The sequence below is a fragment of the Acinonyx jubatus genome, chromosome D1 (assembly GCF_027475565.1).
Source record: "Acinonyx jubatus isolate Ajub_Pintada_27869175 chromosome D1, VMU_Ajub_asm_v1.0, whole genome shotgun sequence".
In the NCBI taxonomy this organism is placed as follows: domain Eukaryota; kingdom Metazoa; phylum Chordata; class Mammalia; order Carnivora; family Felidae; genus Acinonyx; species Acinonyx jubatus.
The window spans coordinates 13156181-13228269 of NC_069390.1; the positions used below are offsets into that span (position 1 = coordinate 13156181).

Here is a 72089-nt window from a genome sequence, read left to right on the forward strand (position 1 = left end):
CCTGTCCCTCTCCTATTCCCCTCCCCCCCCACCCCCATTCCTTCCTCTCTCCCTTCCTTACATCCAAAGATTCAGGACAAAGTGTAAGGCATCTGAGATGCTGGCCAATGGCTTTCCTACTATGCCCTTGGACTCCATCCTCTTTTGAGGTAGGAACTCTTTCAATGAATTCATTAATGGAATTATTTGCTTAATTTGATTAGTCTCCTTCCAGAGCCCTAAGCTCACTTCACTTCCTTTTGGGGGTGGGGAAACTGAGGTACCAGAGATGAAACCACCTGTTCCGTTGAGTAGAAGCAGTGTGGGTGTGCACACCATGTACCCTTGCAGGATGGTGGACTAGCTCTCTCTCCTCCATTCTTTTTGTTCCATCAAGGGAAGGCTGGGCACAGTGTGTGTGTGGAGGAGCCTTCCAGAAGGCTGCACTAATGAATTCCTACTCATTTTCACATGAGGAGCTGGGACCTTCTGACCTCAATATGCAAAGAGATGCTAAACATGGAAATCGGCAGCACTCAGGTTCACAAAAATAGCTCAGGAAGACTGTTCCTCTTCTCTTGTCCTCCCAGCCTTCTTTCTTTTATCTTCTTGGTCCTCCATTCCAGGCCTGTCTTAGCTACCCCTCTCCTCTCCCTTTCCCTCATTTGTTCTCCTTCTTTTCCCCTCCCATCGGCCCAGCCTCCATTTCTGTGGTTCCTTCCCACCTTCTTGTCTTCCCACTTTCCCGACCAGGCTGTGGACAGCCCCTCACCACCCATCAGCAGACTGGACCTACAATGAGCTGGCATTGTTTTAGAGAGTTCCAAAGTCCTCTGGATCTTTGGGGGTCTGGGTAGATGGTGTGGAGGTGGCAGGAGGACTAGGATGTAGTGGCCATGCTGTGGACTCCGGATCCACACTACCAGGATTCAAGTCCCAGCTTTGCCTTGGTGGCGGTGTGACCTTGGCAAGCAGCCCAGCCCCTCTGGGTCTCAGTTCTTTCCTGTGTAGAAAGTCAACACTGGCATCTATCTTATAGGATTGCTAGGAAGAGTGCATGAGTTAATGCAGGTATCCAGCTCGGAGAAATCCAGCCATGATCACCAGCCGTGAGTCCTGAAAACTACAGTGTGGTACCGATGCAAGGCCTGGGCATAAGCGAGCAAGTGGGTGTGGGCCATCTGGGAAAGGCTCCACGATGGAGTACAGCAGACAACAGTGGTGTGGCCCAGTTCAGTAAACACAAGCTTCAGGGAGTCAGACAGACCTCCCTTTGAGTCCTGGCTTGGGCTTTTCATAGCTGTGTGACCGAGGTCCTGTTGAAGAACATTTCTGGGGCTCGGAGCTTTCACCTGTAAACTGCAGATGCAAAAGCACTGGCTTTGTGACTCAGGCTTGTGGCTTCTCGGAGATAATGAATGCACAGGGCTTCGCACAGAGCTTGGCAGATATTCTGATGTAATAACTATGATTGCTAACTTCCATGGCCCGCTAACCATGCATTAGGGATTGTGTCAAGTGCTTTACGTGGATCAGCTAATGATATATTCACAATAATCCAATGAGCAGCCGCTGCTACCACCTTCTCTCCCATTTTATATATAAGGCTATAGTAGTTAAGTAACTTGTCCAAAGCCGCACAGCTAGGAAGTAGGAGAGCCGGGATTTGGACTCAGGGCTTTGAACTCCAGAGCCCAGAGACTTGATATGGAATTATTTTGTCTCCTGCTCTAATACAATTTGGGCTCCTCTTAGTGTCAGAAGAGGAACTGCTGATGTGTTGCCAAGTTTAGAGCTGCAGAGATGACTCCCAGCAGGAGAAAACCAACATGTCTTCCTGGAGGCAGCGGTACCAGACTAGTCTACAAGGATGAGTGGGATTTGGCACACGGAGACAGGGCCAGAGACAGCCTGCCAGGCCCAGAGGACAGCTTGTACAAAGGCACAGAAGTGGGGAAGTGCTAGGAATGTTCTTCCTCCAGAGTCACTGGATTACACGGGAGCTGGGGTTCCTCATACACTTCTTTTTGTGTCCAAATCCAACCATTGCCAAAGAGGGCCCGATGGAGATTCATAAAAGGGCGTCCAATGTGATTGGGAGTCATGGGCCCCAGTGGCAGTGTTTCCAAGTCAGGGTTTCTCCATGGCAGCACTATGGATCCTCTGCATCAGAGGGCAGTGGGTGCACTGTTGGGGGGTGGGCAGCAGCATCCTTGCCTTCTTACCATGGCCCCCTCTGGAGTAAGGACAACCCAAACTGTCTCCTGACATTGCCACATGTTCCCTGGGAGGCAAGATTAGCTTGGTTAAGAACCACCATCCTAAATGTGGGTGTGGGTGGAGTAGGGAGCATGAGCTGGGGAGTCAGGACACCTGGGTCCTCACCCAGGTGGGCACTCACCTGGGTTAGTGCTGTATGACTCAAGGCAAAGCATTTCCCCTTTCTGGGTGTCAGTGCTCTTATCCAAAAAGTAGGGTGGCTGTTTGCAGTAGGTGGTCCCTCAGGACCCTTTCTCTCTAGTGGCCCAGATTGTCCAGAAGTGTGATCAGCAGCTCCAGTCTGCTCGGTGCTGCTTCATTATGCCACCGGTACAGTGACACCCACCACACCTTCGAGCCTGTTGTCCCCATGGGGCAAGCTTACAGCAGCTTGGGTCTGGGCTCAGCACTGCCTCCCAGAGCAGGTATGTAAAGGGCTCTTGCTGTCACTTTCACAGCAACACCCAGATGACATCCTTAATTATTGTCAGGAAGAGTAGGGCTCAGGAGGTGGCTGTGGCTCAGGAGGTGGGGACAACATGTTCTTGGGTGTGAGAACATGATTAACACCAGAAAAAGGGCCAAGTGGGTCTGCTGACGTCACTTCCTGAGAAGCCAGTGGAAATAGGCGGACCCTTACATTTCTTTAGAGAAAACTCTGTTCTCGCCTTCACCTTTTGTCCTGGGAACCTGGCAGATGTTCCAGGTGAAGCAAAGGTCATGGTAGGGCCCATTTGGCTTTGGAATTTAGAATCATGGCAGACAATTATGGGCTGGAGTGTGCTGAGAGTTTCCTCCCCTATTTTTGAGAGCTAATGTCCTCCGTGGAAAAGGTGGGGGATTCCCCTCTAGGCCAACTGGGGGCAGACCTTGTGATGTCAGGCCATGGGTCTCAGCTCCATCACCCGTGGGATGTCAGCACTTACAGCCTCTACCCTACAGGATTGCTAGGGGTTACATGGGTATACAGCAGTTAACAATCACAGGAGTTAGTGAAGGTGCCTCTGTATGCCAGTAGTGGGGGAAGCATGACCACCCAGCCTCTGGAAGAAGGCCAGTCTTTGTCATGCACTAGCCTCGGCCTCCACCGATCCTTGGAGGGAAGTATTCTTAAGTCTGGCTGTACAGATGAAGCTCAGGGAGGTCGGAGCCATTTGCCCAACATCTCTTAGTGTGTGGTGGAGGGAGAGTTCAAGCATCACAGGAGGAATCCAGCCTGGACCGATTCCAAAGCCCCTGTCCTGGTTTGTGTAGAAAGGCTCAGAAACACCCTCTTCCTGACTCTGAGGGGCCGGCCACTCCCTCCCTCAGCTCCCTTGTGCCTGGGAGCCTGGAAGGCAACCTCTGAGCTTCTGCCATTTCCTGTAGGGCTTCTATCAAGAAGACAAAAAATAACAGTCATGTGGGCGAGGGATGAGCAGATAAGGGGGCAGTGATGGAGAGAGGGACATTTGATAAGGGGCCAGGGGGGGCCCAAAGGAAGCAGATGTGAGCAGGCTGGGGGGGCAAGAGTGAGATAAGGAGATGGGGAGATGAAAGGGGGACATCGCCTGGGAGCCCGCGATGGGGTGGTGAGCAGATAAGAAGCAGGGTGAGGGTGGCCCCTGGGGAACGGGGGCATGCATTAAAGGGAGGAGGAGGAGATAAGAGGCCAGAGTGGGGTGGAGGAGACACACGCAGAGGGAGACCTGCACTAGTGCAGCTCTGATCCAGATGGCCGGCCTACGGGGAATCCTGCATGATGTCTTTCTCTTCATTCTCCAGCCCAGCCCTGGCTTTTCCCAGTTCAGGACTCTCTCTTTAGCCAGTGGGGTAGAGATATCACAGTAGAGGAGGCGGGGCTCCGAGAAGGCCTGGCTGGATCCTTCATTAGTAAAGGCATTGGATAAACTGTCTTTTGCCCCCTATATCCTCGGGAGAGTTCCCTCCCTTCTTAAGCCCTTCCTTTCTTCCTTCTCTTCCTTTCTTTCTTTCTTTCTTTCTTTCTTTCTTTCTTTCTTTCTTTCTTTCTTTCTTTCTTTCCTTTGCTCTTTTTCTTCCTTTCCTTCCTTCCCTCCTTTCCTTCTTCCTTCCTTCCTTCCTTCCTTCCTTCCTTCCTTCCTTCTTTCCTTCTTCCCTCCCTCCGTCTCTTCCATCCATCCTTCCTTCCCTCTCACTTCCTTCACTTAGCACTCACTAAGTGTTAAATTCTCACCAGCACTAAATTCTGGTCCACATTCTGGGGACACAGAAAAGATTGTTGTGCATTCTGATGGGTAAAAAATGAATACTGACATTCAAACAGACAGTTAGATAGCCCTAACTGTCAGGAAGGAAATTGAATTATGTCAGGGTACAGGGAGTGGACCTGAGGTGGTTGTACTGGGTTGGCTGGTCAGAGCAGGTGTTTGTGAGGAGGTGACATGGGAGCTGGGACCTAACGATAAGAAGGACAAGCCATGAGAACATTGAAAGAGAGCCCTGTAGGCAGGCGGAAGAGTAGCCACAAGGGCCCTGAGATGGGAGTGTGCTTGTCTTGTGAGACTGGAGAGTTGGAGAGGCCAAGTGTGTAGAACTTGGAGTCTAGACTTTATATCAAGTATAAGGAGTAAGGCTATAGGAAGGTCATCGTGACCTTGGGGAAATCCATCCCTCTTCTCTGGGCTTCGGTGTCATCCGTGAGCTTGGAGAGGGAGATTCAGGGATTCCTAAGGTCCATGGGCATTTGAGCAGAATGGATGAGGGGCACCTGTGAGACCCCCGACCCCCTTGCACCCCTGATTTTACCATGCAGGGAAGCACCCAGGTACATGAGCTCAAGTCTTGACCTTAACATTTAATTTGTGTGTGACTTTCAGAAAGGGGCTTAACTTCCCTGAACTACTAACATCCTCATTTGTAAAATGGGAATAATAATAGTACTCACCTTATGGGCTGTTATAGGGGAAGAAACGGAATAGTTATGTAAAGGATTTAACTCAGCTCCTGATACATCAGTCACCATTATCACTGTTGCCATAGACATCCAAATATTGACTTTGAGGTTAGACCCATCTCCTGAGCATGGGCCCAAATGTCCACCTGCCGACTGATCATTTCTACCTGGAAACCAATGTCACGTTGACACATCCAACTAAACCTGATCAAAATCACTCACCATCTCCCTCACTCCCCATTTTCTCCTCATCCTGTTTCTCTCGCAGGTCCGTTATCTTGGTTCATGGCACCATGATTCTCCCAGACACTCATGCTCAGTCTCAGTTATCTTGGCCTTCTTTTCCCATATCTAATCAATCACCAAACCCTATCTCTCAGACTCCATCAGGTCTCATCCTTTCCCTCATTTTCTTTCCTAATGCTTTCCTTCGGGCTTTCTTTACCCTCACCTAGACTATAGGATAATCTCAGAACTGGTTTCCTGCTTTGTTTCTTCCTGCCCGTCCCCATCTCTGCCATCCATCATCACCACTTTTCAAACACTGTCACCAGTGTGGCCTTAATGCATATCTCTAAGCAGGTCACTTTTCTGCTTAAAAGTCTCTCTATCTCCCCATCCACTCAAGGCCCCAGGAGAAAGCCATGGCTCCAGTCTGCCTTCCAAATCTTTCCTGATTCAGTTCCAACTTACTCTTCCAGGGTCTTCCATCATTATCCCCTAACACACACTAAACCCTAATAGCACCTGTTTGCTCAGCCTTCCTTGAGCGCGGTTCACTTCTAGAAAAACTCAAATGTAAGTTTCCTCCCTCTGCTGCAGTCTATCCACACTCCAGTCTGCTTGTTCAAGTTCATCCATGCTTACAATTTGAACTCAGAACTTGTTACTCTGTAGGACCTCCCCACATGTCCGTGCCCTGTGGCCCTGGTAGGTCCTATCCCTCTTTCCCCCAGGCTTTCCTGTTATCTTTTCCAAAAAGCACCTGCAGTTCTCTTAATTCTAATGTATCCATTCTTCTCCCCAGTAGGCTTGTGAATTCCTGGAAGATGGGAACGCTGTCTTGCTCATGCTTATATTGTTGCCTGGATGTAAATAGTTAAAGAAGCCTGCTAGGTCTCTCAAATGCACCATAGCTAAAGTAGGACCCCCGATTCCACCCCTCCACCCCACCTCTCTGTCATTACCCTGAGTGGTTCTGTTATTCCCGTCTTCCTCTTCTTGGTAGACAACACTGCCATCCACCCAGTTGTTCAAGCTCCAAACTTGAGTCTCATCCTTGATTCCTCTCCCTCCCTTCCCCCATCCTAATCCAGCCCATCACCAAATGAGCTCTACCTCCAAATCCATTCAAATTTGTCCACTTCCCTTCACCAACCCTGCCTTCCTCTTTCCTGGACTGCTGCAACGAGTCCCAAATGATCTCCTTGCATCTGTTCATGCTTCCCTGCACTCTGTTCTCCTCTCTGAGATGACAGACAATGTTATTTAAAAATGTGCATCACATTATATCACTAACTGACATGAACCCCTTTGATTATCTCCTATCATGTAGAATAATACATAGACCTCTTATTCAGGTTTACAGAGCCTTGCACACTTAGACTCTCTAATCACATATCATATGCCATGCCTACACCACATCTCCAGCCACAGTGAAATTTTCTCCAATATACTAAGCTTGCTCCTGCCCCAGGGCCTTTGTACTATTACCTCTACCAACACTGCTATTCTTCCTGATCTTCATGTCTCTTATTATAATTTTGATTTTAGCTTAAATATTATTTCCTCAATCTGAATTACCCATCGGATCATTCTATCATATTGTTCTCCTTTAAATCTCTGCATTGTACTTATCACTATCTGATTAACTATTGTAATTTTGTTTTACCCCGGTGTTTTCTATTCCACTAGAAATAAACTCTATGAACTTAGGGACTTTAGTCTCGTTATCACTGTATCCCTAGAGCCCAGGATAGTGCTTTACACATAGTAAGAATTTTTTGAAAAATAGGAATAAAAATAATTATTACTGTTATTATAGTGAACTGTGTATCTATTATGTACCATGCTGTTATACAGGGGAAAAAAGGGGATAATAATATTGATTGTATAGGGCTTTGTGAGAATTAGAGATAATTCATGTAGGGTGTTTGGTATGATGTAGCTCTTATTATCAGTTTTTTGCCTGGTATCTGAGGCTGAGCAGGGCTGGAAGACAGGTCTCAGTGCCTTTAACCCTCTTACTATTCCGTGGGGAAACTGGTAACACTCTGATTTAGTTCATCTGAAATTATTTTTTATTAAAAATGTTAATGTTTATTTTTGAAAGAGAGACAGAGCGTGAGCGGGGGAGGGGCAGAGAGAGAGGGAGACACAGAATCCGAAGCAGGCTCCAGGCTCTGAGCTGTCAGCACAGAGACTGATGTGGGGCTTGAACCCACGAACAGTGAGATCATGACCTGAGCCTCAGTTAGATACTTAACCGACGGAGCCACCCAGGTGCCCCTCGTCTGATATTATTATAGTCACAAAAGATTTTGTTATATTTAGTGTTCTCACTAAAAAATGTCTCTTTTTCATCCTTCTCTTCTAAAGCAATATGTGCCTGTATTTTAAGTACACATCTCATAGTCAGCATATGGTTGCATTTTGCTATTTTACTGGTTGTCAATAATCTGCTTCCTAACTGGTAGTTTTGGGTTGATTTTTTTTTAAACTATGTTTTTAAAGCTATTTTCTCAGCAGTTAATTCAATATTAATATTAACTTAATTTTGGTAAAATATAAAACATTTTCTCCAACATAACTTCGTTTACTTCTCCTTTATGCTATTATTGTCATATATATGACATTTTTATATGTATAATCCAACATCTCAGTGTCACAAGTATTGCTTTACATAATCTTACGTCTTTTAAAGAAGTTGAAAGAAGAAAAGAGACAAACAGATGTATACTAGCCTTTATACTTGCCCACATAGTTACAGTTTTTCATGCTTTTTGTATTTTAAAATTATTATTATTAGTAGTAGTAGATGCTAATTAGCATCTGATATCTTTTCTTTTCAGCTCCCAGGACTACTTTTAATATTTCTTATAATAAGGATCTGCTAGTAATGAGTTCTTTTGATTTTTATTTTTCTGGATATGTCTTTATTTCACCTTTGATGTTGAAAGCTGTGTATTTGATTAGAGAATGCTTGGTGACAGTTTTTTTTTTCTTTTAGTATCTTGAATATGTCTTTCTGCTACCTTTTGGCCTCCATTGTTCCTGATGGGAAACCCGTCATTAATCAAATTGTTTTTCCTTTGTAAGTGATGAGGTAAATCACTTCTGTTGCTTTCAAGACTTCCTCTGTCTCTGGCGTTTGGTCATTTGAGTACGATGTGTTTAGGTGTGAGTACCTTTGTGCTTCTCCTTTTGACATGCCCTGGGGAGTTTGCACACTATTTCCACAAATATTTTTTTGGACCCTTTTTCTCTCTCCTTTCCTCCTGGAATTCCTAACAGGAACTGCCCTGTTACGTTGCTTCGCTACCTGACCCCATGGACGTATAGGCCGTATAGAACCTCTATTCTTCCGGAACTTTTTTATTTATGTGCGATTGTATGTATGTGTACAAAATTTCATTTTTTCCCTCCTCAGTGAATGATGTGGCACCATTATAGTATTCTGTACTTTGCCTTTTGTGTTTTGTTTTTAAGTTTACCTCTTGGACGGCAAACAGGAACGTCCCCGGCCATTCCTCAGACAGAACTTAAGAGCAAGGCCCACATGCAGTCAGTGCCTACTATGGACACATGAAGACAGCTTTCTGTGCAGACATACAAACGACTGCCACGCGAGGCGGATGGTGGCAAGTGGCAGAGGGGGGCAGAGAGTGTTCTGGGAAGCACTGGAGAGAGAGAGAGAGGGAGGGAAAGAGAGAGAAAGAGAGGGAAACGACGTGATTTCTGGCTTGAGACGGGTCAGGAAAGTCCTCATGGTGTTGGTGACATATGAGTTAGATCAGGAATGGAATAGAGGAGAGGTCTTTTGGAAAAGGCTGTTCCAGGTGGAGAGAACAGGTGGACAGACACAGACAAGGGCCTGGGTGGGGAAGAGAAGCTGGCTTGAGCATCCTGTGTGGATAAGAAACTGGTACAGGAGGCACAGACCAGGTGGCTGTGGGGTTAAGCGCCAGTCCCAGGAAATGAGCAAGGACTGAGGACTTTCCTAAGATTTCTGCTTGTCAGTGTTCTGTCTCAAGATTCAAAGGACTGGATTCATAGATTAGAGGTACTTCCCAGAGGAAAAGCTCTTATGTTAAACATAAACCTCAGTAAATTTGTTGTAGAAACTCCTCTCCCTTTCCTCCTACTTTTGTTATTTGGGTGTGTTTCCCTCATGTGTTTGTCCCTGGTCCCTGTTAGAAGGTGTCTGGGCTGAGGCTGACCACGGGCCCACACTGCCTCCCTGTGCCGAGTTTGTGCATAACACTCAGAGAAGCTGCTCCCTAAGGCTGCAGAGGATGAGAGCTCAGGGGGTCAGTCCTGTCCCAGAGGCTCACCACTGTCATTTACTCAGCTTTTCATATGGGGAGGCTGGCTTCACTAGGAAGGATGTAGGATAAGCACTCATGTTCCTTTCATACAGAGCCACATCGAGGGGAGAGGAGAGGGTCTGTGTTGAGGACCTGCCTCTACTTGCCTCCCGGGCTTTAGGCAAGGGACGGAGACCTCTACCTGTTCCGTCGGTGACCCCATGGCATGGTATGCCTTAAGTTCTGGTTACCTTTGTGACCAAGGGGAGTGATATTTGTTTCTCTCTTCTTTGGTCTTCACATTCCTTTCTAATTACAATGAGAATTTCTGAATGACTTTCTGGGTCTTTGGGAGGGCTTCTTATAAGCAGACTTGCAGGACAACAGAGATAGGTGAAAACCAACCCTAGCTCATAGGGCATGCTCCCTCAGTCCGAAAGATAAAGTTCCATGTGTTCAGCTGGACCTCAAGGCCCATCAAGATCTGGCTGTTCTTTCCTTTCCGGCCTCAACCCTGACACTTGCCCTCTACACTCATGTGTTTTAATCAGAAAGCATTCCAGATCTCTTCACATGTTCCCTCTGCCTGAAATACTACTGGCCCAATCTTTGTTCCAGCCCACACCATCCTTCCAGAGGGCTCCTGCCTATCCTGGGCTCCATCCAGACTCGGACCAAATACGCCACCTCTGCGTGTCCTGAGCCTGAAGTCAGTCACCTTCCCCGGAGTCCAGTGATTCGTACGTATCGCATCTTAGTCTCCCGTAGCACATGTCGCAGTGGCCTGGCATATAGAAGGGTCTCGGTGTATGTTTGTGGGTGAACGCAAAAGTGGTCCCAGTCCCATGATTTGGGAAGTGGTTAAGATGGTGGAAGGAAGGTTAGAGAGGAAGCAGCAAAAGAGCAAGCGTATGAAGAGGACTTTAACCCCCAGTGTTCCCGTCCTTCCAATGCCAAGGAAAAGAGAGGGACACTCCTTCCCCTCTGATTGTCATGTTGGGTTTCCCGACTAGTTCCAGGTTCTCCATGCCAAGTCCTCTTGAATTCACACCTATAGCTTTACTAACTTGGCCCACCCCCAACCTGTATTGACTTTGGCAGCCAAGTGCCCCGGATCATGGTGAGAGCTCCTCAGGACCTTTTCACTGAGGCCCAAAGACCAAATTCAAATCCGGGATACATGATTTATTGGCGTGGGGCCTTAGGCAAACCTCTCCACCCCTTGGAGCTTCCATTCCCTCAGTTGTGAAATCAACATGGAGGCCGGTGTAAAAACCATACCTGATAATGGATATGAGAGTGCTTCCCGGAAGTGCTCTAGATAATTATTAAAATGGTAATTGACAAAAAGAAATGCATGGAATTTTACTCTTCCCTGCACTCTTTCCTGAAAGCTGACACCAAAAAGAAAGTCATAATCTAAGGATAGACAAACATCACATTAACCAATGTGTTGAGTCACTCTGAAGAAATGAAGCAAATCTTTGGAGCTTTTTATCCTCTCTTAACAGGAAACAGAGTGAACTAGACTGATCTCCTGCACCTCATGCGCCCCTAGAGGCAGTGTAGCCTAATGATATAGAGGATGGGTTTGGAGTCAAATGACCTGGATTCAAATCCCATCGCTGCCATTTGGATAGGCTTGTTTAAGCAATAGCGTAGTCTCTCTATGCCTTGATGCCTTTTAAGTAAAATGGGAATTATTTCTGTTCTGCTTGTTGTAATGAGGTGCCGTGACCCCCAGAAAGCCCTCCAGTAAATGCTAGCTTTGAGCATTTCCCCTGCCAGCCTCCTGCCTGTGGGGGTTTGACAGTTTTGCTCTTGCTCTCATCTTGAATAAAATAACGAGGCTCAATAATGACCTGGAAGGGGGCAAGGAAAAACATCTAATGAAAGACTGGCTACTAACAGGGGATATAAAGAGTCTTATCAACTCTCTAGTCCAATTCTTTCATTTTAAAATTGAAGCCCAGGGTGGAAACATTTTCTTTGAGATTATGTAACAAGTTTAGTTCAATTTATTGGCTTTTTCCCCACACTGATTACACTCCTCACAGTATCCACATTTATGTGGATTAGTGGATGAATAAGAAATAGTTCTTGCCTCTGCACACCATTTCCTAATGTGCACAAGATGCAAAATAAAGTTATCATGGTCAGAATTCAACCCAGAAAATGCTGGATTAAGTGAAACAAAATGCCCTTCTCCAAAAGGGACTTTCCTAGGGGCAGTATAGGACAGAAGCCCCTTTTCCTTTGGAGTCCGTCTTGTGAGATTTGTACTCTGTGGCATGTCCCTTTGAAAAATTGACTTTGTTTAGAAGTTCACAGAGTACTAGGGCAGGGGGGTATATGAAAAAAGATTTATGAGAATTTCACAGGTGATGAGGCAGACATGGGATGTGCTCAGGGGGACCTACCTTGAGGGCAGAAGACCCTCTTCCTCTGCCTTATGTTTTATGTGGATCAAATCTTCTTCCAAGGACCACGCAAGACCCATCTTAATCAACACCTAAGAGCCCACTGTTTATGAAAAGCAGTCTTGTAACCAAGGGTTTGAAGAAAGAAGAGACTGTTGGGATGAGCACTGCGTGTTGTATGGAAACCAATTTGACAACAAATTATATTAATTTATGTAAAAATGTAAAAAACAAAAAAAGAAAGAAGAGACAAGAAGACAACCAGACTGAGGCAATGACAAGAGGAGAACGGGATGCCAGCTACCACTGCCATGATGTCTGTTATGCACCTAACCTTCTATTAGTGGATGCAACTCTCACGTCAATGCTGTGAATCTTATTAATACTTCCATTTTACAGATGAGGAAACAGACACAAGTGGTTCAATGACTTGCCCAAAGTCATCTAGCAAGTCATTACAAGAGCTGAAGTTTGAATCTAAGAACTGGTTCCAGTCTAGGCTTGGCAGCTAGACAGGGGTGGGGGTTACCAAGATGTAGGACTAGTTATGAGGACATTGTGCCTGGGTAGCATTTTGACTTGCCATGTGGTCCTGAGCGCTGGGATGGAGGGACTCAGCTTGGGATGTACAGTCTTTCTTGTTCATGCCTCCCTTCCCCCACTCTGGGGATTTTTCTCGAATACCACTTCTCCATGCTTACTGCCTTTCCTGTGCTCGGTATTTTGTTTACACTTGGCTGTGGTGCTTCCCATGTTGTACCTTGTTTTCAAGTGTTTGACACAGATCTATGGATGCCCTCTAATAAGTCACATTCGCTTGAAGGCAAGGAAGACAAGCTCTTACTCTTGTTCCCACATCGCGACCTCAGGACTTTGCTCAGTCATTACCGTTAAATAAATAAACGAATTAACTTGGAACCACTGAGTAGCACTTAAAAACCTCTCCAAAAGTGGAAATGCCAAATGTGGACGTCATTAAGTGCTGTTTGTTAATATTTCCATCTTCCCACCTTCCAGGTAAATGATAAATGATGTACTTTCACTTTCTGTGACACTGGATATGGCCATGTCATCTACTTTGGGAAATTGGATGAGTAGAAAGGATATGAATGTTACTTCCGGGGAATGGACTTAAAAGCCAGTGCACCTACACTTGAAACTAATGTAACATTGTGCGTCAACTGTACTTCAGTGAAGAAAATGAAGCCAGTCTGTCGTTCATCATATTTTTTCTCCGTCATGGTGACAGCAATGTTTCAGATGGTGGCCGCTCCACCAGCCTTAGTCTGAGAGGGGCTTTAAGCCGTGGCCCCAGCAGACCCACAGAGGACTCATAGCACGGGTGAGCAGTGAAGCTTTGTGATTTTAAGCTATGGCGATTGTAACGCTATTTGTTTTTGCAGTATAACCTAGCTCACCCTGACTGGTGCACCACAGAAGGCCATCTGGAAGACAATTTTGAAGATCAATATCACTTTGCCAATCAGAAAGAGAGGACAGAGAGGAAACAGGAAGCTTGGATTAGAGGCAAGCTCTGTGGTTATAGCAGAAGGGTTGACATGGAGCCACACGTGTTGAGAGCCACAAAAATGTTGAGTGGAACTGAAAGGGCCGTTTGGTCTGTAAGCCGTGGCGAGGGAGTTGGTGAGGAGTGAGGCTTGTGGATGTCATGTGGCCCATCTTCTATTCTTCTTATACAGTGTTTTGAAAAATTTCAATAATTGCCAATGTTTAAAAGTCCAGATTCTTGGCTTCTCTGGAAAAATGAGAAAATCTGGGCAGCATGGCATGCAACTTCCTTTAGATGCAGCGTGCAAGCTGTAGGTCCCTACTGCCTGTGGCCAGTGGCGGCTTCATTTGTTTCTTTACCTGCCTGATTCCTGGAGGCATTGGAATTGGAGACCCCTGGACAATCTGAACTTGGGACACTTAGTCTCAACCTATATTATGTCTATTAAATGTTATTAAATGTTATTAGAGTCAAAGCAGTGCGTTCCCCTCCTCCGGATTTTGATAGCAGCCGCTCTTGCCAGCACTAAGATAAGATTGTCTTAGGGAAGGTTTCAGGGCCTAAGAGAACAAAGATGTGCAAGATGCTGACATATCTCTCCGTGCACAAGTGAAAGTGATTCCGGGTTGAGACTCAGGGTACAGGCATTGAAACAGGGAACTTTTAGAAGTCAAAATAGCCTTGGGCACACAAGACTGGGAAACCGTGGATTCTGTCTCTGTTTGCAAATTGGTCATGCCCATTTTCCCTTTCTGTAAACAGGCTAGATTGAGGGACGATGAAGATGAAGGCTTTGTATTTTTTACAAGAGAAGGTGGAAAGTGGGCAGAGAGGGGACCTGCTGAGAGGTCTGAGCCTGGAGAAAGTTACATAAAGGCTTCAGAGCAACTGTTTGGTGAGATGGTTTCGGCTCAGCAGATGAAAGATGTGGAACAAACACAGGGAGAACAAAGGCAGTAGAGGGGACCCAGGCGGGATCAGGAGATAAGTCAGGAGAAGAGGACAAAGGGAGCTAAATTTAAACAGGAGGGAAAGGATGCTTCAGCAGGGCCGGGAGCAGTCTATAAATACCTTGAAGGCAACAAGCTCCGGAGAGAAAGGAAGGCTTATTCACTGTCTTCCCAGATGTAGGACAGAGCAGGGGCTGGCAGAAAGCTGAGAAGGCGTCAGGCTGCTGGACCCAGGGGAACAAGGCAGCGTCTGTGCCTGGTAGGGACTGGAAAGTGAGCAGGGCTGGCTCCCGGGTGGCTGCTCAAAGTGGGACCACCTCCAGGTCCCCCCTCCTGCCCCCTACGGAGGCTGCCCAGCCCAGGGTGCCACCAGGCTCTGGCATCTCTGCTGGCCAGGAAGGAGTCCTCTTGGCAGAAAGGGATCCCCTTGGCTCTGGGCATTGAGATCGACTGGTGGCCTTCCAACTCCCTTTCCTTCCTGAGCTCCTGTCATTCCTCTCTGTAAAATTGGGATAATTGCTGGTGGCCTCAGAGGGGTGGGCCTTTGTATGTTATGACAGATGGAAGAAGTTTGCCCTTCCTGGTTACCACCAGCCTCCATTTTCCCAGACCCTTGGCAGAGCTGGTCAGGGTCACTGTTAAGGAGCAGGAGGGTCTTTCCCTTCCTTGTTCCTTTCCCTCCTTCCCTCCCTCACTTGTGTTCTCTCTCACTTTCTTCAAACATTCCCTGATGCACAGGCATCACCTGAGGCCCAGGGAATGTGTCTGAGAGCAAGGCCTGAGTAAGTGCCTTTAAGGAGTTAACTCAGTGGGAGGAGGTAGACATGAACTCAAGTAATACCTTTCTCGTGTGATACACCACAGCCGAAGCGGGGCCTCAGCAACTTGTGACCGAAGAGAGATGGGCTCTAGGCGGGAGGAATAGTGTATGCCCACCTGCTTGGTCAGGAACTGCATGCTGCAGGTTAGGGAACCACAGGCGTGCGGTGAGGGTCATGGTGTGGGCGGTGTCTCCTGCAGGGCTTCCCTTTTCATTTGAGAGAGTCTTCACCCTGGTCAGTGTGGGTGAGGGACGTAGGCCAGTGGTCTGAGTGGAGCACTGCCCCACTCCTGATATACATTTGCCAAGGAGCACTTGAGAACCTGGCATCCCCTGGAACTCATGGAGGGAGTGAAAGGGTTAGTCTGGGGGCTGAGCCAGAGGCTGAGGATGAAAGTGCTAACTAGCTGAGGGGAGGCCAGCAAGCTACTGAGATTGTGCTTCCTTGCTCAGGCTGAAGATACTATATCACTCCCCGCCCCATGTGGGGGAAAACACCACCCTGGGGCCCAGTATCTGTAACTGAGGAGCAGGGCTGGGTGCCTCCTCCCATCCCTTTCTCCTGCTTGCTTGCATTTCCGGGTAATAAATGAAGGGAGTGGACTGGGCAAATTCGTGCCATCATTAAACTCTCCCAACCAAGAATTTCATGATGGAAGAAGGCTCTAAAGACATGTTGGGAATGTCTTTTGGAGGACACACCCACCATCTAACCTGAGGGTCGTTCTTCTGCCTTTCCATCTCATCCTACACACATGGAGATGGACTCTTGTAGCCATGTTTTTATTGCATACTCTTGCTTCTTCTGTCATGGCTGATTGGGCAAGGGGCGGACACCTGACTCAGGAAAAACCAGCCCAGAGGCTGGGCTGGACCAGTCAGACCATCTCCAGGAAGTCTGGACTTGGATCACAGAGAGGATGGTTTAGCTTGCTGTAGGTCTTAGCCTTGTCAGGTGATGCAGAACTGAAGTCTGAGAGGGCCATACCGGGACATGGAGGGCCAGGTGGGAGCAGCACAGAGAAAGTTCATCTGCAGAGGGAATGGATTAGAAACAAATGGAATGACCAAGGAAAGAGGGTGAAAAGGAGAGAGAGAAAGAGAAGCAAGGGAGGGAGAGAGAGAAGGGAGAACTTGACTTGGCTCCTGAATGACTTTTTGTTTTTGATGGTCCTATTCTTGGCTTTTGTAGGATACTCTTATATTCTTCCAGTAAATTCCTCCTGTTTAAGTTAGTTTGGATGGGTTCTTTGTAACCAAATGATTGGATAACTAGTCTTTTTCCTACACAATCAAGAAAAGTTGTACCTAAAATTTCTAGACCTCTGTTTTGTTTTGTTTTGTTTTGTTTTGTTTTTGAAACTCTATGAAAGATTTTCTCATGGGCTTTCTTGCTAATGCTTTCAGTATTTCATGCCCCTCTGGTTAGGCTCCTTCATGAGGTCCATTATAAAGTCTTCTGTTACATTTCAAGGTCAATTACTTCTGTTCTATGATAGATCACTTCCTCTTTACATTCTATTCTCTTTTCCTTCCAGTAACTTGTACAAAAATTCCCAAACAATTACCAAAATTTAACCAAAGTCGGGGGGGGGGGGCGTTGGAGAGAAAAAGGAGAACCATACGCCTTTGGACTATTGAAAAAATATCAATGTTTTGCTTGGAAAATGGTAAAATCTCTTTGGAAAAGGTGGTAGAAATTAGTTGGAGATTTATCATCTTAGCTGAAGAATCCTGAGTACAACACTAAATTTGTTGCTTATTAGCTCTTCCTAATAATTTTGCAGCGATTTAGAATTTAAAAGAGCGTAAGAAATTCTGAAAAGGTAAATATGTCAAGTGGAAGCCCTCTGGGTGGCCAAGGACTTTTCTCCCATGGCCCCCACGGGTCCTCTGGATGATTGGAAAATTTCTGGATTTTAGAGGTTCTGGTGGATGGTGGGTAAAGCAAGGATCCCAGACCAGACGGGTCTCATGTACTGACCGCATCTCAGAGTGGCTTTAACCAAGTGACAACCTCTTTGAACGCTGTTATTTCCTTAAATGGGACTAAAGATAGTCCCTGCCTCACAGGGTTGCAGGGGGCTATTTGTAAGTTTTTCTGTAAGGGGTTAGCTGTTACCAGGAGTCTTAGGAACACAGCTGCTAAGGAGGTCACAGGGCTGGAGAGGATCAGTGAGTGCATCCGATTGGATGCCTTCAGCTGCAACCACAGAAAACTCTGGTTGATTTTCACTAAAAGGACATTTTTTTCCATCTGCCATCACTGGAAGGTGAGCTGGGATGTACTGTAGGATTGCTTGAGCCAATATCAGAGGCTTTTGCACCTGCCTCTCTTCTTTGCCATCCTTAGGAAATTGCCCTCAGGCTGGCTTCCTGCTAGGTCCCCAATAGCTGCAGATCTTTCAGACGTCCCATTTAGACACTTGAATTGTTAGAAGAGCAAGAGACCACATCTTTTGTGTCTCTCCATGACGGGTGAAACCTTCCCAGAAGCCCCCAGGAGATTTCTCCCCAGGCCTCCGGCCTGAGTTTGGTCTTCTGCCTATTTCTGAGCTAATCACTGGCAACAGGAATAAACTGAACACAATTGCTTATTCACACGGTGCCTGTGGGCTGGTGGTCAGATCTCCTTTCTGTCACATGGGAGAGGGTAGATTTTTGAATAAAAGTGGGTTATGTCAGCAAGAAAATAGGAGGGAATGGATATTGGATAGGTAACCAAGTGCTGGCTCTGCGGGGTCTATCCAGATATCTGTATTAGTCTGCCAAGGCTGCCAGAGTGAAATGCCAGAGCTGGGGTGGCTCACACAACAAAAATTTATTTTCTCACAATTCTGGAGGCTCGAGTCCAAGTGGAAGATGTCAGCAGGTTTGGTTTCCTCCATGGCCTCTCTTTGACTTATGGATGGCTGCTTTCTCCCCAGTTGTCTTCACATGGTTGTGTCCTAATCTCCTCTTTTTATACGGATACCAGTTAGAGGCACCTGGGTGGTTCAGCTGGCTAAGCATCTGACTCTTGGTTTCAGCTCAGGTCATGATCTCACGGTTTGTGAGTTCAAGGCCAGAGTCAGGTGCTGCACTGATGGGGAGGAGCCTGCTTGGGATTCTCTCTCTCCCTCTCTCTCTGCTCCCTCCCTCACCTCACAATAAATACATGTATATTGTATTTACATATATATATATATACATGTATATTTATATATACACCAATTATATTGGACTAGGGCTCAACCATGGAACCTCATTTTTACCTTAATGACCTCTATACAGGCCCATGTCTAAATACAGTCACATTCTGAGGTACTGGTATTAGAATGTCAACATATGAATTTTGGGGGGAAACACAATTCAGCCCCTAATGTCATCCTCTCCTCTCCTCACTCTTTAGATTTAGAAAACTGAGGCCTGTTTTTAGTTTTTTAAAAATATTTATTTATTTTTGAGCGGGGGGAGGGGAAGGGGCAGAGAGAGGGAGACACATCATCTGAAGCAGGCTCCAGGCTCAGAGCTGTCAGCACAGAGCCTGATGTGGGACTCGAACTCACGAACCGTGAGATCATCACCTGAGCCGAAGTCGGACACTTAACTGAGTGAGCCATCCAGGTGCCCCGAAAACTGAGGCCTGTTAAGAGAATTGTGATCTGTCCGGAATCATACACATTCTCTAGATTCTCAGGCTCACACGACTTTCCTACAACTTAGTGAATTTTTAGCCCCGTTCTCAACCTTAAGAATTCAAGCTCCCGTTTGGCCAAGCTTCAACATACAAGTTGCAACAAGTTTATTTCTAGCTATGAACTCTTGGCAGGAGAAGGTATTGGGTTTTGAAGCATGAGGTTAGGCTAGGAAGGATGTTTTGGTTGACTTGCTCAGAACATGTTGCTTGGCCAGGAAGATGGCCACGTGATCCTAGAGATTGTATCTGCTTCAGAGCAGGTCACCTGGTCAGGGTTCCCGCAGAGAAAGAACGTCAGTCTGGGGTGGGAGTTATCATAGCACCTGTCCTTGGCTGTATTGAACTAGATTTAAGGACATACGCTAACCAGCGTGATGTCAGGAGGCCTAAGCAAAGTTAAAACCCCACCTCAACCCCCCACACTTAGGACTCCTCAGAGCAATTACTATGCTAATGCCATTTTGTGAGTGTATTTACAAAAGGGAATACAATATACAGCATGTCCTAAAATGACAGCAGAACGCTTTTTTCCCCTGCTTTGGGAAATGCTAGTCTGGAGCAATGCTCGCTAACCTTTTCCATGACCTGTAATGAATACAAAACAATAATCTTTCTTTTGGCCTCCTGGGTAGATGCTACAAGCTGCTCATTGCCAGAGATGCTCTTAGAGGCTTTAGCCCTCCAGGCGTAGCCTGGTTATGCTGAGCATGGCACGGTGGTTGGGAAACTGGCCTAGACTCTATAAGTCAAGTAACCACAGGCCCATAGGCAAGACAACTGGTCTTGTCTGTAGAGCCTTCTGGATTCCTCCACCATCATCTGCCTGACTGTACAGGCCACGGACCCCTGCCTGGCTCCCCGGATTTTCATTCCTTGGTTGTCCTTCCCCCTTCTCCCTGCCCCATGATTCTTACTTCATTCTCTTCCCTCTTTTCTTTCTCTTGCTTCTTTTCTAGCTCATTCTTTCTTTCTGCTTAACTCTCCCAGGTCGACAGACAGACACATAAACACACATGTGCACAGTTGAAAAGGATGATATTGGTGTACATGGATTAAATAGAGCTCATTGATGATGGGAATAGATACACCAGTGTTGAGTGCAAAGAAATGTAGGCTCTGGTTAGAATAATGATAACAGTAACACACACACACACACACACACACACACACACTTTTGTAACGAGCGACAAGAGATAGCTGGGTAAAGAGAGCTGTGAGCTGACAGAGACATGCCAGGGTATGGAGACCAACTGTTTGGACAGAGCGAAATGATTCTCCAGCTCCCTGTCCCACAGCCGCATTGCCTACGACCCCTCCTACTGCGGCTCTGCAGGTTGAGGCAATGAGGGCATAAGTCTGCTGCTTGAGCACACGTACAGGGGTCTGCATCAGATGCTGGTGACTTAGGGTCAGTCTGCCCCTCAGCTCCCACCCCGGCCCCATCTCCCTGATCTCCCTCTGGCCAGAGCTTGTGCTCTCATTGTAATGGGGCGGGGACTGTGCTTTTCTCAATCAGCTCTTCCCTCTTCCCAAAGAGCTGGAGTTCTGTCACCTGCTATTATGAGCTGGATTATGGCCCCTCAGAATCCATACATTGAAGTCTTAACCCCCAACGTGACTATATTTAGAGAAGGGGCCTGAAGGTTAAGTGAGGTTACGGGGATGGAGACCTAATCCAATGTGACTGCTGTCCCTCTAAGAGGAGAGAGACTCCAGGGACACACAGGGAAAAGCCACATGAGAGGGTATCTGCCTGCAAGCCATAGAGAGAGGCCTCAGGAGACACCAAACATGTTGGTACCTTGATCCTGGAATTTTAGCCTCCAGCACTGTGATAAATAAATTTCTATTGTCAAGCCACCTAGCCTCCTTGTTTATTGACCATTGTAAGGTAGTTTGGAAGACAGACGTTCAGCTTTGAGGTCCTTCCTGGGTTTGAATCTTGCTCTTGTCACTTTCAGCTGGGTAACCTCGAGCAATTAGGCAACCTCCCTAATCTTCACCTCATTATCTGTGAAAGGGGACAGCAATACCTTCCTTGGAGGAGTATCAATAATGGTAAAATAAAATTATTAAAGATTCTGGTTTCTTAATTGATATAATAGTTTCAGAGAAATAAGATGGGTAGAAGACGAATTAGACAACGTACATTGCCCACGTTGTGTTCGGCACAGAGTTGGGACTTAATAGGTTCCTTTCCTACAGATCCCCCTATTCTATGGTTCATGTGCCCTCTGTGCCTGCTGCTGAACTAGCTGCCCTTGGATCTCCATGTTCCAATCACCAGCCTGGTCTTCTGCTCTAGACCTCATATCCATCTTATTTGCTGCATTTTTTTTCTCTTTGGTATTTATTACTGGCTTACCCACTAGAATTGTAAGCTTCATGGAGGCCTGGCACACTGTAGACACTTCCCCCATAATTGTTGACTGAAGGAATGACTGAACGAAGAAATGGTGGGGCCATTTTCTTGTGGGTCAAGGGGGAAGTAAGTACCACGGTAGGTAAATATTATGGCGGGAAGTGAGTATCATGGCATCTCTTCAGCATCAAGAACCAGAGAAACAAGATTCCAATCCTGACCTCACCACTTTCCAGTTGTGGGGGGTTTCAACCCATTTGCTTGGACGTGAGGGTCAAACGAGCAAACACAGGTCAGTGCAGAGAATGGTGTCTGCAGCAGCCCGAGGAACATCAGTTAGTGCCCTGAGAAATGACAGAGAGGTTGGTGACGAACTAGTGGTGGGGAGGACTCATGACTTTGTGTCAGTATTTGAATGAGGAGAGTAACTGAATGAAAATTAGATGAACAGGCTCAAGGGAACAGAAGTGGGATTTCCTCTCTGGGTGAGTTAATTCTCTGGACCACTGAGGTTCTGTACCACACTCAGGCACAGAGCAGTGATTTGGGGACCAGGCATTTTCTACCCAGAATAGAACCACAGGAATAACAAAGTCCAGTTAGCGGTGCTTATTGTTAACTCAACATTTATGTGGAGATAGCTCTGCCTCCTGTTTTATCTGTTTTATGAGGACACTAAGGCTCTCAGTAGGTCACCACTTACCTGAGATCACAGAACTACGAGTGCAAGGGACAGACCCCAAACCCAACCCCTCTGAGTCTGATGCTAGAACTCTCTATCCCTCACACACTGATTAGTCATAACGGACCGGGAAGGAAAGTCGAAACTTTGGTACCATCTTCTCCCAGAAATAAAAACCAGAATTCCATCTTCATATAAGTGGTCCTTTGGACCCTTCTGTGAAGACTAAAATTGGTTTTCTGCTTTTGTCGTTTTGGGTTTCTGTCACGTGAGATCAGAAAAGTCATCATAGCCTGTGTGGGAACTGAGTTTAATGCTGTGGGGGTCCATCAATTCTGAAGCAGTTGGAGACAGGGGAGCTAAGCGTTTCTTACTGGGAAAAGGCAAATGTCCTTCCTTGAATTTTTTGATTCTCGAGTGATTTTCCTTCAGGAGGTGGCTGTGGAATTGCCAAGTGTTGGTTGTTGGAAAACAGGAGGGTGACTCCAAGGGTGGGGCTGAGTTGTGTGGCAAGAAGGAGCTCAGTCCAGACAGATGTGATGGTAGCACAATGGGGATTTGGAGGCCCCGCCTGGTCCTTGAGTGTTTTGTTTGGAATGCACAATATATTACGATAAAAAAATATTTTTTTTTGGCTGGTAGTAAAACATCAGACTGTTTTCACACAAAGTTCTGGATTTATCATTTTTAAAATACAAAAGTAAGCTCTGGCAACGCTGGACCCTGTTCTATGGCAACAACTGACTCAACCCGAATAGTGGGTGTGCATCATTCAGTTTATCACAGACCCCTTCCCCTGCGTGTGGTCTTACGCCCCTCCCATCTCACTTATTACCCTAGTGGACGTTTTGTAATCCTCGAAAGAATGGAAATAGCACTGCACCGGCTGCTGGAGATTTAAATACTAGTTCTGATGCCAAAATGCTGCAGTGATGTTGGGCAAATCTCTTCCGCTCGCTAGACCTTGGTTAATTCACGTTCGAGAAGGAATAAGCTCTTACCATGTAAAGGTGTGCGGGACAGCTGATTCACTCACTGATCTACTCATTCGGTTAGTGTTTAGAGAATATATGTAATAATGGAGATAGCAATAATGGAGAAGCAGTGTGCCCAAGGCAGAAGTAAATCCTGTTATTCAGTGAAGGAAACTGATCCTTACATAAGTGGGGAAATACAGGCCGTGCCAAGGACACATTACATGAGCCTCTTGCCCAATCTAGGGGCTCTAGGAAGGCCTTCAGGAAGAAGCGAGGTTTAAACCAAGGCTTGAAGGATGAGCCACAGTGGTAAGGGGAAAGAGAAGAGTATCTCAGGCGGAGAGAACAGAATGTGCGGAGCATGTCTGAGAAACTTAAAGGAATCTGAAATAGCCAGACAAGGATGGAAAGTGAAGAGAAGAGATGAACAAAGGCCAGGGCTTGAAGAGATTTGGAAGGCTCATGAAACCGAGAAGTGCTCGGGCCAGTTTTAGTTCAGGATTTTTAATTTTGAGACTTGTCTGAACCTCTGTCTATTCAAGAAGGAGAAATGGCAGGTGGAACCATAGAGAGATCCCAAGTATCAGCATGAGAGATGGAAAACATTTCCCTAAGGGTGAACAAGGAAAGCATTTATTGGCTAGTTAATGATGCACTGCGGTTGAGTCTGATGTGAGCCACTCACACCCTAAATGCATTTATATCTAGCAAATAGAACACAAAACTAAAAGGTACTTGAAATAGATTATATATGTATATAATTGATAAAAGATACTTGAAATAAATGATATATATAATAGATAAAAGATACTTGAAATAAGTGATATATATATATATATATATATATATATATATATATATATATATAAGTTTCTTTATTTTGAGAAAGAGAGAGAGAGCAAGGAAGGCAGAGGCAGAGAGACAGGGAGAGAGAGAATCCCAAGCAGGCTCTGTGCTGTCAGCACAGATGAGGAGCCCCATCTCAGGAACCGTGAGATCATGACCTGAGCTGAAATCAAGAGTTGGGTGCTTAACTGAGCCACCCAGGCGCCCCTGAAATAAATTATATTTTAATAGGACACAAAAACTACCTGGATCAGCTTCTTTTTTCTAAGGAAGTTTGACAACTGCACCAAATGCTGTCAATTAACCAAAGTGCTGGTAAAGGACAGCTGAAAAATTAATCAGCTTCCGAATGGTTTTCCTGGAAAACCCATTCTTATCAAACTTGTAACGGTAATTGCAGAAATGCCGCCTGTGTGGCATTTAAACATAAAGACAGTAACAGGAAGAAATCATCACTTAGCATTCTTCTAAAATTCTATCTCTCTAAGTTTCTGAACACCTAGCCCTTATTAAGGCAGAATACAAGAATTATTTCAATAACACCAACTTTTATTTGACATTTCTGGGTAATTGTGTAAAAAAATGATTCTAATCCAAATACATCCTTCATTTCTTTGTTTATTTTTGGGAGTGGAGAATCAATGTAATTGCCAGTGCAGGAGGGAATAGGAAAATCTCCCTGGTTTGTTTTTTGTGATTGAATGCACTTTCCTTCTTCAATTCTCCTTTTGGAATTGTTATGAATTCCCTCTACTCCCTCTGTCCAATTCTGTGGGTGAAATGAGCATGCTCCCTTCCTCCCCCATCCATGTCAGAGTCCTTGACTCCCTTCCAATTCCAGTGCTTGCTTTAAATTGGAACAGAGTATGAGACAGGTCTTCCCACAGAGTCTAAAAATTCCCCTTTAAAAGGATTATCTATATTCTGGCACAGAGGCTTGAATAAAAAGAGCAACCATCTCTATTTTTCTGGCTAATTCCCTTCATCTGAGATCTGGGCTAACCAGATTAATTATAAATGGTCAAGAGAGGCACAGGGAGGGGTTGGCTCAGTGGATTGTCTTCGTGGTGCAACTAGAGAGAGAAAAATCTTCTGGCTAATCTCTCAATAGCTTTCACTGAGGTTAGGTATTCCACAATTAACGATTCTTAAAAACAAGTTATTTTTGGAGGAGTAGTGTATTAGAAGCAAATTAATTCATTCAGCAAACACTTACGGAACATCCACTATATGTCATATTATATGCAAGGTGTAAGGAATGAAAGCTAACAGCAATGACAGCAATAACTACTATTTTGTGAGCATTTACTCAGGGACAGGTACTGAGCTAGGTGCTTGCTGGACATACACGATTTCATTTAATTCTTTGATAGGTAAGCATTATTTCTATTTCTATTACTCTTTGATAGGTAAGCATTATTTCTTTTACTATGCGCATGAGAACATTGATGTTTAGAAAACTTAATTATATTGTCCACAGTCAAGATCACCCATGGAGAGCATGTCAGAGGTAAATCTGAATCCAGCTGGATGACTCCAAGCCAAAGCCCTCAACCAACCTGCTGTCCCTTGGGAGCCCCTAGACTGGGGGGATAGGAAGACCTGTAAACCAGTGATTACAGCCAGGGTGAGGGTGCTGACACAGAATGATATGACCAGTGGGCCCAGGACGGCCCTGAAGAGGAGCTGGACAAGATTTTAGAGTGGAGCTAATATCTGAGCAGGGCTCAGTGGAAACTCAATAGAAGGGGCGAAAAACATCCAGGGGAGGGGAGTGGGGGACGGTTAGGGCACGTGTGAAGAAGGATGAGCCTATGGTGTCTCCGGAGCAGCCGGGAGTCCCCATGGCTGGAGAAGGTGAGGTGGAAGAAGGCTGGAATGGAGATTGGGCAGAGGCATCAGAGCGAAGGGCTTCTAATGCCACCTTATGATTCTGTAGACGGTGGTCACAGCTTATCATATGAAATGACCCTTTGGTAACACTTTCTAATTAAGTGCAGCTCCTTTCCTGTCCTGCAATGAAATGGAATGACATGCCTCCAGAGATAGTTTTTTTAAAACTATCTAGCCTTCTAGCTCTAAAGGAAAGGGGAAATAGAAGGTAAGTACCTTAAAAAATAAGCATTTAATGTTCGAATGCTTAAGCACAGCTGCTCTGGACGACGTAATAAAACAGATGCTGTGTCTGTATGTGGTCGTGGCACAAACAGCCCTGAAGGCAGAGTGAGTGATTTTCACGTCCTGGAGGCTCAAGTCCAATGAGAGTGTTGCTTTTGATAATATGACTTCTCCGAATGGTCACATTTCTTGGCCAAGCTCCCAGCAAAACAAAGTCCAAGCTTTCCTCCATTTATGTGGTAGGTGCAATCCAGGAAAATTCAGTGTATGCTAAAATTGTGGAAAAAATATTTTGCGTGTATTGTAAAACAGGTTCTAAGTGGAGATAATGAGAAACATGCTTTTCACTCTCATGATGTCTAGAGGGACATTTGGAAATCACAGGGGACATGGGACCATTCTTGCTAGTGTGAACCTGTGCTGTTCGAGGCTTCGGTGACCTCTGACCTCTACATGCTGATTCTCCCTCCTCACCCCACTTTATCGTGACAATTAACACTGTTCCTGCAAGTTGAAAAGAAGTTCGCAGGGGTCTTTACCTTCCAATTAGGAACAAAGCTAAAGGGATTCAATGAAGAATAATTAAAAAATAATTAAAGAACCCTCAAGGAGCTCTAAGTATAATGGGGGAAGATAGATATGTTAAATAAGTTATGAAGAAACTAGGTGGCGACTCCATTAATAGATGGGAAAAAATAATGTACTATGAAACAAGGAGCATAACCCAAATCTCTACATTTGATGGTGTTAAAGTAAGCTTATGTTAATCATATTAATTGAAGATTTTTCCTAATTTTGTCCTTTACTTTTATTGTTTTATGAACCACCTGACATTCAGAGTTTTTCTATCCTTGTACTAATCGATCTTTTCCTTTCTTATTTCTACTAGTGGTGGATTAAAGATGTCCCTCCTCCCACTGGAAAAAAAAACAAAACTCTGTGCCAAGTGGTGGCAGAGGGATGGGAGCCAACAGAAGGGGAAGGGAAGGGCTCACAGAAGGGACTGGAATGATGACTAAGACTTGCTCTTGCAGATCATGGTGGTGGGAGGAGGGCCTTCTAGAACGAAGACACAGCATGAGGATTGGCAGTAGGCGAGGTCCCCAGGACCTGGTGCTTGCAGGGTACTGCACAAATGGTCCTGCACAGGGATATGGGGGAGGGTGGGGTGGGAGGCTAGAAAGACTGGCAAGGGAAAGCAAGGTTCAGACATTCCAGATCTCTGCAGCTAGCTCAGGTTATTACCAGGGAAGTAACATTCTTTTCTTCCTCCCTCCCTCCCTCTCTTCTTCTTTTTCTTTCTTTTTCCTTCCTTCCTCCCTTCCTTCCTCCTCCTTCTTCTTCTTCTTCTTTTTTTCTTTCTTTCTTTCTTTCTTTCTTTCTTTCTTTCTTTCTTTCTTTCTTTCCTTCCTTCCTTCCTTCAAGTTTATTTATTTGTTTTGAGAGAGAGAAAGAGAGAGAGAAAATCTCAAGCAGGTTCCACACTGTTGGTGCAGAGCCCGATGAGGGGCTTGATCTCGCGGACCATGAGATCATGACCTGAGCTGAAATCAAGAGTCAGATGCTTAACTGACCGAGCCACCCAGATCTATGTTTTTATAAGAAGAAGATTGGCCAGACTGTGGGGAAAAATCATAGGAATGGTCCCTGACCAACAGCAACAACATCACCTGGGCCTCACGCCAGACCCACTGAATCGGACCCTTTGGAGCTAAGATGCATGTTAGTAAACCCTCTGTCTCTACTTTGATGTCCAGTAGGCCATTCAGACTCAACACGTTCAGAACTGAACTTGGGAGAAACAGGGGCTGGATTTACCCCTCCACCTTAAACGACCAACTAAACATATAAACCAGTGGTTTTCAGAAATTGGATAATACACAGCATAAAATCCCCCAGGGAGAAGGGACAGCAATGAGGTGGCCCCTGAAAACTGTCTCAACATCATCCCTGCCCTTACAACGTGCTAAGGAAGTCCCGGCGCTGGATCCTTCTTTCCCCAGACACTCACTTAACTCATGCCCCAGGTTCTTTCAAGTCTTTGTCAAATGCCACCTCCCCTTGAATCCTGCCATGATACCTCTATTTCATACAGTTCCCTTCCTCTTTTCCCCGCTTCCCCATTTTTTACAGACCACTTCTGGCCTTCTAGTGCATTATATAATTTACTTATTTATTGTGTTTAGTGTATGTCTCCCTCATTGGCAGTTAAGCTCCCCAAGGGCAAGGGTGCTTGCTGGTCTGTTCATGGATGTATCCTAAGCACTAAATCCCTGCCTGTCACGTTACAGGTTCTCAGCCAGGGTTTACCTACAATTGTTGAGTGAGAGACCCAGGTGCCCACAGTTTGGGAGTGACAGACCTGGATTCTGAGCATAGATCTTAGGCTGTTAAAGCCCACAAGGACTCTCCTTTACCACTGCTCTATACAACATGGTACATACTCAGCCTTTCAAAAGATAGAACTCTGTGTTATTTTCCACCTGCTCCAATCTTACATTTGAATACATTCGATTATGAAACTAAGAGAGATAACGAGAAAAAGCATTTTGCACCTAAAGGTGCCTACAAGGGCTAGTTATCAGTTATCTCAACTTGAGTTAATCGTTTAGTCTGCTGATTTGGTTGAGCAATGCCACTTGAGAGCCATGATTTCATCCCCACGATGCGGATATTGTGATGTGTTCTCTGTCTACCCCGTAGTTACTGTTGTGTTTCTCTGGTTCAGCTGTGTGCATACCACCATCATAATTTTTGTTATTTCCTATGCTAATCGTGCTTTTCTATAAACGGACTCATCTTTTATTTATTTAAATTAGTTTTTAAGGAAAACTATGTTACCCTGTTGAGAAGCACAGTTGCTTGCCATAAATAGAAGGCGCACTAAATATGCATTCAAATAACACATAGCTAGGGGCGCCTGGGCAGTTCAGTTGGTTAAGTGACCACCTCTTGATTTTGGCTCAGGTCATGATCTTGAGGTCCGTGAGATCAAGCCCCACGTTGGGCTCTGCACTGACATCATGGAGCCTGCTTGGGATTCTCTCTCTCTGCCCCTCCCTCTGAAAATAAATAAATAAACTTAAAAAAAATAACATAGCTATTAAATTAAAAACAATTTGTGTCCTACCTACAATATCTCATCTCGTTTCTGGTATGCTTGCCACAGTTTGAGGGAACACTTGCTAGAAACCTCTCTGAGCCGTGACGGAACAGGTAGTGTTCTCTATGCAAAACCATAGCGATTTATCAGATTATTGCTACTGTACTTCTTGTGATTCATGAAGAAGCCAAGTGTTTGACCCTGATTCCACTGAGCTGGTACAGGTGGTTGTTTCAAAGGTGAAAACTAAATTTTGTCTCCAAGAAATGCACCTTCCTGTAAGTAGAGAAATGCAGCAAGTGATTAGATGCGATGACATCAGTCACCAATCAAGCTCTTCTGAGCGGGAGTGGGTCTTCAGAGATTATCTGGCTGTACTCACTGGGGGGTGTTAAGTTGCTTTGGCAAAGAGACCCCCAAATGCATTGACTCATTTTTCTCTTTGGGGTGAGTAGTTGGGCTCTGTCCAGGATAGCAGGTGCCAAGTCTGGCTGGACAGCTCTGGCATCCTCCTGGGTGTTCTCACCGCACTCATGCGGGGTGGGGGGCTGTTATGCACAGTTTGCAGTTGGCAGGAAAGGAGAAAAGAGAATATGGAGGAGGCATCCCTATTGCCTTAAAAGCTACAGCACAGAATGCACACATCACTTCCATCCACATTCCAGTGGCAGGAGCTTAGCCACATGGCCACCCAACTTCTGGGTAGCCACGTGCTCAGTTAGGTCCCCTATGAGAGGACACAGAAGAAGAGAGAACACGTGTTAGTGTGCAGCTGCCAATCTCAGACACACTGGCCCAAACCCCTTCTTTAAAGAGGAGGAAACAGGGGGTGCCTGCGTCGCTCAGTCAGTTGAACATCTGAGTTTGGCTCAGGTCATGATCTCATGGTTCATGGGTTCGAGTCCTGCACTGGACTTGCTGCTGTCAGCCTGTCAGCATAGAGCCTACTTCAGAGCCTGTCCCCCTCTCTCTGCCTCTCCCCTGCTCTGCTCTCTCAAAAAATAAAATAAAAAAAATTTTAAAAAAATTCAAGAGGAGGAAACAAAAGCCCATAGAGGAAAAATGATTTACCGCCATCACCAAGCTAGTTGGTAAATTTCAGTTGCTCAGTTATTCACCCAGTGAGCCCGGTACGTATTAATTGAGTGTCTACGAAATGTTAAGTATTGTTCTCGGCCTTGGAGATAGCAAAGACTCAAGGTCCTTGCACTTAAAGATTTTACATTCTAGTTGGAGGAGGTAGACAATCAATAAAGAAAGGAAAGAGAACTTTAAGATTAGAAAGAAAGTCGATGAGAGAGTGGCAGAGAGGGACCGGGTGTGGCTGGCACCAGTCACGTAGGTTATAGTAATAATCACTAGGTCATTATTGCATACCTTTCCCCCCGCCCTCCGCACCCCCCCACCCCCGCCCCAGTCTCCTGTTTAGCTGCACCCATACATAGCGTTCAGTAGGACACTGATGAGAAGGATCACCAGTCCTTGAATCAGGATACGCTAGTTCAAGGTGTGGGTAGACTCTCATTAACCCCTTCTCTATCAGCTTTCCACCCTTAGCCACAGTCAGGGTATTTGAATTGACTTCTACCGTTAATGGAAACTGGCAGCTTTCTTTCAGGATCAGAATTTTGCATTCATCCCAAATGAACAGTGCTAGCAAACAACTAGCAATTATTAAGTGCCTGATGTGACAAGATTTTGATGTCTTAATTTAGTTCCCAGTGGGAGGATACATGTCACACAAGCTGTCTAGTACCACAAAAGGAGAAGTGAGCTGTATATAGAGGCTGTAGGTGAGAGTTTGGGGACAGTAAACATCCCCAGTAGAAGACGGGGCCCTGCATAACATGCTGGGCATTAAGGAAAAGAGTTAAAAAGGGGGGAACACTTATAAACTTAAAGAGGACTGGCCCCTCATCGCAGAGAGTAAGTTCAAACTTTCTAACTGGCTTAGAGAAGTAATGCGTAGAAAGGATAGCCTGCAATCTACATCATCCACCCCATTTTAAAATACAGTTTAGATACTACTAATTTTTAGGTTACCCAGACTGTAAAAAAAAATTCAAACCATGTTTTCCAGGTCCGCAGAGAATTGTTTCTGCTGCATTGACCCCTTCAGTCACACTCTTGGTCCTCTAAAACAGTCAAAAACAGCTTTAAGGTGCACATTATTCTGTCTGCTGCAGGGATTTTGTAAAGGACACTGGGTTTGACATTAATCAGTGGCCCTGTAGACCTAGTCTCTTCAGGACTTAGTGCCAGGAGAAATTTTGCTTGCTCTGAAGATCCAATACATTTTCTTCTTGTGAACCTCGAGAATCATGTGACTGATGACTTTCCCCCTTTTTGCTCTGGCAACCAGGAAGCTCAGTGCCAAATTTATAGTTTATTTAGTGACTGCATAGAACCTAAGTGACCGTCATTCTAATATAGCTGTTTGCTTTTTGCTCTCGGAACTGGCCTTCTCTAATCTATATATATTTTGGTCTAGGTTATTATTTGCATGCACACACACACACATCACATACACATGCACATTTCTTACATGGTATGAGGAAGGGAGTGTGGATAAATGAAGAAGGAACCTAATGCACATTAAACTGTCAGTTGTTCACATCTTTCTGTATTTACTTCCAATTTTAGCCTTGCGCACACTTAGTTCTGCATACTTACATTCAAATGGTCACAGACACAAGAGCAGAACAGGGAACAAAGTTAGAGGTTGTTTTTTTAAGGGCACCTGCCTCCTTATCACTGTATGCTTCTGGAATTCCTACTCCTTGCCAGCTGGCAGTTCGCCTGTGTTCAAACACCTCCATTAAAGGTAGACTTCCAGTGTGATTCATTTCTGGAAAGTCCTGATTGGTGGAGCCTTCTCACTTCACATTTGATCCTACCCTGATGGGCCACACAGTAAATATTAATTCTTCATCTATAGCTGGTAGCATTTGAAGTAAGCTATTATATCCCCCAGAACATTTTCTTTTGACCAGGTACTTCAAATATTCTGCAGATGATGAAGCCATGAGTCCTCTTGTGGATTGCTCTGGTCACTCTCTTCCAAACACAAATCTTATCCTGCTTATTTCCTTTTTAAAGTAAGTTTTAAAAAATATCTATCTATCTATTTATTTATTTTGAGAGAGAGCATGTGTGTGCATGCACAAGCAGGGGAGGGGCAGAGAGAGAGAGGGAGAGAGAATCCTAAGCAGGGTCCACACTCAGCACAGAGCCCACCATGGGGCTTGATCTCATGAACTGTGAGATTATGACCTGAGCTGAAGTCAAGAGTCAGATGCTTAACTCAGGCACCCCTACAGTAAGTTTAAGAGAACCAACCTCAAAGCTCTCAAAGCATCCTTGCCCCTCATCCTAAGTAGGTATTAGCTTTCTGTGGAGTCAGACTGTAACTGACTCACAACGGACTTCTTGCTAGCCAGAGTCCCTAAACCCTTTCTGCACATGCCAGAGTTATTTTTTCTCCAACCTGTTTTTGGGCAATTAGTCTTTTTGAATGTAAGTGAAAGGTCTTCCATTGCCCTCATCAATTTTCATCTTGGTATGTATAAACCATACCTTAGAACTTGGCAAAATTATTCTAGATTTTTGTCCCATCAGCCAAGACATTTGCTCCCCTTCTTGGCTTTTCGCCATTCACAGATTTGATGGTCTGACCTTTATATCACCGCTTGATGCAGGGATAAAAATCTTACGGTGAGCAAAGCCAGGAGCCCTGGTGTGTGTTAGCAGGGACCTTCTTCTAGGCTAACACTGTTCTATTTTTAAGATAGTATTCTGTCTGCACCATTATTTGCCATTAATCTTCAAACTATCATCCAAAATAAAATTTAGTAACCATCTACCGAGGACAAATTATGTGTCAGGCATTGTACTAAAAGTTCTTACATTATTTGAATTTGTTCTTTGCTGAATCTCAGAGACAAAAATGTCAGATAGAACAAGGCCAAGACCCTCATGCCTGACTCATGGTTTGCTGGTTTGTGTGGAACCTTGAAAAAAATTAGGTTCTAATGCTGTTGACAATAGACTTAGTATTTAATACTCAATGCAAACTGACACTAAAATGAAATTGGTTGGGGATGCCAAAAAAAGTGAACTCTTGACTTAAGCCTTCAGATATCAGGTTCAGCTGAAAACAAGAGTGGGATTAAAGATGATATGAATTGCTAGAAATAAAGCCAGAGAGATCATCTTAAGAAGGCTTGACGTATTAGAGATTTTACATATTTTTTTCATCTTTGGGAAAAGAATTCTCTTCATGACATGCAAGCTAATTTACCAACTCAGCCTTTTGAAAAACTTTAGAGACAGAAATGCATTATCTACACAAATAGGGGGTTGCCTTTAAGCTCTCTCTGGCTACTCAGCTAGTTTCTGAGGGAGCTGGAATCGGACATTCGTTCTTTTCTCTAACAATGAAGCCCTCATTTCTCCATCTTGCCTGAGAAACTAATGTGATTGGTTTTGAAAATGCCTTGTTGGAGTCCCAAGGCACCACTTTGTGTTTCATTTTTTTCTTAGGTAACATGAGGTCACACAGACATTTCCAGAATCAGCAGAGTCTGGGAGTTCACCATTGTCTGTCTTTATGAAGTATTCCATCTGAGTTAATCGACCACTGTTTATTTAGCCATTCCCCTATTGTTGGCCATTTGGGTTCTTTCCAATTGCTAATTATTCCAAATGGGCTTTGAGGACTGGTAAGTGCTAGACAGATGTAGGGCTCGCTCATTATTCTTTTGTTATCACACTCCCAGGATGCAGGCATTTTTCTGTCTTCCTGACCTTCTTCTTCTTAATGGCATTCTTATAAAAGCACCAAAGATCTGAAAACACACGCTTTATTGAATCATCCAAGGCTGCACTATTAATTTCTTTGTCTCTTCAAGTTCAATACAGAAGTCTAAAAATTGTAGGTCTGCGTCTGCTCTTGTTCACAGAGTTGCTAATCACATCCTAGACTTTTCCATCCCACCTTTGTTATGCTTCACTGTCAAGTAAATTCATTTCAGTTCCCCAACCCATCCCTCATTTTTTAAAAGTAAAAAGCAAGGATAAATATAAATTAAGTGGGTTAATATTCTAAATGAAATATTTGCCCAGGAAACCAAAATATGAACATATACATATTGAATGAAGATTTACTTTCAAAGATCTCATATGGAATACATATTTATTGCACAAAAGTTGGAAGAATATTTAAAAGTAAGTAAAAGGGAACAAAAAGGTTACATCCCATTTTCTCAGAGCCCCCACTACTAAGATCTTGGTGGAGTCCCTTCTAGTTTTCTTTTTCTCTGCAGAAGTTTTTTCTTTGCAGAGCTGTTTTGAAAAGTTTTCAAAGTTTAATTCATTTGGAAGTATCTTTAGGCTGTGTGAAGGTGGAGAGACCATGGGATGGGGTCAGGACCCCTTAGGTGGGGTCATTTCCCAGGGCCGGTCCCGCACTGATCTCCTTTTACCTGAGTGACCTTGGGCGAGTCCTAGAAACCCCTGATTCTCAAAATAGGGTGTCTCCCTGAATCCTAATCTCTGCGGAAGGCTGTTACGAAGTTACGTTCTTGTGTGGCACAAGGGACTTAATGTCCCTTGACATTAAGAGACATGAGACATGAGAACTGCTGCCCTACCCTGTCTGGTAGATTTCTTTCTAAGTCAAAATGGGTGTGCGGTTTGGGCTGGGTCATCCAGGGTGGGAGTTCTTATCACAGGGCTCCCCTGGATGGGGGGTGAACTTCAGGGATCTGAGAATCCTGGGAACTTGGCTGTAGGTTTTCGTCTTTCCCGTGTATGCATTTTGTGGACAGACTGTCTATTTAGCTTTAAATTTTATAGATTTATCAGAGAGCTCCTTACTCGGCAAGATATCTGAGCCTTCCTTCACTGATCTAAGATCTCTTCCAGAAATCCCTCTGTCATGGTCCTCTGATGGCTGCGAGAAGTACCATGTTGTCCCCGTGAACATCCTCCTTCTTCCACTGTGGCCAGAAAAGGCATGAGACTCTCCTCTTTCATTAGTTATGTGGCCTCAGGCCAGTTGCACAGCCCCTTGAGACAATTTCCCTCCGGCAGAACTTAGTAGTAGCATATTTTATTTCATGCCTGCTTTACAGGCACTGCTGTAAGCACTTTTGACCAACTATCTCATTTCAGTCCACAGGACGATCCTGTGAAAGAGGCACTCTTATTACCCCTCTTTTAAGAATGAGCAGGCAGGCACAGAGAAGTCAACTAACTTGCCCATGATCACACAGCTAATAGATGGTGCAGTTGTGACTCAAAACCACACTGGCTGCTTCTAAATCTATGCTAAGTGCAGCAGTCCCCTTTATCAGCAGGGGATACGTTCTAGGATCTCCACTGGATGCCTGAGACCTCTGATAATACTTCATCCTATATATACTCTGTTTTTCCTGCACATACTCATGTATGGTAAGGTTTGATTTGTAAACAAGGCACAGTAAGAGATGAACAATAATCAAATAATAAAATAACACAATTAAAATAACATCTGCATATTGCTATGAGAATAGGGTCTCTAAAAATATCTTCCTTTTACAGTACTCATCCTTCTTCTTGCGATGATATTGGATGATAAAATGCCTACGTGATGAGATGAAGGGAGGTGACTGGTGTAGACGTTCTGACCCAGCGTTAGGTACTACTGACCTTTGGATGATGTGTCAGAGGGATCATCTATTGCACGATCGCGGCTGACCACGGATAACTGAAACCGTGGGAAGCCAGGCAGCGGTTAAGGGGGGGCACTGTAGTGAGTACTGAGAGCATTAGGACTAATATCTCTTCCAATAATGCTATCAGTAATGAATGAGACTAATTAACACTAACAGAACTCGCAATATCACTGCTAATACCACTATCTACAGCAGACTAGAATAGAACTGCAAGTGGGCCCCAGCTGGGGGACCCTGACCAAGGGGACTCCTCCATTCTTCTGGGAACCTCTGGGAATTTCCACTTCTCCATTGTCCCCTGGGGATGGGAAATGCCGCCTGCCTCCCAGGGCCGCTGGCTCCCGGGCAGAGCACAACCTGCCACATAACATTACCGGATAGATGTTTTTGTTGTGGTAAAATATGTATAACATAGAATGTACCATTTTAACCATATATAAATGCACGGTTCCGTGGCATTAAATCATTCACATTGTAGTATATCTACTACATAGGTTTTGCTTGTATTTTCTTCACTGTGTAGAGTACTCAGCCCAGAATCTGGCACCTTGCAAGTATTCAACCTTCAGCTCGCCCCTCCCCCTCCCGGGCCCCTCCCCTCCCTCAGCCTTTGACAAGTGTCCCATGCCTCAGAGATTTCAGTTAGCATTCTCCGGTGCGGTGTGAGGCAGGATGACAGGCCTCTCCAAGTGATCGTGGGCACATGACTCCATAGCTCTCCGCCTCAGTTTCCTTCTCTGTAAAATGGGGATGAGAGCAGCACCTACCAAAGAGGCTGTCACCTGAGCGAGGCTCTCGGCACAGCTCTAGCCCTGGCAAGCGCTCAGTAAAAGCCGGAGACGACTTTCATTATTTGGGGACCGCATCCTTCCTGGGAAGAGCACGCTGGCAGGGGTGCAGAGGAACTGGAGGCTGGCGCTGGCCCCAGAGGGCTGCTCGCCCTTGCTCCCTCCAGGCCGCCTTGATGGAGGGCGCTCAGGGGAACAAGTGGCAGAGTTGTGAGGAGGAGGAGGGAGGCCTTCGGGGCCCACGGAGCGCTTTGTTCCATAAAAAGCTTGGACTCGGGCTGTCATAGTGGCCTCGGATTTCTGTGTCTCTTCAGCTTCTATTTTGAGTGCGGAATTGGCGTGGGAATGTTTTCCTTTATTTCAAGCCCTAAGTAGTTGTTGGGGAACAGCTGTTTTGAAAGACCATCTTTGAGGCACTGAGATGCTGCTACAAAACAAATTTCCTGAACCAAGAAAGGCTCCCCTGTTCCATTTGCCTGATTTTACTTTTGTCCAGGTCTTCACTCCTGCCGTTGCTTCTTCCCGAATCCTCTTTTCTACCCCGACTCCTGCACTTGGGCTCCCGTCGAAATCCCCCTCGTTGCCTCGCTGCCACTTCTCCAGTGGAACTTTCTCTGGTTCCGGCAAAGTATCTCGCTGGGTGGGCTTGGCCCTGCCCTCTGACCTGGGTGTGGGTTGGTTCTGAAGCAGTCCCTTCCCACCTGGATCGCGGGTTCTGGAAGACTCCAAGGCCTTGTTTGAGTCATGACCCCTCCTGTGCTGCCATTGAGCAGGAAACTGGTGAACCGTTTTCTTTGTCGGCTCAACATCCAGACGGTCTACTCGTTCGGTTGGTGGAGGGAATCCTAAGGGGGTCAGTGGAAGGATCCCACCTCTTGCACAGAAGCCAGAAGAGGGACGAAGACATCCATGCTCCTTGGCCTCTGTCTGGCGGAACACAGGGAAGCCCTTGGCCGGGGTTAGCATTGCTCACTCGGGTGCAAGGCTGATTCTCCAGCTTTCTGAACTAGCAGAGACCCCAGAAAATTCATTTCTGTTTAAGTTAATGAACCTTGTTTCCGTGGTTCATCGCCAGTAATTCTTACTAGTATAGTACCGCGAACAGAATGAAAACTTCAGGGATGTTGATAAACTTCAGGTTGCTGAAATCAATCCCACGCGATGATTATCCGTCGTTTCTGCCTCCTCCACATCCCGGTACCCCTTCTGGCGCTAGCAGCCTGAGTTTCCATTTCCAAACCACTGTCTCCATTCTGGGTCCACGCTGACTCCAGCCATGGCTGCAGGGTGGGTAAGTCTGGCCAAAGCACCACACCCTCTGGCTGCCGTGATTGGCTCAGAGATGGGCATGTGACCTCCTCTAGGCCAATAGATTCCGTCCCAGGACTTCTGCCAGAATGACTCAGAAGAGGCGTGTCTCTTTGCCAAGCCCCTAGGCTGGTGGCTTAGAAGACTGGAGTTCTCAGGGAGCGCCAGGAGGGTGAGTCGACACGAGGGCTCTTGAGGCTGAGTCCAGAGGAAAGCAAAGCTGAGAGATGAAGAGAAAGAAGTTCCTGATGACGTTGGTTAAGGACCTGGATTGAATAGCATCTGAGTTGTAATAATAACAGCTGACATGTCTTAAATACTAGGTACCAGGCACTGGTGTCAGCATTTCACAAGTTTCACAAGTTTCTCAGGCTGCCATAACCCATCGCTATGAACTGGGCGGTTGAAAACAACACAAATGTGTTGTCTCATAGTTCTGGAGGCTGAAGAGTCAGATTCAAGGTGTTGGCAGGGCCATGCTCTTGGCTACAGGCTGAATTAGGCCCCCACCCCCAATTTATATGTGAATCTTTAACCCTCAGGAGAAAGGGCATATAGGGAAGTAGTTATGGGTAAATAAGATCATAGAGTTGGCCATTGGTTTGATAGTATTACTGTCCTTATAAGAAGAGACACAAGAGAGTCTCTAGCTCTCTCTCTGCCACATGAGAAGTTGGCCCCCTGCAAGCCAGGAAGAGAACTCGCACCAGAAACTGACCCTGCTGGACCCTGATCTGGAACTTCCAGCCTCCAATCTGCCAGAAAACGAATTTCTGTTGTTCTAGCTGCCCAGTCCACAGTATTTGACTCCGGCAGCCCAACCAGACTGATACGCGACCTGTGACCTGAAGGAGAGATTCCTTCCTTGCCTCTTACAGGTTCTGGTAGCTCCAGGTGTTCCTTGTCTGGCAGCTGTGGCACATCCTGCCTCCAAGAACCCATGGTGCTCTCCTCCTGTGTCTGTGTCCCCGCGTCCCTTCTCCCCTTCTAGAAGGATAGCAGTCACATTGGATAAAGGGCCCACTCTACTCCGGTATGACCTCATCTTAATCGATCACATTTGCGAAGATCCTGTTTCCAAATAAGGTCACATTCTCAGGTACTGAGGGTGAGCCCTTCAGTGTATCTTTTTTGGGCGGCATAATTCAACCCATAACACATGTGTTGATTTACCCAATCCCCACAACGAATCAATGAAGTAGGCATGAATTTATCATCGTGGCCTCACCCACATGATCGAAGTAAGGCCCAGAGAAGTTAGGTAACACGCTCAAGGTCCTATGGTGAGTAAGGGTTTGAGCAGAGATCTTACCTCAGACAAAGTGGTGGCAAAGCCTGCACATGTAGCTACTTCACAGTTTAGACCCGAAACATGATCCAGTCGATTCCCTAATTTGCTTAGGCTGGTTTGAATTGGGTTTCGGTGCCTTGTAATGATTCCTTCTTCCTAGCATTGGTCTCATCCTTTCCTGTGTCTAAGCTCTCACAGACATCTCAGCCTCAGGACTTCACTCAGACCTGCCCCTTTGGGGTCTATTTCAGGTTCTACAATTACTTCTTCCTCTTCCTTCCCCCTCCTTCCTCCCCATCAATACTCTGTGCATCAGATGCTAGCTCTCAGCTGGGTCAGAAGGAAGCCAAGGGAGTAAATCAATACAGAGTGAGGTGTGATTTATAGATTGTAATTTTCCTAGGGGCTTTTAGCTTTTAGATGCAAGTTGTTAACCCATTGCCTATCTGGAAGTTCAGATCTTAAGATAAAAAGATGGAGGCCTTCAGGTCAAAGGGAGAGAACTTTAGGGGCTGATGCTCTCTTTGTCCCTTTAACAATTCCAAACAGATGGCATGTGTGAGAGTTTAGTGTGAGGGTCCTCCTGTTAGGGTATAGTTATTGATCTCTTCTGCAGAGTGGGGATGTGTATGTACCTTCGATCTTGTACATATGAAGATCGTTGCTTTAGTCGATTCAAGATTTTCTCTTTTTTCATATCAGTCTTTTAACCTTTCCTATAATTCAAACATAATTCAAATGTCTTATGCATAGAGGATACATGTTTTCCCTGACAGGTATCATTCCAGTGATCAGCACACACAAAAAATCAGAGTTAGATGTTTTTCTGTTGGAAATCTCAGCTTCTGGGAACAAGGGGTGAGTCTGAATTTTACCCCCTCTTAACTTCTTAACCATCTTAGCTAAAGCTGGTCTGGCATACTAGGTAAGGACACATGGAGTCAGAAGGACTTGGATTGGAATTTCCACCGTGGTATTTATTTGTCTATGGCCTGTAGGAAGATGAGCTGACTTAGCTCCTAGTCATAACGTGGACATTATACCATGTTGCAGAGTTGCTGCAAGGATTAAATGATATACTGATTACCAAGCTCTTAGTTCAACACATAATACATTTCAAAATGGTATTATTTTCTTATTTTTATCTTACACCCATCTCTCAACAGAATAGACTGCCTTGCATACAGTTTAGCGCTCAGCAAATGTGGAAATTCTATCAGTTTAATATAAAATTCCCAGGTCAGTCAGGACACTGAATTTCTAGATAATGGTGCCCTGAATGGGAGAGCTATATCAAGTTCAATTTCCACGAATGGATTTTTGTTTCGTGGTGGCCTTGTGAATTGAGATAAGGCCTGGTCTTCTCTGTGGGTGTAGTACTTATAGCAAGGTTGGTAATGGCTGTCTTGGTGTATATAAAGTCACTTTGCTCCCTGGAATTGTTAATTGCAACTTGGAATTTAGGGAGCTGTTTATGTGCTTCTTTATTCATAGGGCAGCAACTCTTCTTCTGTCTGTTTGGATCGACTAAGTTAAAGATGAATAATAAGTCCTAGCAGGAGCACCGGGAAAACTTATTTCATAGGATTATAAATATTTTACGAGAATTCAGGAAGAATGGGAATCTTGGGAAGCCTCTTCCAAACAGGCATGGAGAGTTTTCTATCCTGGCTTGGGAAGGTCACCATCTTGAAAACATGGGCGTCCTGAGAAGAGGCTTGCGTTCTAGCTGTGACACTTACTAGTTGTCACATTTGTAATTGGGAGAAATTACTAAAGTTACTGGAAACTCAGGTTCCATATTCATTCATTCATTCCTTCAAAGTTACTGTGCACTAAATACTGTTCTAGGCTCCAGATAGATGGTAATAAGGGAAACAGGCAAGAATCTCTGTCTTCATCAAGCTCATAGTTTAATTCAAAACAAATATACATAGTAAATTTTAGTAATTTTCCTCCTCTGAAGGAGGAAAATAAAAGGTGAGGACAGGAGTAAGGGATTGTGTGTATATGAGGGTGAATTTTAGGTGAGGTATACAGGACAAGCCTCAGTGAGAAGCCAACATTTGAGTAAAGACCTGGAGGAAGTGAGGGAGTGAGGACGACCAATATCTGGGAGACTTGCAGGCAGAGGGAATACAGCCAGGGTAAGGATCCAGGGGCAGAGGCAAGTTTGGCATTTTGGAAAAGTTGCAAGAGGCCAGGATGGCTGGAATGGAGTGAGGGACATGGGGTGGTTGGTGCTGGGGTTAAAGAGGTGATAGGGTCAGCCTTGTAGCCCTGGAGCATGTGGTAAGGAGCTTGGCTTAGGACCCATTAGAGGGTCTTAAGCAGAGAGAGGGAGACAAGATCTGACTTGTTTTAGCATGCTCCTCTGGCTCCTGTGTGGGGAATAGCTTGTAGGAGGATACATACAGAAGCAGGGAGGTAAGTTAGGCGATTATTACAAAGATACAGAAGGAGAGGTGATTGTAGCTTGGCTGAAATCAGGGTCATAGCAGAGGAAATGGTGGGAAGCAATAGAATTCAGGATATATCTTGAAGATATAGGCAAAAGAAGAGACTGTATCTGAGAGGATGTTCTGACATATTGAATGTGGGGAAAGGTAAGAATTAAGGATGACCCCAGTGTGTTTGATCTGAGAGACTGGAATCATGGAATCACTGTTAAATGAGATCAGAAATGGTGCAGGAGGAACAGGTTTTAGGGGACTATCTGGGGATTTGCAATATTTATGTTAAATTTGAAATATCCATTAGATACTCCAGTAGAGGTGTAGAGTAATTGTTGAGTATAATTACTCAAAAGGGGGAGAGATCTGGGTTAGACATATAAGTTTGGAAGTCATGGGAATCGATGGTATTCAATGGTATTAAAGCCACGAATGCCTATGGATAAAAATAGAGATTCAAGGACTGATCCCTAGGACTCTCTTTCACTTAGAGGTCAAGGACATATGGAGGAACCAGTGAAGCAGGTTGAACAGCTAGGGAGGTCAGAGAAAAACCAGGCAACTGGAGGCCAAGTGAAGAAAGTGTTTGAGGTCTAAGAGAATCACCAACTGTGTTAAGTGCTAATGAAAGGTGAGGTAAGCTCAGGACTGAGGATTGAGCATTGCGATTAGCCACATGAAGTTACTGGTGATCTTGAGAAAAGCAGTTGTGACAAAAACTTGTTTGGAGTAGATTTAAGTGGGAATGGGAAGAAAAAATTTAGACACAGTGAGTTTAGACAACTCTTTCGGTGAGTTTTGCTGTAAAGAGAAGAAAAGGGATGGACCAGTAAGGATTTTGGGGGTGTGTGTGTTATATTAATATTGGGAGAAAGAGCAGCACATTTGGATGCGGATGGGAATGGTCCAGGAGAAAGGGGGAAGCTGAAGCTGTAAAAGAGGAAGGAGAAAATGCCAACAACGATGTTCATGACTAGGCAAGAAGAGATGGGATTTGGTGTGCAAATAGAGAGGTTAGCTTTAAATAGGAGCGTGAGCGTGGGAGGGATGTTAGGAGTAGACGGACAGAGAATCAGGCAGGCGGGTAAGATTTGGTCAAGAAAAATTGCAGAAGTTCTTTTTAATTTTCTGTGAAATAACCGGATTCTCTAGCTATGAGGAAGGGTGGGGCAGTCATGTTAGAGGTTGGAGGAGAGAAGAGATGGGATGAAACAGTTGGCTAAGAGAGAGGATGGACTGAGGACACGCAGTGTGGTTGCCAGATAGCAGCAGGGGCTTTGGGGTGGTGAGAGGATAGAGTGGGACCAGCCAACATGGTAGCCTGTGTTTCTGTTAGTTGAATGGGTAACAGTGCAGAGGGTCCAGCGGGTTGGATTAGAGCTATGCTTTAACCAAGTGAATATGACAAAGCAAGAGAGGGACAAAGGTGTTGAAAGTGTGTTCCCAGAGGATTGCAATGGTGATTGACCATGGAAGGTAAGCTAAAGAAGGAAGGACATGAGACATGAGACATAGTGAAAAAGTGGTAGGATAGAGTGACTTAGAATAATTTATGATTAATACCTATTTTGGCAATTATTCTATTGTTGCCTGTGTACCCCACAAGACTGTATGTTTCATGAGGACAATTACCGTGTCTGTCTCTTGCCAAACATTGTACCCTGGGCTTGGATCAGTGATTGACTCAAAAAAGCATTCAGTAATATTAATTGAGTACATGAATGAATAGTAGCTTCTATTTATTGAATGGTTATAGGCACTTTGTAAACATTTATCCCTGCAAGTAACCCTATGATGTGGGTATTATTATATCCCCTTTTGTAAATAAGAAAATTAGCTCAGAATGACTACGGACTTTCCAAATCTCTAGCTGGCTGGAATCCAGATCCATTTGTCTGCAAAGTCTACAACCCTATTAGCAGTGTCTGAGTGCCTGCTATGTCCTTCTACAGTTAAAAATGCTTTCTCCTCTGGTAAGGAGCCAGCCATGGCCTCCCGACCTTGAGATTTGATCCCTCCCATCCCACCCTTCGTGATGTCCCTTCTTCCCCCTCCAGCACTACTCATGATTTTAATATTGATTCTTCAGGACTGTTTTGAAGATCCCATTAACTTATGATGTAAATGGATGTAAAAGTCCTTTTCAGATTTTTAATCTTTTGTATTAAGTAAAGAAACCACTTTGATTAGGATTTGTTCTTTACCACTTCAGGCTGCTTATTCCTTTAATCCCTCCATATCTCATCTTCCATTTCTTCCCATTACCTCTTCTCCCTTTGCCACATGTTAACATCCACCCATGCTTTCCAGTTTAGAATGCGGGTGTAGCTTCTCCATAAAGATCCTAGGCCAGAGAAAGAAAGGCAGAGTATGGGTTACGTTGTCTTGGCCAGGGGGAAAATGATTTGAAGTTTAAAAAGTCATGGGAATTCCTAGAGCAGCACCATATACATTCCATTTGAAGATGATGGGATGTTATCTCCCATTGCAAGAGACAGTCTTTCCCAAGTGCAGGAAATGCTCTGACGTGGGAGGCTGATATTGGCAATTTTCCCACTCCGAGGCTCAGTGCTCCTGGATCTGCCAGAAGGGGGCGCTCTCACCATCTGCACCTTCTGTGCCTTTGCTTCTTTGTAGTGTGTGTGGTTTAGGGCTGCTCAGGATTTTTCTGGAGGCTTGATCCGCAGGACCTTCTAGGAGGGTTGTGCAGCTGCATTCTGCACAAGGATGCCCTGCTGAGGACATTCGTGGTGCCGACATCCAGCTTCCACTCTTGCTTGCTGACCTGTGTGCTCTGTTACTACCGAGTTTGTCCAGGGCAAGCACCAGTTTATAACTCATAAGTAGGCCAGGTAGGCTAGTGCAGACCTGAAGCATCCTTTCCTGATGGCCCAGGTGGGCCTGTGTTCGTCTTCACAATTAAACTTGTGTGTCTGAGCATGTGTATGCACTGCTCATAACTTTACCTTTGAGAATTCAGATCAAATGATGTGATGCCTTGTGATCTGACCCTTCCAGAATTTCAGATGCAATATTCGCTGGCAAATTTCCACATATTTTGCTCCCCCACTCCCATGCTCAGCTGATGATGCATCACCACCGCTGGGTGTTCATGATCTTGTTTTCTTTATCTTTAAATTGTTATTTCTGCGTTTATATTTTCTTCTCGACACTCCCATTCAGTATATTTCATGAGAATTTTTGATTTTTTGTATGTGATTTTGCAAAATTTAAGTGGTCATTTTGTATGCAAGTCTTGGTATTTCAGCAATTGTATAGCGTTAGGAATCTCATTCTTACTTTCTTTCCCTCAGCGTGATGTTTCTCAGGTAGGGATCTTTTTAATTTTTCAGCGGCTTTGCCTCCTTCCCCCGTTCTTTTTGGCTTTCCTGTTTATATGGCTTATTAAAATAAGGTACAGTTGCCATGTTCCCTTCTTTGGGAAGACTCTCTCCTTCTTCCAATGTTAGGCTCCCTCTTCTGGACTCCCACAGTATTTCAAGTCTTCTGTTGCTGTGATTATGATTTCATTTTGTAATTAAAAGAATCTATTTATCTGTTTGTGCTGAGATCCTCCAAGGAGCAAACCATATACATTTATGCAATTCTAGCCCCTAACATAGCTCTCGGAACAACAAATATGTGTTGGATGGATGAATAATAATGATAATCGCTAACATTTATTGAGTGTAAACGTGTTAGACACTGTTCTGAGGGATTTACATCTATTGAACTCATTCTACTTTCACAAGAGTCCTATGAATTAGGGACTATTATTATCTTGATTTAACAGAGAGACAAAAATGAGACATGGAATGTTCAAATAACTTTGAAATTCATGTAACTTATGAAATTCAAATACGCCCTACAGCTAGTAAATGGTGGAGCTGGGATTCTAACCAAGAGAGTTTGGTCCAAATTCCAGGGTCCTAACTATCATCTACATCAGCCTGTAGACTGTGTAGGACTTGTGGCTCCTGGTCCAATATGCCAGTGCGTGTTCATGCCACAGTGCAGGCTCCACCTTTGTTATTCCCGTTCATTACTAGGTGTCTGTTAGGTATTGCCATGTGTCATGTTATCTCACTCAATCACACAAGAACTTGTAGGTGGGTGTCATTATCCCCACTTTTATAGACGAGGGGCTCCAAAGAATATGGTACCTTGTCGATGATCCCATAATTAGTGGCAGAGCCAGGATTTGAATCCTGGTGACACTGACTTTAAGTTCCGTGCTCTTTCCATGATATCACATGATTATCAGAGAGTGCACCCTGGGTCTTAGATCCTTGCTACTTGTGGGAAACTGATGGGCACTTGGTGGAAAGGTACAGGCTCTTCCAGCTTTGATGTGATCTGAGGAATGTTCTCCAATAGTCTGTGACTTCCTCCATGGGGTTGCCATTGAGGGCTTGGAGTCTCTTTTCCAGAACCCAAGTCTCTAGTTCCCATGACCTCTAAAATGTGAGCTCTGAGGTCAGGGACTCATCTTTTTTGTAACTTCAGTGCTTAGAACATCTCATACAGTAGGGTTCAGTAAATATTTGCTGAAGAAATGCCAGATCTAACAATTCCTTCTCCCTCCTTAAGCTAATTTAGGTGATATTTTCTGTTGCTTACAATCAGAGGAGTCAAAACTAATAACCCCCATGGTAGGTTTTATTAATCAATTATGACACTTTCTGTAGCTTAATCTACAAAAGGATTTTGAATCCTTTCCAATATGGTGCTCCAGGCAGACATTATGAATTGTTAGAATTAGCAGGTGAGATGGAACTCATTTAGAATCTATACTCATTTTCCATTTACTGTGAAACAGATTAATGCAAAATTGGCAGCTTCTAACAACATATATTTATTATCTCACAGCTTCTGTGGGTTAGGAGTCTGGGCATGCTGGGCTTATCTGGGCTCTCTGCTCAAGGTCCCACAAAGTTGCAATCAAAATGTTGGCTGTTCCTTCCTGGAGCTCAGGTGTTCTTTCACACTCACATAGTTGTTGGCCAGATTCATTTCTTTGCAGTCACAGGACTGAGGTCCCCATTTTTTTGCAGGCTGTCAGAGGGAGGTCACTCTCAGCTCTCAAGGACCCACAGAGATCCTCTGTGTGCCAGTCTTGCTCACTACACAGCAACTCTGTTCTTCCAGGTGTGCAGGAAAACATTTTCAAGAAAGACTCAGTCTCTCTTTTCTTTTTTTTTTAATTTTTTTAATGTTTTATTTATTTTTGAGACAGTGAGAGACAGAGCATGAACAGGGGAGAGTCAGAGAGAGGGAGACACAGAATCTGAAACAGGCTCCAGGCTCCGAGCTGTCAGCACAGAGCCCGATGTGGGGGTCGAACTCACGGACCGAGAGATCATGACCCGAGCCGAAGTCGGCCGCTTAACCGACTGAGCCACCCAGGGGCCCCTCAGTCTCTCTTTTCAAGAAAGATTAAGTCAGATAATCCCCCTTTTGATTAACTGAAAAATCAACTAATTTGGGACCTTAATTACATCTTTAAAAATATTTTTCCTTAGAATATAACTTACTGATGGGAACGAGAACCCTTACATACATAGATCCCACCTGTATTCACGAGACTGTGTTATACAGAGTGTGTACGCTGGGTGATGGGAATCTTGGGAGGCTATCCTAGAATTACTCCGACTTCAGCATCCCTGATCCAGCCCAAATTCTTTCCTGTACAGGTGAAAAAACCGAGGCCTAGAGAAAGAAGTCACTTGCCCACGCACATGTGGGTCTAGAGGCCCAGCTGAAGTTAACATTCTAGTTCTTCAGCTTTCTACTCCAGTGCCCTCGAGGTCATTGTCAAACTACTGCTGAACCTGTTTATCCAGGTCTGTACAGTCTCTGACCTTGTAGCAACAACTTCTGTGTTTTAGTCATTTTTGTCTTTCCCTTCGCCCTAACTCCCCTTGCCCTAACAAACAGATACACAAAAAATGTTTGTGTTGATTTGACTAAAAGTCCATTGGAATTCGAAGGATGAAGTGAATTGTATAATGTCTAACACCAAACCAATGAAGGATTCAGACACAGAGAGAAACCTTAGAGGACTTTGATGGAATATTAATAGAGTCCCAATGATGTCCCAGGGACAATAATATCTCTTCTTCTAGCAGCAGCTGTGACCTTTCAAAGTTAAGAGTCACCATGGGGACTCTTCCTAAGGGCTGGACCCCCTGCTTTTTGGCAAATGAAGCCACTTACCTGTGATGGTTATGCTGGGGCTTGGGAAGAACATGATGAGTAGGTGAAAAGGTTGTTAAAAATGTCAGCTGATGACCCCAAATGATCTCTTGGGAGTCAGTGGGGTTTATAAGCTTTCACTCACCAGCTGTTTTAGGGTATTTGTATGGCCTTTGTTCCTCTTCTCATAGTCCAGACTTCTTAATATAAAATGCAAATTCATCTTAACTAAGGTGCCTGCAGACAGAATCCTGTGGGAGCTATACATATAATATACAAAACATATATATGTTAGAAATATAAATGTTAAAATATAAAAGTGTTTTATCACAACTTCCCAGAGACTACATTTTAAAAATGAATTTTATTAAAAAAATTTATTTTTAAACACTTGTTTGTTTTTGAGAGAGAGAGACAGAGAGACAGAGAGAGAGAGAGAGAGAGAGAGAACGAACAAGCGGGGGAGGAGTAGAGAGAGAGGGAGACACAGAATCCGAAGCAGGCTCCAGGCTCTGAGTTGTCAGCACAGAGCCTGACATGGGGTTCGAACCCATGAACTGTGAGATCATGACGTGAGCCGAAGTTGGACGTTTAACCAACTAAGCCACCCAGGCGCCCCAGGACTACCTTTTTAATGAGAAAAAACCTTTCTGAGATATGGATACCTATACAATTTCTTGGAAAGAGCGCATTTCATGGAAATTATCAAATTGTTTAGACCAGCAATTGCCTGAAAAATAGTGGACTTTTAAAGCATGGCAAATGTCCAGAAGTGATTTGTAGAGTAAGAGACAGATATAGGGCAAGAAGGAAAAGGTTTTTTTTTTTTTTTTATACAAGATTCTGAAAGGCATCTTTGATTACTTTTATTATATGAGTTTTCTATTGTTGTATAACAAATTACCCCAAAACTTAGTGGTTTAAAATAAAGGACAGTTATTATCCTATCAGTTCTTCAAGTCTAGAATCCAGATGTGGCTTAGCTGAGGGTTTCTGGCTCAGGGTCTTACTGGTGTTAGCCAGATCTGTGATCTTATTTCAAGGCTCTATGGAGGAAGATCCTCTTTGAAGCTCACTCAGGTGGCTGTTGGCAAATGAGCCATCAGCTCTTGAGGGCTGTTGACCAGAGACATCAGTTCTCTCCTTAGGGCAATTCCTTCATGTTCTCTCTGAGCCACGCAAGACAATGTGTCACTGTCAAAGCACGACCTCATAATTCACAATGTCTCCATGCTTGCTTCAGGGAAATGACCTTAGAGGTAACTCAGAGCTCCTATGTCAAAGAGGAATTACAAATGCTTGTATAAAAAGTTCTTTAATATGTTTGTTGCCCTCTACATTATATAAATATCAAAGTCTGAAATCTTGGCTTCCCCAAGTCTGGTTTTCCTAATTATTCTACTGCTAGCTGTATGTGAAGGCAGCCAAGTTCACGGATGGTTTCAGAAAGGCCCTATGTCCCACCCACTTGATTAAAAACAAAATACTCAAATTTCCATTCTTGTAATAAATCTGTTATGTTAAAGCACAAGTTTTAGAAGGCTTCTGTAAAAATGCAAATAACAATCCCGTATCTTCCATTACCCAGAAAAGCAGTTGATGTCAGGCCGGTTGATGACAGGAGACAGAGCAGAACCCAGAGAGAGCAGGACCAGCTGAAGCATCACAGTGTAAGGGATGCATGGGTATCTGGGCACCTGAGGGCAGAAAAGGAGGATGCCACCGTAAGAATCCTACAAAGTTAGAACTGGAGAGGCTTAAGAGTTTAAGATCACATATTTATTTATTTATTTATTTATTTATTTATTTATTTATTTATTTGGTAGGCAAGGAACCTGTATGGAGGAGAACTACATTGGTATATATGACATGACAGGCTGGTTGTGGAGTAGCAGCTGGAACCTGGGTCGCCTGAAGATGAGATAAGACCAGCTTCCACTGTGCTGGTAGCAGAATCAAGACCAGTGCTCAAGTTGAAGTGACATTCCTGGATCCTTCTCAGAATCAAGCTCTCTCTGCTCCCTGCCCTTTGCCCACACCTTTACCTGGCCCATCTTAATCAACGTTGTATTAAAATGATGTGCATAGGAATCTCGCTTTCCCCAATTAAGTGGACATCTATCACTTGTGGTCTAGTGTTTAATATCTCTTATTTTAGTAAATTTCCCCCGGCAGGCCATTCTTCCCACTAGTTTTGTGGTCGGGAAGGATTAGCTCCACCTCCAGAGTCTTCGGCATGAGCTGATTATCCCTCCCCTCTGCAATTGTTTCAAAGAGGGGCACACAATCTAAGCTGAGCCAGTAAGCTCTGAGGAGATATTTTCTGTAATTCCTGGAAAGAAATGCCTTCTGTCCACCACTGGTTTCAATCATGTGTGGCTGCTATAGACATTTTTTATCAGGAGGGAGACCAGCTAGAGACTGAGGACAACCCAGGAAGGAGGCAGAGCTAAATGATGCAAAGAAATTAAGTCTGGATGTTGTTATTTGAGTCTGTGTATCAAAATGAAACTGAAGCCAGTTCAATCCTTGGACAATAACCTAGAGTGATTTATCCAGGTCTTTCTCTGAAAAACAAATAAACAAAAAATGAATGCTCACCTAACATCTGCAAAACTAAATATGCTGACGAGCTCCCTCCAAGAATGATAGACTCTTGCAAAGGCAAATTTCATTCTTCAAACCAGATGGCAGAAACTTACTTACCACTCTAAAAATGGTACCTCTTTTGAGCTTAAGAAAATCTTAAAACAGAGCCTCCAGGAGGGATTATATAAGGAGAGTTTTCATAGGGTATTTGACTATATTTTCTCAAAGAATCTTCCTAACAAACATTTTTGACAGGTTATTACAGCTCCCAGATTACAAATGAAAACATGGAGACCCTGTGAAATTTAGAGCTATGGACTAGAGACAAAAGCTCCAGACAGTAATGGCCCGGGGCCTTTCCCCAGTGTAGACTGTGATTTGGCTGCATTAGTTAGACTGACTCTGGTTCTCCCTGTTGTTATGAATAGTTGTTACGAAAACATAGACTCCAGAAGCTCTTATGTCTGGCTCAGTCTGAGAACTTCACATGGTAAAAAGGTAAGATAAAAATGTTTTCATAATGAGTTTACTCAACTCTTGCAGACAGACGGCTAGCCGGGTGACCTGTTTGCAGATGGTTCATTTTAGCCTCTAGAATCATCTCTCCAAGCACTCAGGACTCTTCCTGATGGACACTTTCAGGAATTAAACTCTAAGTTCCTTATTAAAGGCCCTTTGTTCCCTGTGTTTGGATATGGTTGAACCATATCCTCATTGGTTCAACGCTCTTGGCATCGTAAGCTAAGTTCTGGACTGGTTATGGCAGTAATACTAGACTATAACTGCCTGAAGGGAGATGCCATGTCTGGCTCCCTCATTTTTATGCCCTCACTCAGCTCAAAATATGACACCAAACATGCATCCCACTTGTTTAAGAAATGAATTTCTGAAAATTGATTCAGGAATGTCAAACAAGATTGAAAACTGAGTTGAGTTGATCATGTAAGATTTATTAATATAATAAGAGACACCAGAGTTGAAAGGGAGTGTTGAGAATCGGAGATGCAATGGATTGTAATGGAAAGAAAACAGAAGAATAAAAAAAACCCCATAAATATACATCTTCATTTGTGATTCCCTAGCTGAGGGATTTGGAAAGCCATTGAATCATCCTGGATATTGTTTTCTGTGTCTACAAAAGGGGCTAACGACATAGAGTGGATTCACAGAGTCGTTATGTCAGATAAAATGGCATATGTAAAAGTATTTTGCATATTTCTGGACACTGTATATAGTTCTAGTGCGGAAATTAAGGAAAGGAAATGGCAACCCAAATGTGAGTTGAAAGAGAACAATTGATTTAGAAACTAAGCAAATAGAGGGCTCTTCCTCAATCAACCAACTTTCATTTATTGAGGAATCTGGTACATTCACCAGTTGATGTCAAGTTAAGGAACATGCATCTCTGAAAACTTTCCATGTTTTGCTGGGCTGGGCCACAGTGTCCCCTCCACTGACAACAAGAGTAGTAGGGGACAATGGTGGCAGGGGCTACACTATACTCCCACCTTCCCACTATACTCCCACCTTCCTGACTGCAGAGACTCTGCTGAGACAGCTCTTTTAACCTGAAGAAACCCCAAATAGGCCGATTTTGAAGACCCCAGGAACACGCTGACTCTGAGTTCTTGAGCTCAGGTAAGTTCTTGAGCTCAGCTCTGTGCTTGATCTGTGTGGATCAAGCACAGAGCTGGGGCCTGCGGTCCCCAGGACTGCTGGAAGCCAGAAAACGTGAAATAGAGTCAGTTTTGAAAACTACTTGGGATTCTCCATGGCCGGGGATGGCTTTCTTTCACCAGCCGGTCACTTAGGTCTGGGAAACAGGACGCTATCAGCCATCTGGGTTCATGAAGCACAGCTGGGACCATTCCTGGTGCTCATAAAGTTTCTGGTACTACCTGGGTGTGTGTTGGGGGAAGGGGTCCTGGAGAAAGAGGGAGCTCACAAATCACATTTCTAAAGTCCTAGTTGGATCTTAAAATAGTAATTTTCAAGCTCCGTAGACTAAATAGGGGCATGCGTAAAAGGCTCCAGTGACTCAGGATGCAACGGATGTCTTGGGTTTTATATAATTTTAGGCTTCTGTGACATGGGGGTAGGAATGGGCTGCAGCATGGTTTAGTAGATGAGATCTCAGGCTGTAAAATTTAACATGTCTCGATCCAAATATAGCCTGCATCTTTCACTATTAGTGCAATTCTAGGTATCTCTGAAGCTCAGTTTCCTTATCCATTAGTCACGTATGTAAGCTTTGGTTATTAAACATACACTATGTGACAGCTTATATGGTAAGCTTTTTACTTACGTATCAAATTTAATTAAAAGTATCAACCTCATACAGTGATAGGATTAGATAAAATCATGCATATACAGTACCTATTCCAGACACATAGTTACTATTCAGTAAATGGTTGCTATAATTATCATCATTATTGGCTATTATCATGGAATTTTGATTTCAGGTCTGGTGTTATTGGAGGTTGTAATTAAGCTTGAAATTGAGTTTTTTAAATAATAATCTCTCACCTTTTTATATTCTTCCTTATGCTTAAGTCATACTTCTGAGCATTTATTAGCACTCAGGTCCAAATTGCCACCCAGAGACTCATCTATCAAGAAAGGAAGAGGGAATAAAGGATTGATCTGGTTTTGTTCTGGGTCTAGATGTTTGGGTCTAGATTCCTACTGTCCTGAACAATTGAGTGGCCTTTACTATAAATGCTGTTATGGGTTGAATTGTGCCTGTTCAAAATTCACGTGTCGAAGTCCTAAACGTCACTACCTCAGAATGGGACCTTATTTGGAGAGAAAGTCTTTACAGGGATATTTTAATTAAATTAAAATGATGTCATATTATTCTTGTCCTTACATAAAGGGGAGATTTGGAGACAGATGCATAGATCCAGAGAACACCGTGTGCACGTTAAGACATCCATCTACCAGCCAAGGAGAGAGGCCTGGAACAGCACCTTTATCTCACAGCCCTCAGAAAGAAACAACCTTGCCAGCACCTTAATTTCAGGCACCTAGCCTCCAGAAATGTGAGACAATAAATTACAGTTTGGTGCTATTCTGTTACATCAGCTCTACCAAGGAGTACAGAAAGTAACATTTTGGCTATTTTAAGGCCATGGGTGGTATCCTGTTAGGGGAGGCATGGTCAGGGAGAGCTGATGAGTAGGAATGACCAACCACTCTTGGAATTAACTTTCTTCTCCAACTTAACCATTTGGAATTAACTTCTACTCTTTGGGTCAGCCTGAGCAGGGATTCCAGAAAATGTTTGCAAGGTATACTTCCCTTGGGCAAGGAATAAAGCTGACTTATATTAAAATTAAGTAAAAAATGACAGTAATAAGTGTTTTCAAGGGCTAGGAATTCACCAAAATAGGTATATTGTGTGAAATGGCCAGTATGAATCATCAGGTACTTTTTAAAGAAATGGACATCTAACATCCACAATAACTAGAACAGAGTAAATAGCATGCTTTCTATTGGAAATCCTTAAGGCACTTGTGTTAATAACTGAATAGAATATTGATTATGTATATACAAATGTGATATTCTGTTTAGAGCTGAAGATATTCTTCAAATGGTATTTTCTGGTAAATACTTCAATAGTCAACTCACTTTAGTTACTTTTTTATTTACTTAATTTATTTTTTAAAATTTACATCCAAATTAGTTAAAATATAGTGCAACAATGATTTCAGGAGTAGATTCCTTAGTGCCCCTTACCCATTTAGCCCATCCCCCCTCCCACAACCACTCCATTATCCCTCTGTTCTCCATATTTAGAGTCTCTTATGATTTTGTCCCCCTCCCTGTTTTTATATCATTTTTGCTTCCCTTCCCTTATGTTCATCTGTTTTGCATCTTAAAGTACTCTTAGGAGTGAAATCATGTATTTGTCTTTCTCTGACTAATTTCGCTTAGCATAATACCTCCATCCATGCAGTTGCGAATGGCAAGGTTTCTTTCTTTTTGATTGCCGAGTAATACTCCACCATATATATATATATATATATACCACATATTCTTTATCCATTCATCCATTGAAGGAAACTTGGATCTTTCCATACTTTGGCTATTGTTGATAGTCCTGCTATAAACATTGGGGTGCATGTGCCCTTTCGAAACAGCATACCTGTATCCCTTGGATAAATACCTAGAAGTGCAATTGCTGGCTCATAGGGTAGTTCTATTTTTAATTTTTTGAGGAACCTCCACACTGTTTTCCAGAGTGGCTGCACCAGTTTGCATTCCCACCAGCAGTGCAAAAGAGATCCTGTTTCTCCGCATCCTTTCCAGCATCTGTTGTTGCCTGAATTGTTAATGTTAGCCATTCTGACAGGTGTGAGGTGGTATCTCATTGTGGTTTTGATTTGTATTTTGCTGATGATGAGTGATGTGGAGCATTTTTTCATGTGTTGGTTGGCCATCTGGATGTCTTCTTTGGAGAAGTGTCTATTCATGTCTTTTGCCCATTTCTTCACTGGATTATTTGTTTTTTGGGTGTTAAGTTTGATACGTTCTTTACAGAGTTTGGATACTAACCCTTTATCTGACAGGTCGTTTGCAAATATCTTCTCCCATTCCATCAGCTGCCTTTTAGTTTTGCTGATTGTTTCCTTCGCTGTGCAGAAGCTTTTCATTTTGATGAGGTCCCAATAGTTCATTTTTGCTTTTGTTTGCCTTGCCTCCGGAGATGTGTTAAGTAGTTGCTATGGCCAAGGTCAGAGAGGTTTTTGCCTGCTTTCTCCTTGAGGATTTTGATGGCTTCCTGTTTTACATTTAGGTCTTTCATCCATTTTGAGGGTTTCTTTTTGTGTGTATGGTGTAAGGAAGTCATCCAGGTTCATTCTTCTGCATGTTGCTGTCCAGTTTTCCAAACACCATTTGCTGAAGAGACTGTCCTTCTTCCATTGGATATTCTTTCTTGCTTTGTCAAAGATTAGTTGGCCATATGTTTGTGGGTCCATTTCTGGGTTCTCTATTCTGTTCCATTGATCTGAGTGTCTCTTCTTGTGCCAGTACCATACTGTCTTGATGATTACAGCTTTGTAATACAGCTTGAAGTCTGGGATTGTGATGCCTCCTGGTTTGGTTTTTTTTTTTTTTCAAGATTGCTTTGGCTATTCGTGTTCTTGTCTGGTTCCGTACAAATTTTAGGATTGTTTGTTCTAGCTCTGTGAAGAATGCTGGTGTTATTTTGATAGGGATTGCATTGAATATGTGGATTGCTTTGGGTAGTGTTGACATTTTAACAATATTTGTTCTTCCTCTCCAGGAGCATGGAATCTTTTTCCATTTTTTGTGTTTTCTTCAATTTCTTTCATAAGCTTTCTATAGTTTTCAGTGTATAGATTTTTCACCTTTTTGGTTAGATTCATTCTTAGGTATTTTGTGGTTTTTGGTGCAATTGTAAATGGGATCGATTCCTTTATTTCTCTTTCTTTTCCTTCATTGTTGGTGTATTGGAATGCAACCGATTTCTGTGCATTGATTTTATATCCTGCGACTTTGCTGAATCCATGAATCAGTTCTAGCAGGTTTTTGGTGGAATCTTTGGGTTTTTCATATAGTGTATCATGTCATCTGTGAAGAGTGGAAGTTTGACCTCCTCCTGGCCGATTTGGGTGCCTTTTACTTCTTTGCATTGTCTGATTGCTGAGGCTAAGACTTCCAATACTATGTTGAATAACAGTGGTGAGAGTGGACATCCCTGTCTTATTCCTGACCTTAGGGGGAAAGCTTTCAGATTTTCTCCACTGAGGATGTATCAGTGTTGGGTCATTCATATATGGCCTTTATGATCTCGAGGTATGATCCTTCTATCCCTACTTTCTTAAGGGTTTTTATCAGAAAGGATTCTGTATTTTGTCAAATGCTTTCTCTGCATCTATTGAGAGGATCATGTGGTTCTTGTCCTTTATTGATGTGGTGAATTACATTGATTGTAATCAATGTATCCCAGGTATAAATCCCAGGTATAAATCCCTGCATCCCAGGTATAAATCCCACTTGGTCATGGTGAATATTTTTTTTAATGTTTTGTTGGATCCGTTTGGCTAATACCTTGTTGAGGATTTTTGCATCCATGTTCATCAGGGAAATTGGTCAATAGTTCTCCTTTTTAGTGGGGTCTTTGTCTGGTTTTGGAATCAAGGTAATGCTGGCTTCATAGAAATAATTTGGAAGTTTTCCTCCCACTTTCTATTTTTTGAAACAGCTTCAAGAGAATAGGTGTTAACTCTTCCTTAAATGTTTCGTAGAATTCCCCTGGAAAGCCATCTGGCCCTGGGCTCTTGTTTTTTGGCAGATTTTTGATTACTAATTCTATTTCCTTACTGGTTATGGGTCTGTTCAAATTTTCTATTTCTTCATGTTTCAGTTTTGGTAGCGTATATGTTTCTAGGAATTTGTTCATTTCTTCCAGATTGCCCATTTTATTGGCGTATAATTGCTCATAATATTCTCTTATTATTGTTTTTATTTCTGTTGTGTTGGTTGTGATCTCTCCTCTTTCATTCTTGATTTTATATATTTGGGTCTTTTCCTTTTTCTTTTTGATCAAACTGGCTAGTGGTTTATCAATTTTGTTAATTCTTTCAAAGAGCCAGCTTCTGCTTTCATTGATCTGTTCTACTGTTTGTTTGTTTGTTTGTTTTTGTTTTTGGTTCCCATAGCATTGATTTCTTCTCAAATCTTTATTATTTCCTGTATTCTGCTGTTTTTGGGTTTTATTTGCTGTTCTTTTTCCAGCTCTTTAAGGTGTAAGTTTAGGTTGTGTATCTGAGACCTTTCTTCCTTCTTTAGGAAGGCCTGGATTGCTATATACTTCCCTCTTATGACTGCTTTTGCTGCATTCCAGAGGTTTGGGGCTGTGGTGTTATCATTTTCATTGGCTTCCATGTACTTTTTAATTTCCTCTTTAACTTCTTGGTTAATCCATTCATTCTTTAGTAGGATGTTCCTTAGTCTCCAAGTATTTGTTACCTTTCCAAATTTTTTCTTGTGGTTGATTTCAAATTTCATAGCGTTGTGTTCTGAAAATATGCACAGTATGATCTTGATCTGTTTGTACTTGTTGGGGGCTGATTTGTGTCCCAGTATGTGATCTATTCTGGAGAACGTTCCATGTGCACTAAGAAAGAATGTATATTCCACTGCTTTAGGATGAAATGTTCTGAATATATGTGCTAAGTCCCATCTGGTCCAGTGTGTCATTCAAAGCCATTGTTTCCTTGTTGATTTTATGATTAGATGATCTGTCCACTGGTGTGGGTGGGGTGTTGAAGTCCCCTACTATTATGGTGTTATTATCAATGAGTTTCTTTTATGTTTGTGATTAATTGATTTATGTATACTTGGGTTCTTCCACATTTGGAGCATAAATGTTTACAATTGTTAGGTCTTCTTGGTGTATAGACCCCTTAATTATGATATAACACCCTTCTTCATCTCTTGTTACAGACTTTATTTTATTTTGTTTATTTATTTTTTCAATATATGAAATTTATTGTCAAATTGGTTTCCATACAACACCCAGTGCTCATCCCAAAAGGTGCCCTCCTCAATACCCATCACCCACCCTCCCCTCCCTCCCACCCCCCACCAACCCTCAGTTTGTTCTCAGTTTTTAAGAGTCTCTTATGCTTTGGCTCTCTCCCACTCTAACCTCTTTTTTTTTTCTTCCCCTCCCCCATGGGTTTCTGTTAAGTTTCTCAGGATCCACATAAGAGTGAAAACATATGGTATCTGTCTTTCTCTGTATGGCTTATTTCACTTAGCATCACACTCTCCAGTTCCACCCACGTTGCTACAAAGGGCCATATTTCATTCTTTCTCATTGCCACGTAGTACTCCATTGTGTATATAAACCACAATTTCTTTATCCATTCATCAGTTGATGGACATTTAGGCTCTTTCCATAATTTGGCTATTGTTGAGAGTGCTACTATAAACATTGGGGTACAAGTGCCCCTATGCATCAGTACTCCTGTATCCCTTGGGTAGATTCCTAGCAGTGCTACTGCTGGGTCATAGGGTAGGTCTATTTTTAATTTTCTGAGGAACCTCCACACTGTTTTCCAGAGCGGCTGCACCAGTTTGCATTCCCACCAACAGTGCAAGAGGGTTCCCGTTTCTCCACATCCTCTTCAGCATCTATAGTCTCCTGATTTGTTCATTTTGGCCACTCTGACTGGCGTGAGGTGATATCTGAGTGTGGTTTTGATTTGTATTTCCCTGATGAGGAGCGACGTTGAGCATCTTTTCATGTGTCTGTTGGCCATCCGGATGTCTTCTTTAGAGAAGTGTCTATTCATGTTTTCTGCCCATTTCTTCACTGGGTTATTTGTTTTTCAGGTGTGGAGTTTGGTGAGCTCTTCATAGATTTTGGATACTAGCCCTTTGTGCGATATGTCATTTGCAAATATCTTTTCCCATTCCGTTGGTTGTCTTTTAGTTTTGTTGGTTGTTTCCTTTGCTGTGCAGAAGCTTTTTATCTTCATGAGGTCCCAGTAGTTCATTTTTGCTTTTAATTCCCTTGCCTTTGGGGATGTGTCAAGTAAGAAATTGCTATGGCTGAGGTCAGAGAGGTCTTTTTCTGTTTTCTCCTCTAGGGTTTTGATGGTTTCCTGTCTCACATTTAGGTCCTTTTGAGTTTATTTTTGAGTTTATTTTTGTGAATGGTGTGAGAAAGTGGTCTAGTTTCAACCTTCTGCATGTTGCTGTTAATTTTTGTTTGTCTGGGAAACTTCTAATCTCTCCTATTTTGAATGACAGCCTTGCTGGATAAAGAATTCTTGGCTGCATATTTTCCCAATTCAGCACATTGAATATATCCTGCCACTCCTTTCTGGCCTGCCAAGTTTCTTTGGATGGGTTTGCTTCAAACCTGATCTGTCTTCCCTTGTAGGTTAAGGACATTTTCCCCTTGCTACTTTCATGATTCTTTCCTTGCCTGAGTATTTTGTGAATTTGACTATGATATGCCTTGTTGATGTTCAGTTTTTGTTGAATCTTATGGGAGTTCTCTGTGCTTCCTGGATTTTGATGTGTGTGTCTTTCCCCAGGTTAGGAAAGTTTTCCACTATGATTTGCTCACATAACCCTTCTACCCCTTTTTCTCTCCCTCTTCGGGGATCCCTGTGATTCTGATGTTCCTTTTTAATGAGTCTCCGATTTCTCTAATTCTTAAATTGTGCTCTTTTGCCTTAGTCTCCCTCTTTTTTCTGCTGCATTATTCTCCATAAGTTTGTCTTCTATATGCTGAGTCTCTGCTGTGCCTCATCCATCCTTGCCGCTGTGGCATCCCTTTGAGATTGCAGCTCAGTGATAGCATTTTTTATTTCATCCTGACTAGCTTTTACTTCTTTTATCTCCACATAGAGGGATTCTAATCTGTTTTTGACTTCAGCTAGTATTCTTATTATTGTGAGTCTAAATTCTAATTCAGACATCTTGCTTGTATCTGTGTTAATTAAGTCCCTGGCTGTCGTTTCTTCCTGCTCTTTCTTTTGGGGGTGAATTCCTTTGTTTCATGATGTTGAAGGAAGAAAAGGAAGTAATAAGTAAAAACAATAAAGCTAAAAAATTAAAAACAACACACACACACACAAATCAAATAAATCATGCTAGATCCTAGGTGTGGTTTGGTCTGGTTATTGAAAGGAGCTTGATAGATTAGAGAAAAAAGGGGGAAAAAAGGGAAAACACTTGAAAATTTAAGAAAATGAATACAATGAAATAGAATAAAATGAAATGATGGAATTAAAGTAGAATTTGATAAATTTACAAAAAAGTAAAAAAAATAGTAGAAAAAATAAAAATATTTTTAATAAAAATTGAAAATAAAAATAAATTTATTCTCTTTATGTATTTAAGAATAAGAAAAGAAACAACAACAACAAAGAAAATTGAATAGATGGACCAGCGAACAGACTGGAATATGATTGAAATTACATTATTTTCTCCTAGAAGTCAAACTATGAAGGACTTTATGGTCAGTAAACTAAGCAGGCGGAAAAATTTGTGGTGTTCCTGAAGAGCGAGGTTGGCCCAGTTGGGCAGGGTTTAGTGTAATGGTCCTGTTCTCCACTAGATGGCGCTGCTTAGCTCACTGGGGTGGATTGCTCTGGCGTTTGTAGGTGTGTATGCGCATGCGTGGGACGGATGAAAATGGCGTCACCCAGGCATCCAGTCTCCCAGATCAGAACTCCGCGCTCTCCCTGACAAGCAATCACGCACCCATCCTTTTTCTCCGGCTTCCATCCACTCCCCGCTTTTACACCGTCTGTGACCAAGCCGTCAGGTTGCCGGGCGGCACCTCCCTCCTGAGTTTTATCTCAGATGCGGCCGTATTGCCCCACACCTCAGTTCGCAGGGATGGCAGCTCTGACCGGCTCAGATCCTCTGTGGGAGGGTCTCGCTGAGCAATGAGCAATGGCCCCGGCGGCCGCCCCCAGGAATGTTCGTGAGACCGTGCTACCGCTGATGTCCAGAGACTGTGGCTGGATGCCAGTCCACCCCAGAAAAAGTTCACGCGATCGTGTAGCAGCAGCATTTCAGGGATTACTGAAAAATCACAACACACATCTGGCACCAGGCTTCACCCTCCACGACCCTGCTTTGGCACCAGCGAATGTGGTTGTTCTCCGGGGTCTGCTGGCGCTTTTGCCTGTGCGGGGGCTACACAGCCTCTACCAGATGTCCTCCCAGAAGGGAAACTGCCTCTGCGTGTGGACTGAAGACACCTGGACCCCAGTCTGCTCCTGGGGATTCGCCCTTCTCACCAGAGCACCGCCAGGTATGGAGCTGCGGAGTTGCAGACTCTGCGCTCCCTCTGTTGATAAAGTTTTAATGGAATTTAAACCCTCTCCTTTCTCCTTTCTCTATTTTTAGTTCAGTCCCTGCTGCTGTTTCCGCTTTTCCACTTTCTCTCCGGCTGCTTTGGGGGGGGGGGGTGCTTTTCCGTATTCTCCCCCCCAGCCCCCACCCCCCATCCGTCCTCTCTCTGCCGGCAAAAACAGCATCCTTCCCTCTGCAGCTTCTCTCTCCTCCAGTTTACCTCTCCGTGCCGCGTACCTGTTGAGTTCTGTGGTTCAGGTTGTGCAGATTGTTGTGTGAACCCCCACATCAGTTTTTCAGGTGTGCAGGATGGTTTAGCGTTGCTCTGGCTGTATTTCACGGAGAAGAGATGCAGAAAAAACCTTCCATGCTGTTCCACCATCTTGGCTCCTCCCCCAGCTCCGTGCCCAAGTTGTGCCCACTTTAGTTACTTTTATAAACATATTTAAACATCTCTTTTTAAAAAAGAGGTATTTTTCAAACCGTACTACAGGACACTTGTGTTCCAAACTGTTAATGTGTATTTCCTATATTATGTCATATTATATTAGATAGATTGACAGTCAGCAGGAATTTTACAATAATTTTATTGCTCTGTTAAGTGTACATTGGATTTTAAGAGAATCCCAACATCTGAAATATTAAATCATGAAAGAAATGTGTATTTTATTTAAAAAAAAATTTTTTTTAACGTTTATTTATTTTTGAGACAGAGAGAGACAGAGCATGAACAGGGGAGGGGCAGAGGGAGGGAGACACAGAATCGGAAACAGGCTCCAGGCTCTGAGCCATCAGCCCAGAGCCTGATGCGGGGCTCGAACTCGCGGACCGCGAGATCGTGACCTGAGCTGAAGTTGGACGCTTAACCGACTGAGCCACACAGGCGCCCCAGAAATGTGTATTTTAGAATCAAGACAGTACAGCCAATGACCCATAGATTAAAAAGAGTCCTGCGGCCCAACAAATTTGGGAAATACTCCAGGCTCTTTCTGTCTTAGAGATTCAAAATGCAAGTTCCTGTGTTATATACTTCTGGAAAGTTCAGTGGTAAACAAATAGGATATTGATTAACTTACAGTTTTTACTACTTCTTGTCCTTGGAAGCCTTTTCATGTTGAGCTGCTTGTGAGAATAAGTTTTCTGGACTCCATTTTGGGAAATGCTGGGTTAAGGGAAATTTTGTCACTGTTTGCATTGACACAGAGCTTATCTGCATTGACACAGCCACAAGATTTTGTGATGCTGGGTGAGAGCTTCCCATCATTTTTCCAGCCCATGCCAGTGACTGGGCAGAATGATGCTAGGCCTGATGTCAGAAGTCTGTTATGGTAGCTCACTGCTGGCCATGGCTGTCACCACAGCCATTGGCCAATTGGAGGTGTCCTCTGTCTCTGGGGTCTCCAATGGCTTCAGATCTTGGCAGAGAGCATCTGGGCACTATTGGTGATGGGATAATATGAGATCTGTGTACTTATAGGATCTGGGAAGAGTTTTTTATTGTTGACTATCCTGGAGGTTCTGCTCTGTGTTGGATCTTCATAGATATTTGCTTAATATTTTCTTTTGCACCCCAATCTACCTCAGATGTCTTTATGGACTCTCTCCTGCTTTCCCAGTGTACAAAAAGTTCTCTTTTCTACCTTAGCTGTTCGTGGAAGTGGATGTTGCTTTTCTCAGATTAATATTGCATTGGCTGGTTTTCAGATACTCTTTGAATGATGTTGCTGTAAGCATATTTATTGCTATTTTTTCATACTCTTTATAAAGATCAGTCATTAGCAAGAGAGGCTTGCTCATTAGGCAGAAGGGCTGTGTTGCTCTCCAGATAGATTCATCTCTGTGAAGATTTGGTAACCTTTCATATAATTTAGGGATTTAGGAGTCTCAACATTGGAGAAATTGCTTTGAGCAAAGAGCTTCTTGTGAAAAACTGTTGCTTGGATATTTCCTCGTGCCTAATATTAGGAAATAAGGCCCAGTTCCTAAACACTTCTTTGCTATTGTATTCTTGCTTGCATCACTTCCTTGTTTCTTGGGCTGTAGATCAAGGGTCCAACATAGGAATTGCAAGTGTAAAACATGGCAGTCACTTTCATATTTTCCTGGGGTTGTTAGAATCAGGCTGTAAATATACATAGGAGAGGGTCCTATGGACATGGTGCCAGTTATTAGGTGGGAACCACAGCCCTGTCCCTGAGCACATCCTCAGGACAGCAGCCAGATATATGTGCAGGAGAATATGATGACAATCATGGCAACTGATGCAATATTCAAGTTCAACTCCACGAAGGCAGTGATTGCTATGCTGATATGTATATGGGAGCATGAAGAGTCACTGGGGGTTCAGGACAGACAAAGTGACCAGTGGCATTAGAACTGCAGAAAGGTAATGAAAAGGTAAGATATATAGTTACAAGAGCTCTGTTAAAAATTCCGTGAACACTCTGCGGTGCGTGGGTGGCTGAGTTGGTTAAGCAGCCAACTCTTGATTTCAGTTCAGGTCATGATCTCATGGTCCGTGAGACTGAGCCCAGCATCAGTCTCTGCACTGTCAGAGTGGAGCCTGCTTGGGATTCTTTCTCTCCTTCTTTCTCTGCTAGCCGCCCCCGCCTCTCAATCTCACAAAATAAATAAACTTAAAAAAATGCCTTGGGGGTGCCTAGGTGGCTCATTGGGTTAAACATCCTACTCTTGGTTTTGACTCAGGTAATGATTTTACAGTTTGTGAGTTTGAGTCCCACATCAGGCTCTATGCTGACAGTGCAGAGCCTGTTTGGGATTCTGTCTCTCCCTCTTTCTCTGCTCTTCCAATGCTTGCTCTCTCTCTCTCTCTTTCTCTATCAATCAATCATTTATCTATCTAATTAGTCAAGAGTGCAGTCTCTGGGATTAAATTAAAACCCTGGTTTCACCATTTAGTTATGTGGTTTGAGCAGATTGTTCAACTGCTCTGAGTTACATAATGTGAAAATAGGGATTACATGTTTTTCATAATCTGAAATGAGGATTATTTTGTTAAAGCTAATGAGATAATGTATTTTCTATATGTGGACATGTAGAAAGCCTATACTAATTTTAGTTAATAATAAGTCTGATTCTGTCTCCAGGCTTTTAATAAACTGTCTTACATAAAAGAAGAACATCCATGGCTTTTGTCCATGGAATGATGCTGTTGTAATTCCATTCTTCCATGAAATGATTTTCCAGGAGACTTATTCCCAGTGTTTGATTTTCTCCAGGTTCTTTTTTACAATTCTTAGGGCAAAGGTCTCATTTTTCTACCAATTTCTCTGCTTCTCTTTATGCTCACATCTGCCAGAAAATATGAAAACTCACAAGGATCAAGGAGGTACATTCCTCACCTTCTATTCTTTTATACATCATTGGATTACGGTGCTGGTGTTCACTGAAGTTACCTCAATCTCTGATCATCTGTGATGAAGTTTTGCAGAATAATTTGCCTCAAATATAAAGCTTATGTTCACTTATTAAATGGGCATTTCACCATTAAAATCACCTTTGCAGAATGACATCTGACAAAATGGCTTTGTGTTATAGTGTATTAAACTTTCTTGAAGAAAAATTAAAATTTGTGTTTAGAGAGTCCATAATATACTTTAAACTTTTCCTGGGAACAAGGCAGGGAATAGATGAAATGAAGGAATGAATTCTGCAATATGCTTTTAAAGTTATTTTGATCCCTGCCTGTGTCACCTACTAGAAAAGAGAAAAATCGACAAAAAGGTCATTGTAGATTTCTATAGTTTTAGACACAGATATTACATATTTTTACTGAGAGAAAAAAATGCATAGAGGAAGAAAGTGTACTGACCAGCTTTCAGCTAAATATTTGAGGGGCCCTTTGCACATCTAGGGTTTTCTGTCTGTGCAACTCCTTTTCTTCAGTGTCTTGTCCTGCAAACCCTGGTTTCCTTGGTCTGTCCAGATTTTCAGCTCCATTCCTTTAGAAAGTCTACTAACCTTTTTGCACTGTGGTCTGGAAACTTTCTTAAGGCAGAAGTCTAGGAAATTTTACAGCTCATTTGTTTGCTGCTTCTCAAGAATCATTGTCTTTTATAGCCTGATGCAAGTGTCTTGCAAACCATTAGTTTATGTATTTTGTTCACTTTTTCATGTTTCAGGTAGGAGGGTAAATCCAATCCCTGTTACTCCATCTTGGGAAGAAGTAGAAGTTCTGGAAGGGGCTTTTAACTGGATGAATAATACAAGCATTTTGGAGTTGTCCAAACTATATCGTATCCAAGCTACCTTGAGGTTTTATTTTATATCACCTGCCATGAAACGTAGATAGACTTTGTAGTCGGAAAGATCGAGATTTGCATCTTGAATCTAGCATCCAGTAGGTATGTGATCTTGGACAGCAACTGTAATTTCCCTCAACTTCCGTTTTATCTTTGATAGAAGGAGATGGAAAAAATTGACTTTAAACCCAGAAATCCAGGGGATTCTACGAAGTACTGGTTTTTTTTTTTTTTACGCCAAAATATAAGCAGTAGGTAGGGTGATGCTAAAATAAGTGAGAGTGAATCTATAGTTTATGGTTCCATGAAACACCCCAAAATAATGGGGTATATCTCTGTGTATTTTTTAGAAAAACTGTTAATAACGTACTGTTAGGTAAGTAAAGCATTTTGCAGAAAAATGTATATAGTATGTGAAGTGTTTTTTAATTAAAAATCTGTGTGTGTTTATGTGTGTGTGTGTGTGTGTGTGTGTGTGTGTGTGTGTTTGTGCGCGCGCGTGCTTATGTGAGGAAAACTCCATCTGGAAAAATATATGGCAAACTTAAGAAAGCTGAGGAATAAAAATAACTTTAAGACCAGCTATATTTTAAAAGATCATGGGCACATATTAGTTTCTTTTGCGGTAAGAAAATGAGTAACAAAGAGAAGCCAAATTCAAGAGAGGTAATAGATGCACGTGGCACAGTTCTCACCGTCAACACACAATAGCCAACCAACACCAGGAGCCCAGATGTAGACGGGCCTCCTTCACCTGCTGCAGTGAGGAAAACCACGTCGCATCTCAGAGCGCCCGGCGTGTTGGGTAAGAGGAAACTGGGAAGGACTTTTGAAGGATTTAGACCTGCGCTGGGTGATTCGATGAAGGATTTAGGAAGTGGACGCAAGTTCTGTTTTGAGTGTTACCAGGAATTTGATGATTAGACACTTTAGTAATTTATACCAGAAAGAGAGACATTAAAGTGGTTAGGGAAGGGATGTTTACTCCTTTTCGTTGGAAAGGGGAATATTTGAGTTCTTGTTCCTGTCACTTTTCAGACATCGTTGCAAGACTGGCCTTTTCTCTGTCTGAATTCATCTCACTTGTGGAGTGGCCTTGTCTTATTATTGCTTATATTCTGTAAAAGTTGTTCAGTTCAGCTGGGGACATCATGGCTAACATGTTAGCTGTCATCTCTCTCACCGTTTCATAATTTCTCAATATGATTGATAATTTCCTCTCTCCATTTACATTTTTACTTTGCTGAAGATAAGATGACTGTACCCACCCTTGGAGTTAATTATATTGGCACATTGGCTCTAACCCTATAGATTTTATTGTGGTTCCCCCCTGTCAAAATAATGCACAGCTGAACAGGAAAAATTCAATTTGATTTATTTACAGGGGATTTGTCTTTAGATTTCCACCCCCCCCCACCCCTCCCCCAGCTACTGCAGGCTTATGTTTAACCAAGTGTTTTCTCCACAAAAAGAGTGTATAGTTGAGGTATGGGAGTAAGTGTCTGTTCCCTCGAGTGTCTGTGCCTCTAGATGCTGAAACAGGATCAAAGAAAACAGTCTTTATTGGTTAGTTTTCTGCTGAAAGAGAGGAGTTTCCCAGAGGGGAAAGATTTCATGTTGCAAACCCTGGGAAACTTTTTGTTTGGTTTTGTTTTGGGAGACTTTTTACTGAGAGAGAGAGAGAGAGAGAGAGAGAGAGAGAGAGAGAGAGAGAGAAATGAGGGTATTTTTATAAAGACTGCCACACCTTAGTGCCAGGTACTATGATTTCTATTCTTTAGCTTACCTATTACTAACAAACAAGCAAACAAAAAAAAATCTCTTGAGATATGTATTGTTATGGGAAACAGGTTTGAAAGATGAAATAATTTGTAAAGGACAGTATTGGCAAGTGACAGGGTTGCGACATCAACTACATAGTAAACTATTTAAAATCTTGTGCTCTTAAATACTGCTTTCCAGTGGACCATGCAACTAAAGAAACACTCTGCATGTATAGATATTTATAGTTATCGGCCTCTGTCTAATGTTACTGAATCAATACTTCCAGGACTAAGCAATGATTATTTGCACTTTAAAAACTTTTCCTGGTCATTTGAATACTGCTGCCCACAGATTGGTTTTTAAAGACCACTAGTGTAGGCTACATACTCACAGAACTTACAGTTAGAAAGCTGTCAGTATTATTGTATTTTATCACCAGTTATTCATTCAATATTTATAGAATACCTACTGTGTCTAGGGCTCTATACCAGATGTTAAAAGGTCATAGAAAGACAATGGTATAAATGGTAGTGAGAGTCTTATAAGTAAGTAATTTATATAGGAAGTGATAAATAATAAATAAAGTGCTGTAGGTACTCAGTGGAAGAAAGAATTACCCCCAAGGGGTAGAAAGTTGGCAAGAAACAAAGGCTAGGCTGGGAAAACTTCAAGGAGAGACTGAGTCTTGAAATGGCAGTATGATTTGGGCATAGAGGTGTGTTTTGTTTCACATGGTATATATACCGATCAACCGTATGGCTTCCCTGCTTTGAAAAGTAAACTGCCATGTTATGAGAGGGGTTATGGAGAGGGCCACACAGAAAAGACTGTGGATAGCCTTTAAGAGCTGGGCGAAACCTCTGGCTGGCGGCCAGTAGGAAGGCAGGAATCTCAGTCTTACAACTGCAAGGAGATGAGTCCTGCCTATTACATTAAGGGGTTTGGAAACTGGATCCCCAGTTGAGCCTCAGTTCTCAGTCCTGGTTGACACCTTGATTGTAGCATCTCAGAGGATGTATTTAAGCAGTGTCCACATTCCTGACCCATAAAAGCATAAAATAATAATTGTGTTTTAAGCCCTTAAATTTGTAGAAACTTGCTATGTAGCAACAGATACAGATTTTGGAATCATAACAAATACGAATTTATTTCCCTACTGAACAATATTCACTTTCTTGGTCTTATCTTCCTAAACAATGCTGCAATTTAATATCTACTAAATATATGACCTTATAGACTGGAATTTCTATTTCCATAGATCAGTTTACACATCTGAAATTCTGAAATGAAGATGTTTCTTTGTTTGTTTAAAAAAGATACTGCCGGGGTGCCTGAGTGGCTCAGTTGGTTAAGCGTCCAACTTCAGCTCAGGTCATGATCTCATGGTCTGTGAGTTTGAACCCCGCTGCCCCCCCACCCCCCAAATCAGGGTCTGTGCCGACAGCTTGGAGCTGGAGCCTGCTTTGGATTCTATGTGTCCCTCTCTCTCTGTCCTTCCCCCACCTGCACTCTGTCTCTCTCTGTCTCTCTCTCTCTCTCTCTCTCTCTCTCTCAAAAATAAATTTAAAAACATAAAAAAAGATATTGCCAGATACTTCCTAGGGTGAAGTAACACTTCAATTTTCCATTCACAATGAATGAGAGCATGACTGCCCTTGTATCACAGCAATTAGTAAGTGTTATGATTCTTTTTCAGTTTTGCCAGTTACTTTAAACTGGTTATCTCACTGTTAAACTTTAATTTGCAGCTCAATATTAGAAAGATTGAGCAAATTTTCTTATGTTGCTTGGAAGTTTGGTTTTGATTTCTTAAAAACTGGCACTGTCAGTCTTGTTTACAAGTGTAAAAAATCAGAAATCAATGATCAAACCAGAAGCACTTCTTTGTAACCACTTTTAGGGCTTCCTTCACATCTTGGTTTCTCAGGCTGTAGATGAAGGGGTTTAACATGGGGATCATAATGCCATAAAACACAGAAGCCATTTTTTCTTGCTCTTGAGACTCATTGGTCCCATGGTGCAGATACATGTAAGACAGAGTCCCATAGAAAACAGTGACTGCTGTCAGGTGGGAGGCACATGTGGAGAAGGCTTTTTTCTTCCCTGCAATGGAAGATATCTTCAGGATGGTAGCCAGGATATATATGTAGGAAAAGATGACAACCAGCACAGTGAACATTAGGTTAAACCCCACAAAGACAGTTAGCAGCATGATGTTGAAGTCAATGTTGGAACAAGAGAGAGCCAAAATTGGGGGCTCATCACAGAAGAAGTGGTTAATTTTATTGGATTTGCAAAAGTTCAGTGAAAAAGTAAAACTTGTGTTTACAGAGGCATTTAGAAAACCTATGAAGTATGAGCCAAATAGGAGTTGAATGCAGACTCTCTGGGACATGACTATTGGATAGCGGAGTGGATTGCAGATGGCGACATACCGGTCCACTGCCATTGCAGCCAAGATGTAACAGTCAATCGTTGCAAAAGCACCATAGACTAGTAATTGCACCATACACCCTATGAATGAGATGGATTGCTCTGTTTGTACAAAGTTTTGCAGCATTTTGGGAGTGATAGCAGAGGTGTAGCAGAGATCAACAAATGCCAAGTGTTGGAGGAAAAAATACATCGGGGTATGAAGGCAAGAATCAATCTTGATGAGTAGGATCATTCCAATATTGCCCACTAGGATGGCCACGTAGATCACTAGAAATACTATGAAGAGAATATGCCACGACTTGCGTTGACCAGCAAATCCCAGGAGAATGAACTCACTTATTTCAGTGCCATTGTTTTGTTCCATGGCTAGCAAAGATTAAGTATCAGCTGGAAAGGTGTAAAGAAAGAAGAGCAGAGAAAGCTAAGACCTTGTGGTCCTTTAACTAATTTTGGAATTGGCAATGGTATAATATTTGGTTTCACAATGGAGTCAGAGGATATTTTCTGTGAGACAATTGACTCACATTTAAAGTCTATAACTTGACATCTGACTTTAGATAATTTAGATCTATGTTTTGGGAAAATTGCCATGGATCAGTTTCTTTGTTATGAGAGTGAAAACTGACTCTTTAATTATACTAAGAATTTAAGCTTTTGTTCAATATATTTCTTAAATCTATTAATTAGGGGACATATGAAAACATACTTTTAAAAATTAAGCTTTCTTTTATGCTGTATACATTTTAATTCATAAATCCCATTTTACATAAATTATTATGTATGAAAATCTTGATTTACCCATAAATTTCTATATGATTTTGCTTTAATTTTTTTCTGTATTCTCACCTTACTCTTTCTGTCTCCTTACTAATTCTGCTCCCTCTATTATCATGGACTCATGCCCAAGTAGAGTCTTTTATGGAAGTGTTTATCAAGTTATCTATGGTAAAGGACCATTTTCTTTGTAAAATTTGTAATATGTCATGGATCAATATTGTTGCATATAGCAATAAAAATTATTAGCATTGTCAGAATTCTGTAATAGTTTTAGATGCTTAGTCTCACTTTCAATTCTTATTACATCATTGAGTGGAAACAGAGAGTCCAGGACCTGGGGTGCTGGTCCAGGGACCACACATTGAGTAACATTACTCTATGGTGTCCATCTATCATAATTTACCTATGTGCTTTCCTAACAATGGGTAGTCGGCCACCTACAACTTGTTTCCACCACAAATAACTCAGTGTTTTTTATTTCCACTGTATGTCCACTACAAATAACTAAATTTTTCTAGGAACAAAAAATGTTGACTCTTAGAGTATGCATGTATTTATTTTGACCAAGTTTTCCAGATCACATTGCATAATGGAGGCACCAGTGTGCATTCCTGCTAATTGTTCATGGGGGTTCCCATATCCTCACTTTTTTGGGAACATTGGTATTTTCTTAATAGTTTTTATACCAGAAAATACTTGTAAAGTGACACCTCCATTTTAATTTGTTTTATTTTCTAACTAGAAACTAATTTGATCTTTGTATAGTATATTTTTGTAGAATTTTGGAATCATATTTTTTATTGGTATCTCTGTGGGTCAATTTATGGATGGATGCTCTTCCTTTATATAGTTTGAGCACTCTGTTATTGACTTGACAAAAATTTTCTTACATTCTGTTGTCTATTATCTTTGTCTATAGTATTCTCCGTAGACCAGAAATCTTTACATTTAAAATAACAATTCCTTATTTTTTCCCCTATTGTTTGTTCTTTTGGGGAAAAAATGGAATAAACTCCATTCCTGCCTTGATTCATTTACCCAGGAAAGTCAAACATAGTAATAAAACTTACTACCCATTTTATACTTGTTTGCTGCTACATGATGTTTGTTGAACTGTGTTTTATTCCATACATATAATTTGGAAAATTTATTTTGTTTAAAAAAACTTTTTAGGAAAAATGTAGATTAAATGGGTAGTGATAACAGTTGGAGTGATTGTGTGTGTGTGTGTGTGTGTGTGTGTGTGTGAAATATTTAAATATATTTAAATATTTTAAAACCATTAAATGACTTTGCTTGATATTTTAAAGTTTACTCAAACAAACACTTGTCCCCATTGTGTTATAGGAAAGTTCTATCATGCATTTATGGAACAATGAATTCTAATATTATATAAGCTCTTCCTGAAAATCACAGTAAAGAACGTTTTCCAATTCATGTCAATATTGCATTGGAACCAAAATAAGTAAAATATGAGAAAAGAAAATTAGACCCAACCTCATTTGTGAATT

General features: G+C 43.0%; 1 protein-coding gene and 1 long non-coding RNA gene across 2 annotated transcripts; one reads left to right on the forward strand and one right to left on the reverse strand.

The window, feature by feature from the left end:
• The first annotated feature begins 31636 nt into the window (after window positions 1-31636).
• LOC128311765 (uncharacterized) lies at window positions 31637-51967 on the forward strand. The gene is made up of 4 exons (XR_008290334.1): window positions 31637-32243; window positions 47395-47544; window positions 49485-49566; window positions 49723-51967. It is a non-coding gene; the product is annotated as an uncharacterized LOC128311765 (long non-coding RNA).
• A 17235-nt stretch (window positions 51968-69202) lies between these two features.
• On the reverse strand, window positions 69203-70165 carry LOC106979542 (putative olfactory receptor 5AK3). Its single transcript, XM_015077428.3, has one exon. The coding sequence runs from the start codon at window positions 70163-70165 to the stop codon at window positions 69224-69226; it is 942 nt and encodes a 313-aa protein (XP_014932914.1). The 3' UTR covers window positions 69203-69223.
• Between the last annotated feature and the right edge of the window lie 1924 nt (window positions 70166-72089).

Bases quoted from the DNA above. Each gene is read 5' to 3' on its own strand.
- LOC106979542 (XM_015077428.3), bottom strand. From the start codon at position 70,165: ATGGAACAAAACAATGGCACTGAAATAAGTGAGTTCATTCTCCTGGGA.